Here is a 72,089-nt window from a genome sequence, read left to right on the forward strand (position 1 = left end):
GATGCGATCATTTCCGTACTATCCCGTCCGAGGTCAGAAAGGGGTTAAGGGGTAAATCGGCCTTGATCGGTAACAAAAACATCCGGACAGATACTGCAGGGTGTCTGCTGTCACCGTCGGGAAGCGCAAGTCACTTTTTCATCATTGCTGTTAAAACGTGGCGCAGGGGAATGAGGGTATGTGCACACGTTGTGGATTCGCAGCAGGTTTCCCTGAGTTTCCAGTACCATGTAAACCTATGGAAAACAAGATCTGCAGTGCCCATGCTGCAGAAAAAAACACGCGGAAACGTAGCGTTTATTCTGCAGCGGTTTACACCTGCTCCATAATAGGAATCCGCAGGTGTAAAACTGCAGGTGGAATCCGCACAAAATCTGCAAAAAAAACGCAGTAATTCCACAGGTAATCCGCAGTGCGGTTTACCTGCGGATCTACCAAAATCAGTCTGGAAAAATCTGCAGGACTTTCCGCAACATGTGCACGTAGCCTGAGGCCGCCGTTAAAAGGCATATTGGCGGTCATTAAGGGGTGAAAGGGCGGCTAGCAAAATCCAGTCCCTGGGAATCTGCATAACATACACTAGCACTTCTATAGATGGAGGCATTCTTGCTGTGCAGCATTTCTTCCACACCTGCCTGACACATCTATTCCTGGGTCACTGCCTCTTGTCAGGATTCAATGGGTTCAGGAAATTGGTGAACTTGTCCCGGAGGCCTCTAGGATATTTGACAAGTATGTGAATATATTACAGGACAACGGAGGGAGAAGCTGTCCATGAATAGAACTACAACTCCCAGCATGGCACAGCTCTTCTCAGCTGCCCTGCATGAGCCGCTGGGATACATCTGCCCTCACACTCCCAGAGCAGCTTCTTCTCACTGCTGAGCTCCGCCCCCTAATGTCACATGACCTCACCGCAGGCAGCGTCCTCTCCACACGGCTTGCCCAGCTGTCACTGATCACGTGCCGGTGACGTCACCACAGGTCCTGCAGGCAGCAGTATTGAGCAGGTGCGTTCCAGGTGCTGTTCCGGGTATGTATGACTTACTGGTAAAGGACTCTATAGAACTATCTGTCTCCAGAAAGCTTCCCAAATAACTGTGGTCGCCATGGAGCTGCTAAACAACAATAAAACCTGTCTGGGATGCTTCTCACCCCAAACCACAGCAAAGTTACTAGTTAATAAGAGTTTCAGTCTTCTCCCAGACCTGAGGCGTCGGTAGCCATAGATTCAGCACTGTCCCTTATTTCTGAAGGGTTTGCTCCACGTGTTGTAACATATAAGTTACTGTATGGAAACCTCTGTGACTGACAGCCACAGGACAGAACGCGACACCATAAGACGTCATCAGATGTGATGTCACACGTGTCCGACCTCTGGTGAAACCACTGGGGTCATGTGCGTCCACGGGGTCCGCACTATAGATATGCTTCACACAATGATATCGTCTCTTCAGGCCACTTGGCAGATCACATATGAAAGCAACATAAAGAAATGGCAGAAATAATAATAATCTTCATCCCCAGTGACAATGGTCCGCTATATCGCAGTAATATATCAAGTCCACATGGAGGCGCTACTTGTGACATATATTCTCATCACAGGCTGCTTGTGGTGTGTATGACGAGCAGGTGCCATTTGTGTTACACAGCCGGCATCTGCCTGCAACAATAGAATCAGAGCTAGCGCTGATCGCTTTTGTTTAACCTTTTATTGTTCAATAAGATTTTATTTAAGCATATCGGGAAACTTCAAACATGAAAGCCATAGCAATACCGGGAGGGAAGGTCTCCAGCTCAATATTATTCAGGTATATGGCATCCACAGAGGTTTCACATAAGTATTAACATATGCCCACATTAAAGGGAACCTGTCATCAGTTCTTGAGTATTTAAATAGAACCAGTCAGCAGGATTTAGCCCTATAAACTAAAGGCAAGGCCATAATGGCGCTGTGATGCTGATTAATCTGATCCCTGGTGTGAAGGGATCTGCTCAGTCTTCATCTGGTTCTCCTCTCCACAACACCCCCCACCAGCCTCCCCTGCTTCTTGTACAGGTCACTGATTATTCACCTGCCTCCTTTTTAAAATTCCACACCGCCACCATCATTGTGTGGGCGGAGCGTGAGCAGTGGGAGTCGGTGTCCTGTGTGCAGGACTTCAATTAAACAGCACATGCGCAGATCAAGATTTTGGCGCAGTGAAAAATTTGCTAAACCTGAAATCTCGATCTGTGCATGTGCCGCCTCCGGCACCATTTTATTGAAGTCCTGCACACAGGACGCCAACTCACACCGCACACGCAATCATTTTTGCGTGGAATTTTAAAAAGGAGACGGGTCACTGAATAATCAGTGACCTGTACAAGAAGTGGAGGAGACTGGTGGGGGGGCAGTGAACTAGAAGAAGACCCTGCCCCCACATCCTACCCCAAAGCACACATAAGGCTACTTTCACACTAGCGTCGTTTGGAATACGTCGCAACGCGTCGTTTAGGAGAAAAAAAGCATCCTGCAAAGTTGTCTGCAGGATGCATTTTTTCCCCATAGACTTACATTAGCGACGTATAGCCACACGTCGCATCCGTCGTGCGACGGATGCGTCGTGTTTTGGCGGACTGTCAGCACAAAAAACCGTTACATGTAACTTTTTTTGTGCGTCGCCTCCACCATTTCCGACCGCGCATAGGCGGCCGGAACTCCGCCCCCTCCTCCCCGGACATTACAATGGGGCAGCGGATGCGTTGAAAAACTGCATCCGCTGCCCCCATTGTGCTTTTATTTCACAGCATGCGTCGGTGCGACGGGCCCGTACCGACGCTAGTGTGAAAGTAGCCTTAGACGTCATTTTATGAAAACTTCACAAGGTGAGTATTCAACAGCCAATGATTGGATCCCTTCGCATCAGGTATCAGATTAATCAGTATAATACTCTTTTAGTGCAGCTTACAAATGTGTATAATATGTACAGGCCCCTCTGTATAAGCCCCAAAATACCATTTGAATTTCTTCTGCACTGGACTTTAGGACAATAGGACTTTATTAATGTGGAAATATGAATTTAAAAAAACTATTCCTGGTGATATCTGCATGTGATGTTTGGGTTTCACAATCGATTAAATAGGGAGAATATGTCATTCCAGAGAGGGTGGATCTCTGGACAACTCCACCAGATGTGCAGCATTGTACAAGAAGTCGAGGAGCACCTCCAATAAATATCTGTAACAGAAGAAGCCATCCTATAGAGTTTAGAAGAGATGGTTTTTGGTGGCATTCCGGTGGTTGGTGTCATGATTCTCAATGGCGAGAGAACATAGCCCAGCATATATGAGAACTAGCTCTTGGAAGATGGAAACTATACTGACCATGAACTAAACCTGCCGCACAACTAGAAGTGGCCGGGTAGCATGCCTACGTTTTTTTATCCCTAGATGCCCAGCGCCAGCCGGAGAACTACCTAATCCTAGCAGAGGAAAAGACAGTCCTGGCTCACCTCTAGAGAAATTTTCCCAAAAGGCAGACAGAGGCCCCCACATGTATTGGCGGTGATTTTAGATGAAATGACAAACGTAGTATGAAAATAGGTTTAGCAAAAATCGAGGTCCGCTTACTAGATAGAAAGAAGACAGAAAGGGCACTTTCATGGTCAGCAGAAAACCCTATCAAAACACCATCCAGAAATTACTTTAAGACTCTAGCATTAACTCATAACACCAGAGTGGCAATTTCCGCTCACAAGAGCTTTCCAGACACAGTAACGAAACAGCAGCTGTGAACAGGAACAAAATGCAAAAACACACAAGGACAAAAGTCCAACTTAGCTGGGAGTTGTCTAGTAGCAGGAACATGCACAGAAAGGCTTCTGATTACATTGTTGACCGGCATGAAACTGACAGAGGAGCAAGGTTATATAGCGACTCCCACATCCTGATAGGAGCAGGTGAACAGAGGGGATGATGCACACAAGTACAATTCCACAAGTGGCCACCGGGGGAGCCCAGAATCCAATTTCACAACAGTACCCCCCCCCTCAAGGAGGGGGCACCGAACCCTCACCAGAACCACCAGGGCGATCAGGATGAGCCCTATGAAAGGCACGGACAAGATCGGAGGCATGAACATCAGAGGCAGTGACCCAAGAATTATCCTCCTGACCGTATCCCTTCCATTTGACCAGATACTGGAGTTTCCGTCTGGAAACACGAGAGTCCAAGATCTTTTCCACAACGTACTCCAACTCACCCTCAACCAACACCGGAGCAGGAGGCTCAACGGAAGGCACAGCCGGTACCTCATACCTGCGCAACAATGACCGATGAAACACATTATGAATCGAAAAGGATGCAGGGAGGTCCAAACGGAAGGACACAGGGTTAAGAATCTCCAATATCTTGTACGGGCCGATGAACCGAGGCTTAAACTTAGGAGAAGAAACCCTCATAGGGACAAAACGAGAAGACAACCACACCAAGTCCCCAACACAAAGCCGAGGACCAACACGACGACGGCGGTTGGCAAAAAGCTGAGTCTTCTCCTGGGACAACTTCAAATTGTCCACCACCTGCCCCCAAATCTGATGCAACCTCTCCACCACAGCATCCACTCCAGGACAATCCGAAGATTCCACTTGACCGGAGGAAAATCGAGGATGAAACCCCGAATTACAGAAAAACGGGGACACCAAGGTGGCAGAGCTGGCCCGATTATTGAGGGCGAACTCCGCCAAAGGCAAAAAAGCAACCCAATCATCCTGATCCGCAGACACAAAACACCTCAAATATGTCTCCAAGGTCTGATTAGTCCGCTCGGTCTGGCCATTAGTCTGAGGATGGAAAGCAGACGAAAAAGACAAATCTATGCCCATCCTAGCACAGAATGCCCGCCAAAATCTAGACACGAATTGGGTCCCTCTGTCAGAAACGATATTCTCCGGAATACCATGCAAACGAACAACATTTTGAAAAAACAGAGGAACCAACTCGGAAGAAGAAGGCAACTTAGGCAAGGGAACCAGATGGACCATCTTAGAGAAACGGTCACACACCACCCAGATGACAGACATCTTATGAGAAACAGGCAGATCCGAAATAAAATCCATCGAGATGTGCGTCCAAGGCCTCTTCGGGATAGGCAAGGGTAACAACAATCCACTAGCCCGAGAACAACAAGGCTTGGCCCGAGCACAAACGTCACAAGACTGCACAAAGCCTCGCACATCTCGTGACAGGGAAGGCCACCAGAAGGACCTTGCCACCAAATCCCTGGTACCAAAGATTCCAGGATGACCTGCCAACGCAGAAGAATGAACCTCAGAGATGACTCTACTGGTCCAATCATCAGGAACAAACAGTCTACCAGGTGGGCAACGATCAGGTCTATCCGCCTGAAACTCCTGCAAGGCCCGCCGCAGGTCTGGAGAAACGGCAGACAATATCACTCCATCTTTAAGGATACCTGTGGGCTCAGAATTACCAGGGGAGTCAGGCTCAAAACTCCTAGAAAGGGCATCCGCCTTAACATTCTTAGAACCCGGTAGGTAAGACACCACAAAATTAAACCGAGAGAAAAACAACGACCAGCGCGCCTGTCTAGGATTCAGGCGCCTGGCAGACTCAAGGTAAATTAAATTTTTGTGGTCAGTCAATACCACCACCTGATGTCTGGCCCCCTCAAGCCAGTGACGCCACTCCTCAAAAGCCCACTTCATGGCCAAAAGCTCCCGATTCCCAATATCATAATTCCGCTCGGCGGGCGAAAATTTACGGGAAAAAAAAGCACAAGGTCTCATCACGGAGCAGTCGGAACTTCTCTGCGACAACACCGCCCCAGCTCCGATTTCAGAAGCGTCGACCTCAACCTGAAAAGGAAGAGCAACATCAGGCTGACGCAACACTGGGGCGGAAGAAAAGCGGCGCTTGAGCTCCCGAAAGGCCTCCACAGCATCAGGGGACCAATCAGCAACATCAGCACCCTTCTTAGTCAAATCAGTCAATGGTTTTACAACATCAGAAAAACCAGCAATAAATCGACGATAAAAGTTAGCAAAGCCCAAAAATTTCTGAAGACTCTTAAGAGAAGAGGGTTGCGTCCAATCACCAATAGCCTGAACCTTGACAGGATCCATCTCGATGGAAGAGGGGGAAAAAATGTATCCCAAGAAGGAAATCTTTTGAACCCCAAAAACACACTTAGAACCCTTCACACACAAGGAATTAGACCGCAAAACCTGAAAAACCCTCCTGACCTGCTGGACATGAGAGTCCCAGTCATCCGAAAAAATCAGAATATCATCCAGATACACAATCATAAATTTGTCCAAATAATCGCGGAAAATGTCATGCATAAAGGACTGGAAGACTGAAGGGGCATTTGAAAGACCAAAAGGCATCACCAAATACTCAAAATGGCCCTCGGGCGTATTAAATGCGGTTTTCCACTCATCCCCCTGCTTGATTCGCACCAAATTATACGCCCCACGGAGATCAATCTTAGAGAACCACTTGGCCCCCTTTATACGAGCAAACAAATCAGTAAGCAGTGGTAACAGATATTGATATTTAACCGTGATTTTATTCAAAAGTCGATAATCAATACACGGCCTCAAAGAGCCGTCTTTCTTAGACACAAAGAAAAAACCGGCTCCTAAGGGAGATGACGAAGGACGAATATGTCCCTTTTCCAAGGACTCCTTTATATATTCTCGCATAGCCGCGTGTTCAGGCACAGACAGATTAAATAAACGACCCTTAGGGTATTTACTACCCGGGATCAAGTCTATGGCACAATCGCACTCCCGGTGCGGAGGTAGTGAACCAACCTTGGGTTCTTCAAAAACGTCACGAAAGTCAGACAAGAATTCAGGAATCTCAGAGGGAATAGATGATGAAATGGAAACCAAAGGTACGTCCCCATGAGTACCTTTACATCCCCAGCTTAACACAGACATAGCTCTCCAGTCGAGGACTGGGTTATGAGATTGCAGCCATGGCAATCCCAGCACCAAAACATCATGTAGATTATACAGCACCAGAAAGCGAATAACCTCCTGGTGATCCGGATTAACACGCATAGTCACTTGTGTCCAGTATTGTGGTTTATTACTAGCCAATGGGGTGGAGTCAATCCCTTTCAGAGGTATCGGAGCCTCCAATGGCTCCAAATCATACCCACAGCGTTTGGCAAAGGACCAATCCATAAGACTCAAAGCAGCGCCAGAGTCGACATAGGCGTCCGCGGTAATAGATGACAAAGAACAAATCAGGGTCACAGATAGAATAAACTTAGACTGTAAAGTGCTAATAGAAACAGACTTGTCAGGCTTCTTAGTACGCTTAAAGCATGCTGATATAACATGAGTTGAATCACCACAATAGAAGCACAACCCATTTTTTCGTCTAAAATTCTGCCGCTCGCTTCTGGACAGAATTCTATCACATTGCATATTTTCTGGCGTTTTCTCAGTAGACACCGCCAAATGGTGCACAGGTTTGCGCTCCCGCAGACGCCTATCGATCTGAATAGCCATCGTCATGGACTCATTCAGACTCGCAGGCACAGGGAACCCCACCATAACATCCTTAATGGCATCAGAGAGACCTTCTCTGAAAATCGCCGCCAGGGCGCACTCATTCCACTGAGTAAGCACAGACCATTTGCGGAATTTTTGGCAGTATATTTCAGCTTCATCTTGCCCCTGAGACAAGGACATCAAGGCCTTTTCCGCCTGAAGCTCTAAATGAGGTTCCTCATAAAGCAACCCCAAGGCCAGAAAAAACGCATCCACATTGAGCAACGCAGGATCCCCTGGTGCCAATGCAAAAGCCCAGTCTTGAGGGTCGCCCCGGAGCAAGGAAATTACAATCCTGACCTGCTGTGCAGGGTCTCCGGCAGAGCGAGACTTCAGGGACAAAAACAATTTGCAATTATTTTTAAAATTTTGAAAGTGAGATCTATTCCCCGAGAAGAATTCAGGCAAAGGAATTCTAGGCTCAGACATAGGTGCATGAACAACGAAATCTTGCAAATTTTGTACCTTTGTGGCGAGATTATTCAAACCTGTAGCTACACTCTGAAGATCCATTTGAAACAGGTGAACACAGAGCCATTCAAGGATAAGAAGGAGAGAAAGAGAGGAAGGCTGCAGTATAGGCAGGACTAGCAAGTGATTCAATTAAGAGCACACTCAGAACTAGAGGGGAAAAAAAAAAAAAAAATTGTAGCAGACTTCTTTTTTCTCTCCTTTCTCAGCCAGCAATTTAACCCTTTTTTTTTGGGCCGGTCAAACTGTCATGATTCTCAATGGCGAGAGAACATAGCCCAGCATATATGAGAACTAGCTCTTGGAAGATGGAAACTATACTGACCATGAACTAAACCTGCCGCACAACTAGAAGTGGCCGGGTAGCATGCCTACGTTTTTTTATCCCTAGATGCCCAGCGCCAGCCGGAGAACTACCTAATCCTAGCAGAGGAAAAGACAGTCCTGGCTCACCTCTAGAGAAATTTTCCCAAAAGGCAGACAGAGGCCCCCACATATAATGGCGGTGATTTTAGATGAAATGACAAACGTAGTATGAAAATAGGTTTAGCAAAAATTGAGGTCCGCTTACTAGATAGAAAGAAGACAGAAAGGGCACTTTCATGGTCAGCAGAAAACCCTATCAAAACACCATCCAGAAATTACTTTAAGACTCTAGCATTAACTCATAACACCAGAGTGGCAATTTCCGCTCACAAGAGCTTTCCAGACACAGTAACGAAACAGCAGCTGTGAACAGGAACAAAATGCAAAAACACACAAGGACAAAAGTCCAACTTAGCTGGGAGTTGTCTAGTAGCAGGAACATGCACAGAAAGGCTTCTGATTACATTGTTGACCGGCATGAAACTGACAGAGGAGCAAGGTTATATAGCGACTCCCACATCCTGATAGGAGCAGGTGAACAGAGGGGATGATGCACACAAGTACAATTCCACAAGTGGCCACCGGGGGAGCCCAGAATCCAATTTCACAACAGGTTGGGTGATGAACCAACTCAACCTAAGCGGTGGGAGACAGCACCAGGAGTGAACTCGTTTGGTGAATGAGCCTTCGTCATTTTTTTTTTAGATTGCTAATCCCTTTTGGTAAAGGGAGGTATTTTTATATGCACTTCGCAATTTTACCAATTTAATTAGATGAGACAACCCCCTTAATGGGCCTATGTCAGACCTTTTCTCTATAGGAAATGGGGCCATACAGGGGGGCTTGTTGTGCCCATATCTGTACATCTTAGTTCTGGAGTCGTTGGCTAATGCTCTCTGACAAAATTCATATATCACGTGTTTTTGTATTGGTCAAATTTAACATCCACTGTTTATCTTTGCTGATGACGTTTTGATATGCTCCCTCTCCCAAAATCAGCTACTGCCCATCTCAAAGAAGTTTTGTAGATTGAGCAATAAGGAACGTTGCAATCCTGCATACCCAAAGCGCAATGCCTACATTAAAAGGAGGTGAGGGTCATCTACAATTCTCTGTGTACCATTTGGCTTATACCTACAATTCCATAAAAATATGGGTGGAGATAGAACACAAATTATCTAGCCTCCAGGCTCCATGACTGTTCTGGTTATCCTTAGATACAAACTTGGAGGCAATAAATGTATCCCCTTTTCTCCTTAACATACTTAACTGTAGTTTGCACATACCCTGAGCGAGGTGCTATATTTTACAAGTGTATTCCTCCATATGATTTTAGAGCCTCTCATCATGAAGATGTATGTAGTATGAAAAATCTCCAGCCTTCTCAGATTCTCATCCTTTAACTAATCCAGTAAGAAAAATGAAGGACGATAATACGATTAGGAACAGAATATTAGACCTCGCCCTGGAGATCGTCTATGTACTGACCGGAGAGGTGAGGAATTTCTCTAATCTTTATTGAATTTTCAGCATTTTAAACAAAGGGAAAGTAAAGTAATATTTGTAATTGGTGACATCCAAAGTACAAGAAAATAAGATTTGTATAGTATAAAAGAAGAAAAAATACCATTGCACTTTTAGTATATTTGGATCAATAGCAAAAGCTGCAGCCCAACTATATCAAGGTAAGGAGCCAACCAAGGCACAGAGATAAAAGAAACGACCAAAAAGGAGTATGATCTGAAAATGTTTCAGAGTACTAAAGGCTTATTTCAGCCAGGAGCATTTATCATTTTACCATCAGAACTATTGTTTGCAACAGTGCCAGGGACTTAGACGTTAGGTTAAGTTAACTAAGACAACTATACTTTTTTTTTTTTAACATAAAAAGTCATGTAAGTTTTTCCACAAGTGTTTCCATGAATGTTTTCCATTCCTTCCCAACTTATTATGTGATGGTATGTCTTATGTTGGGTGCAGGTGTATGGAGCAAGCTCAGGAGCTGAACCTGTGGCATGCAGTGTGGATGTGGGCTATGTTATCATAGCCAGCGCCAATTACTGCTGTAAATGTCACTGTTACCGTATTCGCCCCATAATTGCGATTTGACAATGACTTGGCATTAGAGATGAGTGAAACTTTTAAAATTCAAATTTGACAGCTTGGTTTAACTTTTCCCTAAGTTTAAATAACAGCTAATCCTTTCACCTTGTATCTCAATACTGCAAAGCCCCCAAATTGCCTGAAAAAGACACATGTAAAGCTATGTTCACATGTTGCGTTTTTGCTGCATTTTTCCCATGGAAAACTTGCTCTCTTGGCAGTAAAAAAGCTGCTTACAAAAAGCAGGTTTTGCTGCGTATTTTCTGTATTTTTGTTGTCTCTTGTGCAGGCTGATAAAGTTTAGTGCCCCCCAAAAATCATGATGTGACTTCCTTAAGGTTTTTGCACCGAAAACGCAGCAAAACCTGATACATGCGTTTTTGCACTTAGAAAGTAATGGGTATGTGTGAAAAAGGAAGAAACAAGTTATATGCTGCCGCTTGCAAAGACAAAGCACTTTTCCAAATCAGTCGGGGCAAGAACCAATGTATTCAACCTCTTTCAAACACTTTAATGCCAAACCGGGCTTAGTAATGTCCGTGACCTCAAATTACACAGTTCAACATTGATTGCAACACAAAGCTATAGAATTATTTATTTTACTCATTTATATATTGCCATTAATTTTACAGCGTTTTAAAAACATCAGCGTCACTGTTCTATTGAAGCTCACAATCTAAAATTCCTTATCAGTATGTGTTTGAAGTGTGGGAGGAACCCGGAGGAAACCCACGCAGGCACAGGGAAAACATACAAATCCTTGCAGATGATGTCTTTGGTGGGATTTAAACCCAGGAATCCAGCACTGCAGTCATAAGTGCTAACCACTGAGCCACCTTGCTCCCATAATCATAGCATGGCTTATGATATGCAAATGATGAAAAAATGGAAACAACATTTTCAAAACATCTCGATTTTGGTCTATATCAAGTATGAGTTCAATGCGCGGAAATCCCTACACCTACACGCTTTGGCTGCTATCAGTGAGGTTATTAATGGATGAGGAATTTTCTACTGAATGCACTGCAAATCATCAAGATCCACTGTTGGCAGCTTCCATTGCAATTGCCGACTAGTGATGTTCCATAGGTGCTCGATGGGAGACAAGTCCAGAGATGCTGCAGGCCATGGTAGCACATTTCAGCCAAATGGGCTGCTCACAGTAGCATGAGCAACATGCGGCCTTGCATTGTCATGTTGAAAAATGTCTACTGAGACACTTTTAAATTCCCTGGCTTCTTCGTGGCATTGCCCACCTTGTCTCCAGACCAAACCCCTGCTATCATTACATCTAAGACAAAAGTGAGCTTCTTTGCTGAAGAGGCTTGACCTCAATTCCAGCCACCATTGCCATCTTTCTCTGCACCATGTTTCATTTGAGAATGGTGGCTTGAGTTCAATGAAACACCTGTAGTTGAATGTCAGGTTCATAGCCCAATATTGTGCAATTGCCTTTTGATGGTTTGTGTACACACCGTTTGATATCTTGGGCTTGATATGTGACATCCAGTTTCACTTGCAGTACAGAATGGATCAAAACGAGCCACTCTTTGAATCTGACGAGACCATGTGGGCAACACAATATCATCTGCAGTGGTGAGGCTAGCGTCCTTGCCAGCCAGTGCACTAGTCAGGATTAGTAGAGGTGACCGTTAGGGACTAGGCACATGACAGTGGCAGTGGAAAGGACCCGTATAGGTCGTTAGGGAAGCTGAGAGACAGGTGGTTGGTGTCAGGAGGTGTCCCATGCCCCACTCCTGACCATTAGGGCCTTCTTCTCCTTTTTTCCATCCCATTATATTTACATACCAGTGTCCGAGTGTGACAAAATTGCCGGACATAACCGTGTCTGAGTGTTACAAAAGGAGATTATTTGCTATGGGTGAAAGGCATTGATGTCAATATGTTAACCCCTTCCCGACATTTGACGTACTATCCCGTCGAGGTGGGGTGGGCCCGTATGACCGCCGACGGGATAGTACGTCATAGCCGATCGGCCGCGCTCACGGCATATCGCAGCTGACATCCGGCACTATGTGCCAGGAGCGGTCACGGACCGCCCCCGGCACATTAACCCCCGGCACACCGCGATCAAACATGATCGCGATGTGCCGGCGATGCAGGGAAGCATCGCGCAGGGAGAGGGCTCCCTGCGGGCTTCCCTGAGCCCCCCGCAGCAACGCGATGTGATCGCGTTGCTGCGAGGGTCTTACCTCCCTCCCTGCCTGCTCCAGACCCGGATCCAAGATGGCCGCGGATCCGGGTCCTGCAGGGAGGGAGGTGGCTTCACAGAAGCCTGCTCAGAGCAGGCACTGTGAAGCAGCCTGCACTTCTCGCAGATCGGTGATCTGTCAGAGTGCTATGCAAACTGGCAGATCACCGATCTGTATTGTCCCCCCCTGGGGCAAAGTAAAAAAGTAAAAAAAAAATTTCCAAATGTGTAAAAAAAAATAAAAAAAAAATATTCCAAAATAATGAAAAAAAAAAAAATATATTATTCCCATAAATACATTTCTTTATCTAAATTAAAAAAAAAAAACAATAAAAGTACACATATTTAGTATCGCCACGTCCGTAACGACCCAACCTATAAAACTGCCACACTAGTTAACCCCTTCAGTAAACACCGTAAGAAAAAAAAAAAAAAAACGAGGCAAAAAACAACGCTTTATTACCATACCGCCGAACAAAAAGTGGAATAACACGCGATCAAAAAGACTGATATAAATATCCATGGTACCGCTGAAAACGTCATCTTGTCCCGCAAAAAACAAGCCGCCATACAGCATCATCAGCAAAAAAATAAAAAAGTTATAGTCCTGAGAATAAAGCGATACCAAAATAATTATTTTTTCTATAAAATAGTTTTTATCGTATAAAAGCGCCAAAACATAAAAAAAATGATATAAATGAGATATCGATGTAATCGTACTGACCCGACGAATAAAACTGCTTTATCAATTTTACCAAACCCGGAACGGTATAAACGCCTCTCCCAAAAGAAATTCATGAATAGCAGGTTTTTGGTCATTCTGCCTCACAAAAATCGGAATAAAAAGCGATCAAAAACGGTCACGTGTCCGAAAATGTTACCAATAAAAACGTCAACTCGTCCCGCAAAAAACAAGACCTCACATGACTCTGTGGAGCAAATGTGGAAAAATTATAGGTCTCAAAATGTGGAGACGCAAAAACTTTTTTGCTATAAAAAGCGTCGCTGGTTTCACACTTCCGTTTTTGTCTGCAGCGTTTTTTGCACAAAAAAACTCATGCGTTTTTTCCCTATATTTAACATTGAAAACGCATGCGTTTTTTTTGTACGCGTTTGGTCGCGTTTTCAAACGCATGCGGTTTTTTCTGCATGCGTTCATTTTCAGAAATACAACCTGCAGTATTTTCTTGCGTTTTTAAGCACATGCGTTTGTTTGCGTTAAAAACGCATGCATTTTTATCGAAAAAAACAGAAAACACACTGAAAAGCCACCCACCACCATCAAGGTGATAAAGGGATCCAAACCCTAACCCTAACTCTACCCCTAACCTCACCACTAACCGTTTAATGAACATTTTCTGACAGTCATAGTGCCACGTATTTCAGTGCCACGTATTTCAGTGCCACGTATTTCAGTGCCACGTATTTCAGTGCCACGTATCACGTATTTCAGTGCCACGTGTTTCAGTGCCACGTATTTCAGTGCCACGTATCACGTATTTCAGTGCCACATATTTTAGTACCACGTATTTCAGTGCCACGTATTTCAGTGCCACGTATTTCAGTGCCACGTATTTCAGTGCCACGTATCACGTATTTCAGTGCCACGTGTTTCAGTGCCACGTGTTTCAGTGCCACGTATTTAAGTGCCACGTATCACATATTTCAGTGCCACGTATTTCAGTGCCACGTATTTCAGTGCCACGTATTTCAGTGCCACGTATTTCAGTGCCACGTATTTCAGTGCCACGTATTTAAGTGCCACATATCACATATTTCAGTGCCACTTATTTCAGTGCCACGTATTTCAGTGCCACGTATTTCAGTGCCACGTATTTCAGTGCCACGTATTTCAGTGCCACGTGTTTCAGTGCCACGTATTTAAGTGCCACGTATCACGTATTTCAGTGCCACGTATTTCAGTGCCACGTATTTCAGTGCCACGTATTTCAGTGCCACGTATTTCAGTGCCACGTATTTCAGTGCCACGTATTTCAGTGCCACGTATTTCAGTCACGTTTAGGGTTAGGGTTAGGGGTAGGGTTAGGGTTAGGGCTAGGGTTGGAGGTAAAGTTAGGGTTGGGGCTAAAGTTAGGGTTGGGGCTAAAGTTAGGGTTAGGGTTTGGATTACATTTACGTTTGGATTAGGGTTGGGATTAGAATTATGGGTGTGTCAGGGCTAGGGGTGTGGTTAGGGTTACCGTTGGGATTAGGGTTAGGGGTGTGTTTGGGTTAGGGTTTCAGGTAGAATTGGGGGGTTTCCACTGTCCAGGCACATCAGGGGCTCTCCAAGCGCGACATGGCGTCCAATCTCAATTCCAGCCAATTCTGCGTTGAAAAAGTAAAACAGTGCTCCTTCCCTTCCGAGCTCTCCCGTGCGCCCAAAAAGGGGTTTACCCCAACATATGTGTTATCAGCGTACTCGGGACAAATTGAACAACAACTTCTGGGGTCCAAGTTCTCTTGTTATCCTTAGGAAAATAAAAATTTGGGGGGCTAAAAATCATTTTTGTGGGAAAAAAAAGATGTTTTATTTTCACGGCTCTGCATTATAAACTGTAGTGAAACACTTGGGGGTTCAAAGTTCTCACAACACATCTAGATAAGTTCCTTGGGAGGTCTAGTTTCCAATATGGGGTCACTTGTGGGGGGTTTGTACTGTTTGGGTACATCAGGGGCTCTGCAAATGCAACGTGACGCCTGCAGACCAATCCATTTAAGGCTGCATTCCAAATGGCGCTCCTTCCCTTCCGAGCTCTGTCATGCGCCCAAACAGTGGTTCCCCCCGACATATGGGGTGATTCAGCGTACTCAGGACAAATTGGACAACAACTTTTGGGGTCTAATTTATCCTGTTACCCTTGTGAAAATACAAAACTGGGGGCTAAAAAATCATTTTTGTGAAAAAAAAAAAGAATTTTTATTTTCACGGCTTTGCGCTATAAACTTTAGTGAAACACTTGGGGGTTCAAAGTTCTCAAAACACATCTAGATAAGTTCCTTGGGAGGTCTAGTTTCCAATATGGGGTCACTTGTGGGGGGTTTGTACTGTTTGGGTACATCAGGGGCTCTGCAAATGCAACGTGACGGCTGCTGACCAATCCATTTAAGTCTGCATTCCAAATGGCGCTCCTTCCCTTCCGAGCTCTGTCATGCGCCCAAACAGTGGTTCCCCCCCACATATGGGGTATCAGCGTACTCAGGACAAATTGGAAAACAAATTTTGGGGTCCAATTTATTCTGTTACCCTTGTAAAAATACAAAGCTGGGGGCTAAAAAATCATTTTTGAGAAAAAAAAAAAAAATTATTTTCACGGCTCTGCGTTATAATCTGTAGTGAAACACTTGGGGGTTCAAAGCTCTCAAAACACATCTAGATAAGTTCCTTAGGGGTCTACTTTCCAAAATGGTGTCACTTGTAGGGAGTTTCAATGTTTAGGCACATCAGGGGCTCTCCAAACGCAACATGGCGTCCCATCTCAATTCCAGTCAATTTTGCATTGAAAAGTCAAATGGCGCTCCTTCCCTTCCAAGCTCTGCCATGCGCCCAAACAATGGTTTACACCCACATATGGGGTATCAGCGTACTCAGGACAAATTGCACAACATTTTTTGGGGTCCAATTTCTTCTCTTACCCTTGGGAAAATAAAAAATTGGGGGCGAAAAGATCATTTTTGTGAAAAAATATGATTTTTTATTTTTACGGCTCTGCATTATAAACTTCTGTGAAGCACTTGGTGGGTCAAAGTGCTCACCACACATCTAGATAAGTTCCTTAGGGGGTCTACTTTCCAAAATGGTGTCACTTGTAGGGAGTTTCAATGTTTAGGCACATCAGGGGCTCTCCAAACGCAACATGGCGTCCCATCTCAATTCCAGTCAATTTTGCATTGAAAAGTCAAATGGCGCTCCTTCCCTTCCAAGCTCTGCCATGCGCCCAAACAATGGTTTACACCCACATATGGGGTATCAGCGTACTCAGGACAAATTGCACAACATTTTTTGGGGTCCAATTTCTTCTCTTACCCTTGGGAAAATAAAAAATTGGGGGCGAAAAGATCATTTTTGTGAAAAAATATGATTTTTTATTTTTACGGCTCTGCATTATAAACTTCTATGAAGCACTTGGTGGGTCAAAGTGCTCACCACACATCTAGATAAGTTCCTTAGGGGGTCTACTTTCCAAAATGGTGTCACTTGTAGGGAGTTTCAATGTTTAGGCACATCAGGGGCTCTCCAAACGCAACATGGCGTCCCATCTCAATTCCAGTCAATTTTGCATTGAAAAGTCAAATGGCGCTCCTTCCCTTCCAAGCTCTGCCATGCGCCCAAACAATGGTTTACACCCACATATGGGGTATCAGCGTACTCAGGACAAATTGCACAACATTTTTTGGGGTCCAATTTCTTCTCTTACCCTTGGGAAAATAAAAAATTGGGGGCGAAAAGATCATTTTTGTGAAAAAATATGATTTTTTATTTTTACGGCTCTGCATTATAAACTTCTGTGAAGCACTTGGTGGGTCAAAGTGCTCACCACACATCTAGATAAGTTCCTTAGGGGGTCTACTTTCCAAAATGGTGTCACTTGTAGGGAGTTTCAATGTTTAGGCACATCAGGGGCTCTCCAAACGCAACATGGCGTCCCATCTCAATTCCAGTCAATTTTGCATTGAAAAGTCAAATGGCGCTCCTTCCCTTCCAAGCTCTGCCATGCGCCTAAACAATGGTTTACACCCACATATGGGGTATCATCGTACTCAGGACAAATTGTACAACAACTTTGGGGGTCCATTTTCTCCTGTTACTCTTGGTAAAATAAAACAAATTGGACTTGAAATAAATTTTGTGTGAAAAAAAGTTAAATGTTCATTTTTATTTAAACATTCCAAAAATTCCTGTGAAACACCTGAAGGGTTAATAAACTTCTTGAATGTGGTTTTGAGCACCTTGAGGGGTGCAGTTTTTAGAATGGTGTCACACTTGAGTATTTTCTATCATATAGACCCCTCAAAATGACTTCAAATGAGATGTGGTCCCTAAAAAAAAATGGTGTTGTAAAAATGAGAAATTGCTGGTCAACTTTTAACCCTTATAACTCCGTCACAAAAAAAAATTTTGGTTCCAAAATTGTACTGATGTAAAGTAGACATGTGGGAAATGTTACTTATTAAGTATTTTGCGTGACATATGTCTGTGATTTAAGGGCACAAAAATTCAAAGTTGGAAAATTGCAAAATTTTCAAAATTTTCGCCAAATTTCCATTTTTTTCACAAATAAACGCAAGTTATATCGAATAAATTTTACCTTTAACATGAAGTACAATATGTCACGAGAAAACAATGTCAGAATCGCCAAGATCCGTCAAAGCGTTCCAGAGTTATAGCCTCATAAAGGGACAGTGGTCAGAATTGTAAAAATTGGCCCGGTCATTAACGTGCAAACCACCCTTGGGGGTGAAGGGGTTAAAACACACTTTACAAGGTTTATGTATCAAAAGAATAAGTGAAGACAAAGTCCTACCAAGTTAATATAAAACACTTCAAATAAGGATGTAAAGGGATTTTTTTCTGTTGGGTGAAAATAATATATAATTCAAAGCAGAAATCTGCTAAACCAAGGATCAGTGTGTAACCAAAATTGTGATGAGATAAACAATTGTTTTGATAGAAGATTTAGCCAAAGTAGGGCTTAGGGATAAATAGAAACAATCCCAGTTCAGGAAGGCTAAAAACAAAAAAATATATAACTGATGAGACAAATTAATTATAGTAGAGATAGATCTGTGTGGCCTCCAAAGGAGCACCCCTGACGAGTTTTTAACATACAGCTTCCTCCGAGGGGAAGGCTGTACGCGAAACGCGTGTCAAGGATGCTCCTTTGGTGGCCACACAGGTCTATTTCTACCTTAATTCATAAATAAAAATGATATTACTGAAAATGCCACCTTGTCCTGCAAAAACAACAATCTTGCCATACAGCTCTCAGACTACAGCGAAGCAAAAAATGATAATTTTGTTTCTGTTAAATAGTTTTTGTGTAAAAGCACCAAAACATTTACCGTATTTTCCGGCGTATAAGACGACTTTTTAACCCCTGAAAATCTTCTTAAAAGTCGGGGGTCGTCTTATACGCCGGGTATCGTCTTGTACGCCGGGTGTATATGGTGGGTGGGGGGGGGGGAGTGGTCCTGATGACGACGAGGGGGCGTCTCACAGGAAAGTGCGTGGAGAATCCCCCATTACCTCATCGTAGCGCTGCAGCGTGGGGTCTCTGTGCTGGGAGCGGCAGCTGCTGCTCCTCTTTGTGCTGTGGGGCGGCGGCTCCTCTTCTGCAGTGTGGGGCCTCTATGCTGTGGGGCGGTGGCGGCGTATTTTCATGCAGTCAGTCGGGGCTCCTCCGGCATCTCCTTAAAGCCCGGAGGCCCCGCTGGCAGCTCCATTGCTATGATGCGGTGGCCTCCGGGAAAATGGACGCTGCTCAGATTCAGATCTCGTCTCCCGAGATCTCGGGACGAGATCTGAATCTGAGCATGTGCCGCCCCCAGCGGCCATTTTCCCGGAGGCCACCGCATCGCAGCAATGGAGCTGCCTCCGGGAAAATGGCCGCTGCTCAGATTCAGATCTCGTCTCCCGAGATCTCGGGACGAGATCTGAATCTGAGCATGCGCCGCCCCTAGCGGCCATTTTCCCGGAGGCCACCGCATCGTAGCAATGGAGCTGCCGGCGGGGCCTCCGGGCTTTAAGAAGATGCCGGAGGAGCCCCGACTGACCGCATGAAAATTTGCCGCCGCCGCCCCACAGCACAGAGGCCCCACACTGCAGAAGAGGAGCCGCCGCCCCACAGCACCCACGTGACACAAGCTCCCAGCAGAGACCCCATGCTTCAGCGCTACGATGAGGTAATGGGGGATAGTACACTCACAATTTCCTGTGAGACGCCCCCTCGTCGTCATCGGGACCACTCCCACCCAAAAGGCACATTAGTCACCGGCCCTATAAGACGACATACGGCGTATAAGAAGACCCCCGACTTTTAAGAAGATTTTATATTTTAACTGGAAAAGTTGGGGGGTCGTCTTATACGCCCAGTCGTCTTATACGCCGGAAAATACGGTACATAAATGTGGTATTGCTGAAGTCGTACTGACCCGAAAAATTAAGCTGGCTTATCAATTTTACTGCATGCAGAACGGCATTACCAAAATCCCCTAAAAAAACAATTCCTGAATTGCTGGTTTTCGTTCATTCTGCCTCCCAAAAAATGTTATGTGCCCGAAAATGGTACCAATAAAAACGTCAACTCGTCCCGCAAAAAACAAAACCTCACATGACTCTTACCAGCAAAAATATAGGAAAATTACAGCTCTCAAAATATGGAGATGCAAAAAAATAGTTTTGCAACAAAAAAAGCATATTAATAGTGTGTGACAACAGCCAAACAAAAAAAACTATATAAATCCGGTATCATTGTAATTGCACCGACCCGAAAAATAAAAGTCTAATCACTTAGACGCACGAGGAACGACATAAAAAATAAATAAAACAAATTCTTTACTTGCTGTTGTTTTGTTAATTTTGTCTCCCAAAGATTGCAGTAAGGCTCAGCGCGTAGTTATCTTGGTCTCTACGCTGATCGTATACATCTGGGTTTTCGTGTAAACCTCTGAAATACGTGATTCAAACAGAACCCTTAACTGGAAATTCCCTATTATGAGGCAGATAGAGGAACTGTGGATGCTGTCTGACCTATGGTATGGCGGGGAAAGTCTTTTTAGGTGTGCATAAAAGTGGCATCGGCCACAGTTTTGTTTACTTCTATAGAGGCCTGAAGGAGTCCAGAGTAACTCTGCTGCCTCATTATAGCAAATGGATCCCTTGGGGGTTTCATCTGAATCCCATCTCTCGGAGATTTAGATGGAAACCCCGATGTAAATGCTTAGCATAGAGCTCCAGATGAATGTGATCCCAAACGTTATGTAAAATGTTCCCAATAAAAACTTCAAATAAATCCACAAAAAAGCAAGTTCCCAATAAAGTCCGTCATCTGTCAATGGAAATATGGGGGGCTTTCACGTTACTGGTAGTACAAAGGCTCTGGAAAAGCACTATAGCTCTTCATCCCCAAAAAGAAATCCAGAGAATTCTGCGCTCCCAAATCTAAATGCCCACCTCTCTTCTGAGGCCCACAATGTGCCTAAACCACATTTAGCGTCCACATTTTTGGCAGGGGTATAATTTGCAAAATGAAAGGGGTCACTTGAGGGGGTATTCTGCTTTTCTAGCATATAGGTGCTCTGTATATGAATTTTCAAACTATTCTGGGAAAATCTGCACTCCAGGAGGCAAATAGTGCTCTGTCCCTCCCGAGTCTCGCTGTATGGCTAAGCAGTACTGTACAGCCACATACGGGGTATTTCTGTGACCCACCTGTGTCAATATGATCACTGCACCCTCAGATGAATTCATTGAGAGGTGTAGTTTGTAAAATGGGGTGACTTATGGGACTTTTTCTGTTCTGGCACCTCAGGGTTTCTCCCTGTGGATCATGGCACCCGCAAACCATAAGTAGACAGTAAAAACTGCACTATAATATGGCGCTTTTTCCCTGCTGAGCTTTGCACTGTGCTACAAAAGTTGCCTATTGCACGTAGGGAATTGTTGCAATTAGGAGAAATTGCACAACACATGTCAGAGGTCCATTTTTTCCTAGTAGCCCTTATAAAAATTAAACATTTGGGGCTAAAACAACATTTTGGCGGTAAAAATGTAATTATTCTTTCTTCACCAACTAATGGTATACATTTCTGAGAGGCACATTTGGTGTAAACAGGCTCCCTGCCCTCGTAGATGAATTCATTGAGAGGTGTAGTTTGTAAAATGGAGTCACTTATGGGGGTTTCTGTTGTTCTGGCACCTCGGGGGCTCTGCCGATTTGACATGTCACCAGCAAAATCTGTACTCCAGTATGGCGCTTCTTTCCTTCTGAGCTTTGTACTGTGCCTCAAAAGTAGTTTTCGACCACATATGGGGTATTGGCTGAATAAATTGTACAACAAGTTGCACGGTGCATTTTTGCAAGTTACCCATGTGAAAATAAAAAAATTGGGGCTAAAATAAAATTTTTGTGGGTAAAATGTGTTGTTTCCCTCCCCATCCCCCACCACCACCACCATTAATTTTCACGTCTTTACATTATAAACTAATGTGAAGCACCTGTGGGTTCAAGGTGCTCACCACACATCTAAATACATAGATTCCTTGAGGAGTCTAGTTTCCAAAATGGTGTCGCTTGTGTGTTTCCACTGTTTAGGCACATCAGGGGCTCTCCAAATGCAACATGGTGTCAACTCTTGATTCCAGCCATTTTTGCTTTCAAAAAGTCAAACAGTTCTCCTTCCCTTCTGAGCCCTGCCATGCACCCAAGCAATAGTTTTCCCCCACATATGGGGTATTGGCATACTCAAGTAAAAATGCACAACAAATTCTGAGTTTCATATTCTCCTGTTAGCCTTGTGAAAATAAGAAAAATTGGGGCTAAAGTAAAATTTTTGTGAAAAAATAGTAAAATGTTTTTTTCCTTCGACATTACATTAATTCCTAGGAAGTACCTGAAGGGTTAATAAACTAATTGAATGTAGTTTTGAGGACTTTGAGTGGTGCAGTTTTTAGAATGGTGTCACTTTTTCTGTCATATAAGCCCCAAAAGCCACATCAAATGTGATGTGGTCCCTAAAAAGGAAAGGTTCTGTAAATTTTGTTGAAAAAATGATTGCTGATCAACTTATCACTTTCTTAACTTCCTAAATTACTGTATGTTTAAAAAATTGTCCTGATGTAAAGTAGACATGTAAATGTTTTTTATTAACTATTTTGTGTGACATGACTCTTATTGTTTAGTTTAAGGACATAAGAATTACAAATAAGAAAATTGTGAGATTTTCTAAATTTTCACTAAATTTCCGATACTTTCGCAAATACACGCAAGTCATGAAGTACATTATGCACGAGAAAACAGTCTCAGAATCAGTAGGATCCCTTGAAGCGTTCCAGAGTTATGACCTCAAAAAGTGACACCAATCAGATTTAAAAAAATGAGGCCCAGTCATTAACGTACAAAGTGGTTCGGTCCTTTTAGGGGTTAAATCTTTAGTACTTAGTTTGTTTTATCATTTTTCTCATGATGCATTTTCTTTAACCCCTTAACGTCCAATGACGGATATATCCGAAATTGGACACCTCCCGCCTCATCGCCAGAACCCTTTGGCCCTTTTTCCGGCCCATGACAGCTGATCTGATCAGCTGTAATGTGCCCCTAACAACCGCTGGTGGAATCGCGATCCATCTGCGGCTGTTAACATGTTAAATGCCGCTGTGAAACTAGGACAGCAGCATTTAACATGCACGTGCATGAAATGCGTCTTTAACCCCGCACATGGGATGGGTTGGCATGACAACCTGGGGTCTGCAGTAGACCCCTGTGGTTGTCATTGCCGGATTGCTGTGAGTGCCGCCCAGCAGTCAGCGCTCATAATAAGCTTGTAGCACAAGCGATCGAATGATCGCAGCTTTTTTTTACAACTTAAATAAAAAAGAACCTAGACATATTTGGTATCTACGAACTTGTAATGACCCGGAGAATCATAACGGCAGGTCATTTTTAGCATTTAGTGAACATGGTAAAAAATACATAAAACAATTGTGGAATTTCACTATTGTTGCAATTTCACCGCACCGTGAATTTTTTTCCCGTTTTCCAGTACAAGATATAGTAAAATCAATGGTGCTGTTCAAAAGTAAAACTCGTCATGCAAAAAAAACAAGCCCTCACACAGCCATACTGCAAGAAAAATAACAAAATTACTGTGAAGAAACCAGAATGTATCTTAATTTCCCAGACAACCATGTTTTGCAAAAACAAAAGAACTGGCTTTTTATATGAATATTGGCTTGTGAATTTAAGTGTTTATGTCTGGTGGGTCAAGAATACAGACTTGCCCACTGATATACTATCTAACATACTGTGTAAAGGTACCTTCACACTAAACAACTTTCCAACGAGAACGACAACGATCCGTGATGTTGCAGCGTCCTGGATAGCGATCTCGTTGTGTTTGACACACAGCAGCGATCTGGATCCCGCTGTGATATCGCTGGTCGGAGCTAGAAGTCCAGAACTTTATTTGGTCGTCAGATCGGCGTGTATCGTCGTGTTTGACAGCAAAAGCAACGATGTCAGCAATGTTTCTTCATGGAGCGAACTGGAGCGAACAACCAGCGAGAACGATAAGTACGTCACTGGATCGCTCCTGCATCGTTCTGCTGTTGCCGGTGTCTGATGTCTCCTAGCGACTTAAACAGCGACGCTGCAGCATCGTTGTCTATATCGCTGCAGCGTCGCTTAATGTGATGGTACCTTAAGTCTGTAATAGTGACTGTACATTGAGTGGGTTAAGCTTTGTTTATTGATGTGTGCTTATATGCTAATAGTGCTACTTAATCCCATCACCATTGTTTACCTTATCTTGATGTTGGACTGAAAGACCCTGGGTAAAGGTACCTTCACACTAAGCGACTTTGCAGCGAGAACGACGACGATCCGTGACGTTGCAGCATCCTGGATAGCGATCTCGTTGTGTTTGACACGCATCAGCGATCTGGATCCCGCTGTGATATCGCTGGTCGGAGCTAGAAGTCCAGAACTTTGTTTCGTCGCTGATCACCCGCTGTCATCGCTGGATCGGCGTGTGTGACGCCGATCCAGCGATGTGTTCACTTGTAACCAGGGTAAATATCGGGTTACTAAGCGCAGGGCCGCGCTTAGTAACCCGATATTTACCCTGGTTACCATTGTAAAAGTTAAAAAAAAAACAGTACATACTCACCTTCTGATGTCTGTCACGTCCCCCAGCGTCCACAGGGTTACGCGCTGCTGCCGAGAGCTTCCTGCACTGAATGTGTCAGCGCCGGCAGTAAAGCAGAGCACAGCGGTGACGTCACCGCTGTGCTCTGCTACTGCCGGCGCTGACACATTCAGTGCAGGAAGCTCTGAGCAGCAGCGCGTAACCCTGTGGATGCCGGGGGACGTGTGTTGTGAACTCTATTTTTGGGCTCCCTCTAGTGGTCACAAGCGGTACTGTGTAGTGTTGTCTTTCTGCAGGTTGGCAGCATCAGCTGGTTAGTTATCCTTGGTTGGTTTCCTATTTAGCTCACCTGGATACTCAGTTTCTTGCCTGCTCTCAATGTATTCAGTGCTCTTCAGATTCCTTGTGACTACCTTGCTCCCAGTCTCTCCAAGACAAGCTAAGTTTTTGTTTGTTTATTTTTTGATTATCAGCATTCATCATGTTTCTTGTCCAGCTTGCTAAAATGTGATTTCCTCGCTTGCTGGTTGCTCTAGGGGACTGAGTTTCTCCCCCCACACCGTTAGTTGGTGCGGGGGTTCTTTAAATCTCAGTGTGGATATTTTGTAAGGGTTTTTTACTGACCCCACAGACCACTTTTCTATTTTCTGCTATCTAGTTTTAGTGGGCCTCATTTGCTGAATCTGCTTTCACCCCTGTGTATGTGCCTTCCTCTTACCTCACCGTTATTATTTGTTGGGGGCTTCTATATCTTTGGGGATTATTTCTCTGGAGGCAAGTGAGGTCTCTCTTTCTCTCTAGGGGTAGTTAGTTCCTCAGGCTGGCTCGAGACGTCTAGGATTTTAGACACGTTCACCGGCTACCTTTAGTGTGTTGGATAGGTTCAGATTTGCGGTCAGTCCAGTTTGCCAATTCTCTAGAGCTTGTCCTATGTTTTGTTACTTAGCTGGAGTATTTTGTGATCCTCAACCACTAAGGATCATAACAGTAGAGCAGGCCAAAAAGTGTTTAATGCATCGCAGAAGTGGGATAAAAAGAAGACCTGAGTACATTTTTTTTTTTTTTTTTTTTCTCCTCCCGCTTTTCCTTTGCTGCAGTCTGTTTAGCTTCTTTCATCCCCTTGAACTCTGGGTGGTTTTGAGCTCAGCTGCAGACATGAATGTTCAGACTCTGGCTTCCAGTGTGGATCATCTTGCTGCACGGGTGCAAAGTATTCAGGATTTTGTTATTCATAGCACTATGTCTGAACCAAAAATACCCATCCCTGAGTTGTTTTCTGGAGATAGATCTAGGTTTCTAAATTTTAAGAATAATTGTAAGTTATTTCTATCTCTGAGACCTCGTTCCTCTGGTGATTCTGCTCAGCAAGTTAAAATTGTTATCTCCTTGTTACGTTGCGACCCTCAAGATTGGGCTTTCTCTCTGGCGCCAGGAGATCCTGCATTGCTTAATGTAGATGCATTTTTTCTGGCTCTTGGACTGCTTTATGAGGAGCCTAATCTTGAGAATCAGGCAGAAAAAGCGTTGCTGGCTATCTCTCAAGGTCAGGATGAAGCAGAGGTGTATTGTCAAAAATTTCGGAAATGGTCGGTGCTTACTCAATGGAATGAGTGTGCCCTGGCTGCAAATTTCAGAGAAGGTCTTTCTGAGGCCGTTAAGAATGTTATGGTGGGGTTTCCCACCCCTACAAGTCTGAGTGATTCTATGGCTTTAGCCATTCAGGTTGATCGGCGTTTGCGGGAGCGCAAATCTGCTCATCCTTTGGCGGTATTTTCTGAACAGAGACCTGAGTCTATGCAATGTGACCGAACTCTGACCAGAATTGAGCGACAAAGTCATAGACGTCAAAATGGCTTGTGCTTTTACTGTGGTGATTCTACTCATGTTATCTCAGCATGCTCTAAACGCTTAAAAAAAATCGCTAAACCTGTCACCATTGGTACGATACAGCCTAAATTTATTTTGTCTGTTACTTTGATTTGTTCTTTGTCGTCCTACCCGGTTATGGCTTTTGTGGATTCGGGTGCTGCCCTGAATCTGATGGATTTGTCGTTTGCCAGGCGCTGTGGTTTTGTCCTGGAGCCTTTGGAATTTCCCATTCCTCTGAGGGGAATTGATGCTACGCCATTGGCTGAGAATAAGCCTCAGTATTGGACGCAAATGACCATGTGCATGACTCCCGTACATCAGGAGGTGATTCGCTTTCTTGTTCTGCATAATTTGCATGATGTTGTCGTTTTGGTCTGCCATGGCTGCAGGCTCATAATCCAGTTTTAGATTGGAAAGCTATGTCTGTGTCAAGTTGGGGTTGTCAGGGAATTCATGGCGATGCTCCGTTGGTGTCTATTGCTTCTTCCACTCCTTCTGAGGTCCCTGAGTTTTTGTCTGACTACCAGGATGTATTTGATGAGCCCAGGTCCAGTGCCCTGCCCCCTCATAGGGATTGTGACTGTGCTATAAATTTAATTCCTGGTAGTAAATTCCCTAAGGGACGACTTTTTAATCTGTCTATACCAGAGCATGCCGCGATGCGGAGTTATATAAAGGAGTCTTTGGAGAAGGGACATATTCGCCCATCCTCTTCCCCTCTTGGTGCAGGATTTTTTTTTGTGGCCAAGAAGGACGGTTCTTTGAGACCTTGTATAGATTATCGTCTTCTGAATAAAATCACAGTCAAATTTCAGTATCCTTTACCACTATTGTCTGATTTGTTTGCTCGGATTAAGGGTGCCAGTTGGTTCACCAAGATAGATCTCCGTGGTGCGTATAACCTTGTGCGCATTAAGCAGGGAGAAGAATGGAAAACAGCATTTAATACGCCTGAAGGCCATTTTGAGTACTTGGTGATGCCTTTTGGACTCTCTAATGCTCCTTCTGTGTTTCAGTCCTTCATGCATGACATCTTCCAAGAATATCTGGATAAATTTGTGATTATCTGGATGACATTTTGGTCTTTTCTGATGATTGGGAGTCCCATGTGAAGCAGGTCAGGATGGTGTTTCAGGTCCTGCGTGCTAATGCTTTACTTGTGAAGGGCTCAAAATGCCTCTTCGGAGTACAGAAGGTCTCCTTTTTGGGTTTTATTTTTTCTCCTTCTACTGTGGAGATGGACCCAGTCAAGGTCCAGGCTATTCATGACTGGACTCAGCCCACGTCTGTTAAGAGTCTTCAGAAGTTCTTGGGTTTTGCTAATTTTTACCATCGTTTCATCGCTAATTTTTCTAGCGTGGTTAAACCTTTGACGGATTTGACCAAGAAGGGTTCTGATGTTACTAATTGGTCTCCTGCGGCCGTGGAGGCCTTACGGGAGCTGAAGCACCGGTTTTCTTCAGCTCCAGTCTTATGTCAGCCAGATGTCTCTCTCCCCTTCCAGGTCGAGGTTGATGCTTCTGAGATTGGAGCAGGGGCTGTTTTGTCGCAGAGAAGCTCTGATGGCTCTGTGATGAAGCCATGTGCTTTCTTTTCAAGAAAGCTTTCGCCTGCCAAGCGGAATTATGATGTTGGTAATCGGGAGTTGTTGGCTATGAAGTGGGCATTTGAGGAGTGGCGACATTGGCTCGAAGGAGCTAAACATCGCGTGGTGGTCTTGACTGATCACAAAAATCTGATTTACCTTGAATCTGCCAAGCGCCTGAATCCTAGACAGGCTCGTTGGTCGTTGTTTTTCTCCCGTTTCAACTTCGTGGTCTCATACCTGCCTGGTTCGAAGAACGTGAAAGCTGATGCACTTTCTAGGAGTTTTGTGCCTGACTCTCCGGGAGTTTCTGAGCCGGCTGGTATTCTCAGAGAGGGAGTGATTTTGTCTGCCATTTCCCCAGATTTGCGACGAGTGCTGCAGAAATTTCAGGCGGATAGACCTGACCGTTGTCCACCAGAGAGACTGTTTGTCCCGGAGAGATGGACCAGCAGAGTTATTTCCGAGGTTCATTCTTCGGTGTTGGCGGGTCATCCTGGGATTTTTGGTACCAGAGATTTGGTGGCTAGGTCCTTCTGGTGGCCTTCCTTGTCGCGGGATGTGCGTTCCTTTGTGCAGTCTTGTGGGATTTGTGCTCGGGCTAAGCCTTGCTGTTCTCGTGCCAGCGGTTTGCTTTTGCCTTTGCCTATTCCGAAAAGGCCTTGGACGCACATTTCCATGGATTTTATTTCGGATCTTCCAGTATCTCAGAAAATGTCTGTCATCTGGGTGGTGTGTGATCGTTTTTCCAAGATGGTCCATTTGGTGCCCTTGCCTAAGTTGCCTTCTTCCTCCGATTTGGTTCCTCTATTTTTTCAGAATGTGGTTCGCTTGCACAGCATTCCTGAAAATATTGTGTCTGATAGAGGATCCCAGTTTGTGTCCAGGTTTTGGCGGACTTTTTGTGCTAAGATGGGCATTGATTTGTCTTTTTCGTCGGCCTTCCATCCTCAGACTAATGGCCAAACCGAGCGAACTAATCAGACGTTGGAAACTTATTTGAGATGTTTTGTTTCTGCTGATCAGGATGATTGGGTGACTTTTTTGCCATCGGCCGAGTTTGCCCTTAATAATCGGGCTAGTTCTGCTACTTTGGTTTCGCCTTTTTTCTGCAATTCTGGTTTCCATCTTCGTTTTTCCTCGGGTCAGGTTGAGCCTTCTGACTGTCCTGGGGTGGATTCTGTGGTGGATAGGTTGCAGCAGATTTGGAACCATGTGGTGGACAATTTGAGGTTGTCACAGGAGAAGGCTCAGCGCTTTGCCAACCGCCGCCGCGGTGTGGGTCCCCGACTTCGTGTTGGGGATTTGGTGTGGCTGTCTTCTCGGTATGTTCCTATGAAGGTCTCCTCTCCTAAATTCAAGCCTCGCTTCATCGGTCCTTATAAGATCTTGGAAATCCTTAACCCGGTGTCTTTTCGTTTGGATCACCCAGCATCGTTTGCCATTCATAATGTGTTCCATAGGTCTTTGTTGTGGAGGTATGTGGTACCTGTGGTTCCTTCTGTTGAGCCTCCTGCTCCGGTGCTGGTCGAGGGCGAATTGGAGTACGTGGTGGAGACGATTTTGGATTCTCGTATCTCTAGACGGAGGCTTCAGTATTTGGTTAAGTGGAAGGGCTATGGTCAGGAGGATAATTCCTGGGTTGTCGCCTCTGATGTTCATGCGGCCGATTTGGTTCATGCCTTCCACGCGGCTCATCCTGATCACCCTGGGGGTCTTGATGAGGGTTCGGTGACTCCTCCTCAAGGGGGGGGTACTGTTGTGAACTCTATTTTTGCGCTCCCTCTAGTGGTCACAAGCGGTACTGTGTAGTGTTGTCTTTCTGCAGGTTGGCAGCATCAGCTGGTTCGTTATCCTTGGTTGGTTTCCTATTTAGCTCACCTGGATACTCAGTTCCTTGCCTGCTCTCAATGTATTCAGTGCTCTTCAGATTCCTTGTGACTACCTTGCTCCCAGTCTCTCCAAGACAAGCTAAGTTTTTGTTTGTTTATTTTTTGATTATCAGCATTCATCATGTTTCTTGTCCAGCTTGCTAAAATGTGATTTCCTCGCTTGCTGGTTGCTCTAGGGGACTGAGTTTCTCCCCCCACACCGTTAGTTGGTGCGGGGGTTCTTGAAATCTCAGTGTGGATATTTTGTAAGGGTTTTTTACTGACCGCACAGACCCCTTTTCTATTTTCTGCTATCTAGTATTAGTGGGCCTCATTTGCTGAATCTGCTTTCACCCCTGTGTATGTGCCTTCCTCTTACCTCACCGTTATTATTTGTTGGGGGCTTCTATATCTTTGGGGATTATTTCTCTGGAGGCAAGTGAGGTCTTTCTTTCTCTCTAGGGGTAGTTAGTTCCTCAGGCTGGCTCGAGACGTCTAGGATTTTAGACACGTTCACCAGCTACCTTTAGTGTGTTGGATAGGTTCAGATTTGCGGTCAGTCCAGTTTGCCACCTCTCTAGAGCTTGTCCTATGTTTTGTTACTTAGCTGGAGTATTTTGTGATCCTCAACCACTAAGGATCATAACAGACGTGACAGACATCAGAAGGTGAGTATGTACTGTTTTTTTTTTTTTTTTACTTTTACAATGGTAACCAGGGTAAATATCGGGTTACTAAGCGTGGCCCTGCACTTAGTAACCCGATGGTTACACGGATGCTGCAGGGGGACTTCGGCATCGTTGAAGACAGTTTCAACGATGCCGAAGTCGTTCCCCTGATGGTAACCAGGGTAAATATCGGGTTAATAAGCGTGGCCCTGCGCTTAGTAACCCGATATTTACCCTGGTTACAAGTGAACACATCGCTGGATCGGCATCACACACGCCGATCCAGCGATGACAGCGGGTGATCAGCGACCAAAAAATGGTCCTGATCATTCCCCAACGATCTCCCAGCAGGGGCCTGATCGTTGGTCGCTGTCACACATAACGAGATCGTTAGCGGGATCGTTGCTACGTCACCAAAAGCATGACGTTGCAACGATATCGTTAACGATATCGTTATGTGTGACTCAGCCTTAAGTCTGTAATAGTGACTGTACATTGAGTGGGTTAAGCTTTGTTTATTGATGTGTGCTTATATGCTAATAGTGCTACTTAATCCCATCACCATTGTTTACCTTATCTTGATGTTGGACTGAAAGACAGTGGGTAATTCTAAAAATAGCTTACATGCCTTGGGTATAAAAAAAAAAAAAGACTCAGAGATCACATCCTGGGAGTCTGAAGTTATACAGAGCTATCAGCCAGACATTCTGCAAACCACCCAACAGACAAGAGAAAGGACTGCAGCCAATTCATCATGGCACCATCACGAGGGACACTGATCTATGATTCTATAGGATACAACCTAGGGGTATTCGGCTCCGGTTGGAAGGACACAGATCTGATCCAGTGACCATCTCTGAACCATGGATATGTTTGGAGAAAGCCAGGGTTGGGACCCGCTGGTCGCCTGGTTCCATGGAGATGGTCAGATAAGCCAGGTGGTGACTCTCGTGTCAACTGGCTTTGGACCTTGTATGGACTCTATGGACAGTTCTTGGTCATCTCCCTATGCTTGTCGTTACCCCTTCTCTGTGCGTTCATCCACAGATGGAGTATCGACCCTGGGAGCTCTGACATCATGTCATACTGGAAATACATGGAGACGCAGTGATATTTTATATGCGCCCATGTGACCCTGGGAGCTACGACATCGTGTCATACTGGAAATACGTGGAGACGCAGTGATATTTTATATGCGCCCATGTAACCAAACAATTCCAGTCATGGTGGGATTGTTCTGTTTGCTATTGTGTGTTGTGGTTCAATAAAGTATTGCCACACTGTTTTACCTTAACCCTGTGTTGTCTGTGTAGTGTATTGCCCACGGGGAGATAGAGCGGGCGTTCAGTGGTATGAGCCGTGGTCCATGCAGTCTTGCTAAAGACAGCCGGGCCAGCGGACGAGGGCACCCACTGACCCCGTTTGTCTACAGTTATGGCTCTGGGAAGAAGGAAACAAAAAAACGGAAATACCCCTGATCATTAAGAGGTTAAAGCAAACACAAAAGTTACTCATTAGGTTTTTAAAAACTCTGCCTCACCCCAACTGCTGATAATGCCCACATCACAGTTTGAGGTGTAGAAGTTAGGCATGTGTTCAGCCTGATGACTGGGATATTGGTCATCTAATGTACTGTAGTTTTGTCATTGGGCATGACTTCTTTCTGTGTAACTGAAACATTGCTGGGGAGGTGATTTATTCTAGGTATGTACCGAGTGATATTACCAGTTTCCCTCCGCACTCAGGATTACGTATTAGCTAAGAAGAAATCTGAGTCTACCGCACCAAGACATCATCCTGTATCAGAAGGTTGGAGCAGGAGCCACAGCCTCATCATGGAGCCTCCACCTCCCTCACTGATACCTGAGAGATACAATGATCAGAAGATCCTGGACCTCACCAACAAGATGATTGAGCTGCTGACTGGAGAGGTGAGCGCTGCTGGGAATGCTGGGGCATTATACAGTAACACAAGGGATGATGTGTCTGGATGATAATAATTAATAATAATTTTTATTTATATAGCGCCAACATATTCCGCAGCGCTTTACAAATTAATGATGATGATGACTGTATCACTGTGTGTCAGGTTCCTATAAGGTGTCAGGATGTCACTGTCCATTTCTCCATGGAGGAGTGGGAGTATTTAGAAGGACACACGGATCTGTACATGGACATCATTACTGACCATCTTCTCACATCAACAGGTAGGGAAAACTGTATTCAGCTCCGTGCCAACTATGGAGCCGATTCTTTAGACTGGCATTGAATATGCCAATCTTAATGGAGGCCTCACTTAAAGGGGTTTTCCCATGAACAAAATTAATTATAATCAACATTTTAATCAATAGATTAAACAATAATAAGTTCCACATTTGAATGTGTTTAAAAAAATGTTCTTGTGCTGAGATAATCTTATATATGTGCCCCTGCTGTGTCTGACCATGCAGGAACATATCACATCCTGGGCAGGAGAGGATGCAAAAGTGAGTGTACAGGCAGGACAGCACAGGATTGAAAATTATTATTTCTTTGAGGTGAAACATTGCTTAAAAACAGGCAGTGAAAGAATCCGCTGTGCTTCCGTGCTGTAATACCTGTATACTTTTCTGATTCCTTCCCTGCCCAGAAGCTGTGGTATGATCAGACCATGTCCCTGTACAGTCAGACACAGCAATTACACAATGCACAGCAGGGCCACATGTATAAGATTATCTCGGCACAGGAACATTTTTTTAACAAATCCAATTGTGGAAATTATTATTATTCCAAGATCTATTAATTAAAACGTACTTTGTTCGTGGGAAAACCCCTTTAAGTATGATGCACCAAATTCATTAAGAGGCGCATGCCACTTAATTTAGGGCATCTTTGTGTCGTGCGACTCGAGGCACCTTGCCAGAAATGCTACTCCAGTTATGGACTGAAGTAGGATTTCTGACATAAAAAATGTCATCACTTTTGGAGAATTTGACAGGCAGGTGTAGCCATTTCCCATCCCGCTGTGGCTCCCCCCAGCCCTGCATAAGTTGCAAGATTTTTATGTCACTTTGCATTGCACAAAATTTGTTGTGACTTTTCAAAGCCCTTTCAACAGTGTTAGGGGGCGATTCATCAAAGCTTTTACACCCGAAGTCTGTATTCAGGCTCACCACTATGCCAGTGCATGTAAATATCTGCCATGTTGAAGCCATCACACTGCCATGTATGATGGATCCACATGTGTGAAAAATCAAGTCATCTATAAGTTGGTGTTTGTCCCTGATAACGCCTGCTGGCACCTGTGGATGTTCTTCTCCTCTCTGTAATTTGGCACCTCACTACTGCTGCCACAAGCAGCTGCCATTCTAGTGCTGGTTACTGAGGATAGGGGCAGGTCATCAATATCACATGGTTGGACAATCCCTTTAAACGTGATAGAAACTAAGCTTAAGCGTAACGGCTTAGAAGTGGCCAGTGAAGATCACATAACAGTACTGGTGTCCGAACGTACAAGTTGTCTTTCCTTAGTTACACCTCATTACCGACTTCTAGATAATGTATCATTGTTTCCACCACAGATGGAGCCACGGACAGAAATGAACCAGATAGAAGCCCTAGTCCTCTAAGTCATCGAGATAATGCAGAGAAAAATGGTGTCCAGCAGATCCGTCAGGTAGGAGGCACATCAGATGTCCTATAATAACCTTCCATCTATAGACCAAACTTATATGTTCTTTATATATTTTTTCCTAGTCTGTTCAGAGTGAACATCTGCGTGATATCAAGGCTGAAGATATCGGAGAAGATGAGGTCACTAATGTGAAGACTGATCTTCAGTGTAAGGAGGAGGAAATGCCATTAGGTATTGGAATAGGTAAGTAACAGCGTTTCCTTACAATAATGTTTCATCTTGTCATATTTAATATTCTGTTAGGGAACTGGATTTTCACCCATGTACTCGTCCTTAAAAAGGTGTATATAATGTCATGGAACTTCAGGCTAACTTCAGATTTCACCACTGCGCCCAGACTGAGCACATACCACATACAAGAGACAAATACCTTCACACCAGGACGAGACCACATATTACTACCACATAGTGACCAAATGATACCACATACAAGAAGGAAATAACGCCACACCATGACCAGATCACATATTATCATCACATAGTTACCAAATACCACATACAGGGGACAAATATGACCACACCATGGCCGAACCACATGGTGACTATCATTTTAAAAATTAAAAAAACAGAATACTAAGTGCCGTTATACACAGGAACTTTGCATTTACTGTCAGTGTACAGATAATACAGTGATCACCAGTGACATTATACACAGGAGCTCTGTATATAGTGTACAGGTAATACAGTGATCACCAATGACATACACAGGAGCTCTGTATATAGTGTATAGTGTACAGGTAATAGAGTGATCAATAGTGTCATTATACACAGGAGCTCTGTATATAGTGTATAGTGTACAGGTAATACAGTGATCACCAATGACATTATACACAGGAGTTCTGTATATAGTGTACTGATAATACATTGATCACTATTGTCATTATACACGGGAGCTCTGTATATAGTGTATAGTGTACATGTAATACAGTGATCATTAATGACATACACAGGAGCTCTGTGTATAGTGTACAGGCAATACAGTGATCACTTGTGTCATTATACACAGGAGCTCTGTATATAGTGTACAGGTAATACAGAGATCACCCGTGACATTATACACAGGAGCTCTGTATATAGTGTCATTGTACAGTTAATACAGCGATCACCGGTGAGATTATACATAGGAGCTCTGTATAGTGTACAGGTAATAAATACAGTGATCACCAATGACATTATTCACAGGAGCTCTGCATAGTGTCAGTGTACAGGCAATACAGTGATAACTGGTGACATTATACACAGGAGATCTGTATATAGTGTCAGTGTACAGGTAGTACAGTGATCACCAGTGACATTATACACAGGAGCTCTGTATATAGTGTCAGTGTACAGGTAATACAGTGATCACTGGTGACATTATACACAGGAGCTCTATGGAAGTGCACTTTTTGGAAGTGCATTTGAACAGCAAGGTGGCTTGTTGTTGAACGGAAATAGAGGAAAAAAAATATATATATAAATCTTCAGCATAGCGAGTGTGAGCGAGCTGAGTGTGACCTGAGCGTTAGTGTGGACGGCGGTAAGTGTGACTTGTGATTCAGTGACTTTGGAATCGGAGTTTCCAAGGGAGGAATTGCTGTCTGTTTTTAATTAATACTTGTATTAATTTTTTATTTAACATTTCTGTGTGGTGCAATCCCCATTAGGAAATGTGCTCCACTATTGTTAATGCCATCCAGTGCACATCTTGCCACATATATGCAGTCCTTGATCAGCCGGTTGAGGGTGCATACTGCTGTGCGAGATGTGAGCACGTTGTGCATTTGGAATCCCAGATTCTGGATCTAAATGTGCAGCTGGCAACACTGAGATCCATAGACAATATGGAGAGGAGTCTTCTGCTCACAGAGCAGACACTCAATGGGATAGATGAGGAGGGGGATGGTAGGATGGAGCTGCAGGACAGTGAAGTAGGTAGCTGGGTGACATTCAGAAAGCGGGGTAGAGGGAAGAGTGCCAGGGAGGCTAGTCCTGATCTGGCTCACCTCAATAAGTTTGCTAAGTTGGCAGATGAGGGGGGTACCAGTACAGGGGTAGCACTGCTGCAGCCAGGCATGTCCTCTGAAAGCCGGAGGAGTGACTGCTCCAGTAAGGAGGGAAATAGGAGAGCAGGGCAGGCCAGACAGGTGCTGGTAGTGGGGGACTCAATTATTAGGGGAACAGATAGGGCAATCTGTCACAAAGACAGGGGTCGTCGAACGGTGTGCTGCCTACCTGGCGCTCGAGTCCGACACATCGCTGATCGGGTGGACAGATTACTGGGAGGGGCTGGTGAGGACCCAGCGGTCATTGTGCACATTGGCACAAATGACAAAGTTAGAGGTAGATGGAAGGTCCTTAAAGATGATTTCAGGGAATAAGGCTGCAAGCTGAAAGCAAGGACCTCCAACGTGGTATTTTCCGAAATACTGCCTGTACCACGTGCCACGCCAGAGAGGCAACGGGAGATTAGGGAGGTTAATAAGTGGCTCAAGAATTGGTGTAGGAAGGAGGGGTTTGGGTTCCTGCAGAACTGGGCCGACTTCTCAGTTGGCTACAGGCTCTACGCTAGGGACGGGCTGCACCTCAATGAGGAAGGTGCAGCTGTGCTGGAGGAGAAAACGGCTAGAAGGTTGGAGGAGTGTTTAAACTAGAGATTGGGGAGGAGGGTATTCATTTTATAGGAGGGGAAGATAGTGCAGATAGAGACCTGGGCACAAATAAGGAAGTTGGGGGTGGCGGTGGCATGGGGGGTGGGGTTAGAACAGTTAGTAATTTAAGAAAGAATAGAGGTACAGAGAGGAACATCAAGTGCATGTATACTAATGCCAGAAGCCTTGCCAACAAAATGGACGAATTAGAACTAATGTTGTTGGAACATAATTATGACATGGTGGGGATATCTGAAACATGGCTGGATGAGAGCCATGACTGGGCTGTTAACTTGCAGGGCTATAGCCTTTTCAGAAATGACCGTACAGATAAGCGAGGGGGTGGGGTGTGTCTGTATGTAAAATCGACCTTAAAAACCATCCTGCGTGATAATATAGGTGAATCTAATGAAAATGTAGAGTCCCTGTGGGTGGAGATAAGGGGAGGGGGAAAAAATAATAAATTACTGATAGGGGTTTGTTATAAATCTCCAAAAATAATGGAAGCAATGGAGAATATCCTCGTAAAGCAAATAGATGAAGCTGCGACTCAAGGAGAAGTCATTATTATGGGGGACTTCAACTACCCTGAAATAGATTGGGGAACAGAAACATGCAGTTCCAGTAAAGGTAATCGGTTTTTGACAACTATGAGAGACAATTACCTTTCACAACTGGTTCAGGACCCAACAAGAAGGGGGGCACTGCTAGACCTAATATTAACCAACAGGCCAGACCGCATATCAAATATAAGGGTTGGGGGTCACTTGGGGAATAGTGATCACAAAATAATAAGTTTTCATGTCTCCTTTAATAAGATGTGTAGTAGAGGGGTGACAAGGACACTAAACTTCAGGAGGGCAAATTTCCAACGGATGAGAGAGGATCTTGGTGCAATTAACTGGGACGATATCCTGAGACATAAAAATACACAAAGAAAATGGGAGAGGTTTATTAGCATCCTGGATAGGACCTGTGCACAGTATATACGTATGGAAATAAACATACTAGAAATAGGAGGAAACCAATATGGCTAAATAAAGCTGTAAGGGGCGCAATAAGTGACAAAAAGAAAGCATTTAGAGAATTAAAGGAAATAGGTAGTGAGGAGGCATTAAATAAATACAAAAAATTAAATGAATTCTGTAAAAAGCAAATCAAGGCAGCAAAGATTGAGACAGAGAGACTCATTGCCAGTGAGAGCAAAAATAACCCCAAAATATTCTTTAACTACATAAATAGTAAGAAACTAAAAAATGATAGTGTTGGCCCCCTTAAAAATAGTCTGGGTGAAATGGTGGAAGAGGATGAGGAAAAAGCCAATATGCTAAATGACTTTTTTTCATCAGTATTTACAAAAGAAAATCCCATGGCAGCCAATATGACTAGTGATAAAAATTCCCAATTAAATGTTACCTGCTTAACCCAGCAGGAAGTACGGCGGCGTCTAAAAATCACAAAAATTGACAAATCTCCGGGCCCGGATGGGATACACCCCCGAGTACTGCAGGAATTAAGTACAGTCATTGATAGACCATTATTTTTAATCTTTAAAGAGTCCATAATAACAGGGTCTGTACCACAGGACTGGCGTTTAGCAAATGTGGTGCCAATATTCAAAAAGGGGACAAAAACTGAACTCGGAAATTATAGGCCAGTAAGCTTAACCTCTACTGTGGGTAAAATCCTGGAGGGCATTCTAAGGGATGCTATACTGGAGTATCTGAAGAGGAATAACCTCATGACCCAGTATCAGCACGGGTTTACTAGGGACCGTTCATGTCAGACTAATTTGATCAGCTTCTATGAAGAGGTAAGTTCCGGACTGGACCAAGGGAACCCAGTAGATGTAGTGTATATGGACTTTTCAAAAGCTTTTGATACGGTGCCACACAAAAGGTTGATACATAAAATGAGAATAATGGGGATAGGGGAAAATATGTGTAAGTGGGTTTAGAGCTGGCTCAGGGATAGGAAACAAAGGGTGGTTATTAATGGAGCACACTCAGACTGGGTCGCGGTTAGTAGTGGGGTACCACAGGGGTCAATATTGGGCCCTCTTCTTTTTAACATATTTATTAATGACCTTGTAGGGGGCATTCAGAGTAGAATTTCAATATTTGCAGATGACACTAAACTCTGCAGGGTAATCAATACAGAGGAGGACAATTTTATATTACAGGATGATTTATGTAAACTAGAAGCTTGGGCTGATAAATGGCAAATGAGCTTTAATGGGGATAAATGTAAGGTCATGCACTTGGGTAGAAGTAATAAGATGTCTTAACTATGTGCTTAATTCTAAAACTCTGGGCAAAACCGTCAATGAAAAAGACCTGGGTGTATGGGTGGATGACAAACTCATATTCAGTGGCCAGTGTCAGGCAGCTGCTACAAAGGCAAATAAAATAATGGGATGCATTAAAAGAGGCATAGATGCTCATGAGGAGAACATAATTTTACCTCTATACAAGTCACTAGTGCGACCACACTTAGAATACTGTGCACAGTTCTGGTCTCCGCTGTATAAGAAAGACATAGCTGAACTGGAGCGGGTGCAGAGAAGAGCCACCAAGGTTATTAGAGGACTGGGGGGTCTGCAATACCAAGATAGGTTATTACACTTGGGGCTATTTAATTTGGAAAAACGAAGGCTAAGGGGTGATTTTATGTTAATGTATAAATATATGAGGGGACAGTACAAAGACCTTTCTGATGATCTTTTTAATCATAGACCGGTGACAGGGACAAGGGGGCATCCTCTACGTCTGGAGGAAAAAAGGTTTAAGCATAATAACAGACGCGGATTCTTTACTGTAAGAGCAGTGAGACTATGGAACTTTCTGCCGTATGATGTTGTAATGAGTGATTCATTACTTAAATTTAAGAGGGGACTGGATACCTTTCTGGAAAAGTATAATGTTACAGGGTATATATATTAGATTCCTTGATAAGGTGTTGATCCAGGGAACTAGTCTGATTGCCGTATGTGGGGTCGGGAAGGAATTTTTTTCCCCGTGGTGGAGCTTACTCTTACCACATTGGGTTTTTTTGCCTTCCCCTGGATCAACATGTTAGGGCATGTTAGGCTATGGGTTGAACTAGATGGACTTAAAGTCTTCCTTCAACCTTAATAACTATGTAACTATATATACTGTCTGTGTATAGGTAATACAGTGATCACCAGTGACATTATACACAGTAGCTCTGTATATAGTGTCAGTGTACATAGTCACTTGCAGTACCCACTGAATTCATTTTATAAAGAAAACACTTATACATATCTCACAGACGTTCCCCAGCAGCGCAGCGTACACACTGTCTTCTGACCGGAAGTACAGAGAAGACTTGAGAGAGCAGGAGCTGCGCAGTCATCAAGGTTAGACGGCCGTGCACAGCTCCGAGAAAGCTGCCGGGCCCCAGCGCCTATGTGTGCACCGCAGCGCACAGCACTTTAGTGCACGATGGGGCCTGGTGAGCAGAAGCACAAGAGCTGGGCCCCAAACCTGGGGGCTCCTCTCTGTACTGCTGCTCACCGGGCCCCATACAGCAGTAAGGGCAGTAATGCCCTGATGGCGGCCCTGGCTGCATGTACAACAATGACAAACAAGTATGAATATCTGAGCAGAAAGTTATCATGATGGCAATGTGACACAACATGGAGGACAAGAAAGTGGGCAATAAATGCACATGGAGTAATACAGAGATCCAGAGATCAAAGTATGGTGCCCATCCCAAATGTGGACTTTAGCTGTAACACAGCTGTGTGTGTACTATGGCTGTTGAAAATCTCTGAATGTGCCAGATGTTAGAGCCCATGTACCTCTCATTGGACCAGACTACTTTTGTCTGTTACTGTATAGACAGTGGTGTAACCTCCAGGGCTGTGGAGTCGGAGTCCATTTTGGTGTAGTTGGGTTTGGAGTCGGTATAAAATGGACCGACTCCTAAAATATATAATAAATTATGTTCAGTCGTTCAGTGCAGGATATGCTGTAAGTGGATTCATAATCATTTAGGAAAGTTATGAAATGTCCTATAAAGGTCTGTTCTGTTCCTGATCTAAGGATCTCGGCTGTTAGGTGAGATGAATCTGTGCAGCACTTTATGTACATGCTCAGTAGTGAGGCAGTGCTGTGGAGTCGGGAGTCAGGGAAATTGAGTCTGAGGTTTGGCTTACCGAATCCACAGCCCTGGTACCCTCAATGGAGACATACCATGCAGCTGCTGAATCGCCCCACCCCTGACCAGCATCCGGCCACTTCTGCCATTCATGTCCCAACTTCCAGGCCATGCTGATAAGCAACTGAACCTACAGACTTGTCTGGACAACTTCTATGACCCTACTGAGTTTTTTTTTTGGGGGGGGGAGGGTGGCAATTTGTGTTCCTATGAGGCCCTACGATTTTTAGAACGCTCCTGGATCCTAGTGAGGTTTTACTCTATTTTAAAGGAAATATGTGACCCCCTAAAACTCAATTTAAACCAATCAAATAATCATATAGGAGACTTAACCTCTAAAAAAAACATGATTGATGCTTGGTTTTCTCAACTATGATTATCCAGAAATTGATCTTAATTTATTATGTAAATGAGGATACTGGGTGCTTTCTTGCTGTGGCCAAGCTCTGTGTTCTGTTCTGCCTCCTCCTCTTTTGTTGATTGATGGTATTGACTTACCTAGAGTAAGTACAGCCTAGACTGGAAAACGGCTCTCCACACATTCACTGACCCTTCATGAGCAGAGCGCACAGTGTCAGTGCAGGAAAAGAGCAGACACTTGCATCCCTCCCTCGTGTCTGCTGTGTCCGCTCTACTCTGATCCATGGAGATGAGTGGCTGCAGCAGACCAGAGATGGATGTGTGCACGCCTGCTCCACTCCTGCAGTGTCAGTGTGTATGCATACAGCCGAGTTTTCATTTCAGACTGCGCTCGCTCAGGGCAAGCAAGCACTATCAATCCGCAAAGGGGGAGGGGCAGTACGGTGCATTGAGAGTTTGTCCACACCAAGAGTGCTATTAGCCCTCTTATTTGCATACCTAAGGACTAGTTTCTGAATGATCCAAGTCGAGAAAATTAAACAACAGATATGGTTTTTATAGGGGCTAATTCCCCGATATGACTATCTGATTAGCTTAAATTGAGTTTTGGGGTGACAGACTCACACTACCGTCACTAATTTGGCGCTTTTATATCAGATACATATCTCCTGTTCCACTACATCCCACATATGCTCTATAGGATAGAGCGCTTGTAATTGTACAGGCTAGTAGAGTACACTGATGTTTTTGGCATATACAGTACAAGTCAAAAGTTTGGACACACCTGTTCATGTTATGGTTTTCCTTAGTCTTATTATAATGTGCACATTCTAGATTTAGACTGAAGGCAGCAAAACGCTGAAGTAACACACATGCAAACAAGTAGTAAAGTAACGTGTGAAACAAACCAGTATGTGTATTCCTCTAACATCTGCTTGTGGAGTGGAGCTCCACCCACGGCTATTAATCTTGACTATCAACCTGTTAAATGCCGCTTTCAATCTTTGACAGTGGTGTTTAAAGCGTGTGTCCTACTATGAATAGTTATGACAGATGTGGATCTGCTGAAGACCCCCATGCATGACATGTCATGGACATTTCCCATGTTGCATGGAGTATTTGGAAATGTATTTCTGTATTTGTTTGCTTTGGAGAGAATTTGTAATATGGTTTTGAAATGAAGATAGATAGAAAAATATTTCACAATTGAATCATCAGTGTCAATAAGTGATATTTTGTGGTTTCGAGCTGGGACTGAGTGTCTCTAGTGAACTTGATTACTTTCCATCACAGCCAGAAGTAAGCTTGGATTATATGTTTACTAGGATTAGTTCTGCGTCAGATGATATAGCCGCCACAATCACCCTCCCTCAACCCAATTGAGATGCTTTGGGATGAGTTGCATTATAGAGTGAAAATAAAGCAACCAACAAGTGCTCAGCACCTCTGGGAACTCCTTCAAGACATTTGGTAAGCCATTCCAGGTGACTATCTGATGAAGCTGCTAGACAGAACGCCAAGAGTGTGTTCTCATCAGAATAAGGCTTGAGTCGCACTAGCGTATAAAAAGAATTGGTCCAATGTTGAGCCAGAAAAGTAGGACCAGTGTCATGCGAGTACAATGCGACTTTTCTCAACTAGCATCTGTATGACATGCTTATGCAATCCATATGCAATGCATCTTTTACATGCTGTAATTCTCTGTAATTTAATGCCCGTTTTCAAACTAATAAAGCAATCTTATACACAGATATAGGTAGAATATATAGATATTATGTAGACATTTCATTTCACAAGCCCCATACATATAATAAAATGTCACCCTTTATTGCCTTTGATGTGGCACTAAAGGATGTTTTGCCTTTTTAAACATTAAATAATTGAAAAAAAATGAAATGGGGTTCCCTCCATTTTTGATAACCAGCGAAAGCAAAGCAGACAGCTGTGAGCTGATATTAATAGGCTGGGAAGGTCTATGGTTATTCTACCCTTCCCAGCCTAAAAATACCAGCCTGCAGCCTCCCCAGAATTGGCACATTCATTAGATGCGCCAATTCTGGTACTTTGTCCAGCTCTTCCTGATTAACTTGGTGTGGTGGCAAATGGGGTATTGGTTTATGGGTTTAATGTTAGCTTTGCAATGTCAGCTAGCATCAAGCCCAGGGGTTAGTAATGGAAAGCCGTCTATCAGACACCCCCATTACTAACCCAGTAATCATATATAAAAACACACACAGAAAAAAAGTGTAATTAAACACTCCCCTACACCTCATTCACCAATTTAATTTAAAAACAAAACTAACATCCGAAGTAAGGGAACCTGAGAGACAGAAAAGGAGAGAATGAAATAAAGGCAAGAAACAATCCCTCGTTCACCACTTATTAGAAAACAATCCCCTCAGCTACGATGTAATCCATTGCATGCCCACAACGTTGATATATATATATTAAAAAAAATAACAATGACATTAGGTTCCCCTCATTTTTTTGTAATCAGCAAAGGCAAAGCAGACAGCTGTGAGCTGATATTAATAGGCTGAGAAAGGTTAATGATTATCTGTCTCTTCCCAGCCTGATTATATAAGCCCACACCTGTCTGCTTTTCCTTAGCTGGTTATTAAATATAGGGGGGGCACATGTCATTTTTTTTTTATTTTAGTTATTTATTTAATAGGTTTAACAAGACTAAACACCCATTAGTGCCACATGAAAGTCACTAAAGGGTGTTAGTTTATTATATGTAGTTGGCTTGTGACATTAAATTTGTCTATCTAATCTACATATCTATTCTATTCTATCCTGACTGTTCGGGCTGTGAACTTAATGCACTTGATTGATTAAATGTCGGGTTTTATTTGAGGGGTGTGTGTGTGTGTGTGTGTGTGTGTGTGTGTGTGTGTGTAATCAAACGACACCCGCATGGTCTTTGTGCAGTGCTTTTTGTTTCCCTCGCCCACATTGACTTTCATTGGCGAGTGTGATCATATTCTCGCATCCACTCGCAGCATGCTGACATTTTTTTTCTCAGTCTAATTAGAGCTGAGGAAAAACTCGATGAGCGCTGACTAAGTTGCTAACATTGGTCAGAGTGCAATGCGAAATCTTCTCAACTTATACGCTCACGTGAGCGAGCCCTAAAAGGGGGAGTACTTTGAGGAATCCTATACATATTTGTTTCAGCGGTGTTGTAGTTTTTCTGCCTTCAGTCTGAGTCTACAGTGTGCAAACTTTTGACAAGTACTGTAAATAGAATTAGTGTGTCTATTCTACACAGCATATTATCCTGTTAAAACTAGCTATTAGAAAAAAAGTTGATATTATCCTGGAATAGACCTATAAAATTGATATTCAGGTAGTCTTTTATACCTTTGGAGTACTCCGTATGGATGGATCGAATGTGCTGACAAGGGTAAGACAGAGGTTCAGATAAGGTAATTATTACACACTAGATGGTGGCCCGATTCTAACGCATCGGGTATTCTAGAATATGTATGCGTAGTGTATAGCACAGCCCACGTAGTATATTGCACAGCCACGCAGTACATTGCGCAGCCCACGCAGTACATTGCGCAGCCCACGCAGTACCGTACATTGCGCAGCCCACGCAGTACATTGCGCAGCCCACGCAGTACATTGCGCAGCCCACGCAGTACATTGCGCAGCCAACGCAGTACATTGCGCAGCCAACGCAGTACATTGCGCAGCCAACGCAGTACATTGCGCAGCCAACGCAATACATTGCGCAGCCAACGCAGTACATTGCGCAGCCCACGCAGTACATTGCGCAGCCCACGCAGTACATTGCGCAGTCCACGTAGTACATTGCGCAGCCCATGTAGTATATTGCGCAGCCCACGTAGTATATTGCGCAGCCCACGTTGTATATTGCGCAGCCCACGTATATAGCAATGTGGGCATGATATCCCTGTTAAAAAAAAAAATGAAAATTAAAAAATAGTTATATACTCACCTTCCGTTGGCGCCTGGATCCAGGAAGCGGTTACTGACGCTTGGGATCCACCGAAGCTCCGCCGAGCCGCTCGCGCCGGCCGCCATCTTCCGTTCCCAGGATGCATTGCGAAATTACCCAGATGACTTAGCAGTCTCGCGAGCAGGTTTTTTTAATTATTTTTAACATTACATTTTTTACTATTGATGCCGCATAGGCAGCATCAATAGTAAAAAATTGGGGACACACAGGGTTAATAGCAGCGGTTACGGAGTGCGTTACCCGTGGCATAACGCGGTCCGTTACCGCCGGCATTAACCCTGTGTGAGCGGTGACCGGAGGGGAGTATGCGGGCACCGGGCACTGAGTGCGGGGAGTAAGGAGCGGTCATTTTCTTCCGGACTGTGCGCGTCGCTGATTGGTCGTGGGCGTTTTGCCACGACCAATCAGCAACTTGGATTCCATGACAGACAGAGGCTGCAACCAATGAATATCCGTGACAGACAGACAGAAGGACAGAAAGACGGAAGTACCCCTTAGACAATTATATAGTAGATACCTGTAAATAAGTGACTACCATGTAAATACATGTCTTTGTCATACATTAAGTTAAAATCTGAGAAGCATTATAAAATAAGTCTATTTTGTGGTTTGTAAAACCAAAAAGTATAATCAAATCTATTTTTTATTTAGCAGAAAATCCTAGTAAGAACTTGGAAGAAAACTGCTGTGCAACTCCAAATTATATAGAAGACGTGAAAGATACCTTGCAACACTCGTCAGCAGAAAATCTCACTCATATTGTACCTATGGAACTTCATACTACAGAGCTGTTCTCTAATCTTGAAGAATGTTCTCCTAACCAATCACAATTTGTTACAAACCAGACAGAGGGTGGAATGTTTCAATGTGGTGAATGTGGAAAGCAGTTTACAAAAAATGCAAATCTTTTCCAACATAAAAAAATTCACACAGGGAAGAAGCCATACTCCTGTTCAGAATGTGGAAAATGTTTTACACGTAAATCAGTTCTCAATCAACATGAAATGATTCACACAGGCCAGAAGCCATTTACGTGTTTGGAATGTGGGAAATCTTTTAATCAGAAATCCTTTCTTTTTAAACATAGAAAAATTCACTCGGGAGAGAAACCATTTGCATGTTCTGAATGTGGGAAATGTTTTACTCAAAAACCTCACCTTGTTCAACATCAAAGAACTCACACTGGGGAGAAACCATTTTCTTGCTCTAAATGTGAAAAATGTTTTGCTAGTAAAGCAAAGGAAAGAGAGCATCAGAGAACTCACACAGGGGAGAAACCTTACTCATGTTCTGAATGTGGGATATGTTTTGCTCAGAAACCTTCTCTTGTTGAACATCAGAGGATTCACACAGGGGAAAAGCCATATTTGTGTTCAGAATGTGGGACATGTTTTATTACTAAAACCAAACTTAGGGATCATCAGAGAACTCACACAGGGGAGCAACCATTTTCATGTTCTGAATGTGGAAAATGTTTTAACCAGAAATCATATCTTGTTAACCATCAAAAAATTCACTCTGAAATAAAGCCATATTCATGTTCTGAATGTGGAAAATGTTTTATCAAGAAATCCAAACTTGTTTATCATTGTAGAGTTCATTCTGGGGAGAGACCATTTTCATGTACTGAATGTGGAAAATGTTTTACTCAAAAATCAACTCTTGTTAGCCATCAGAAAATTCACTCTTGAAAGAAGTCATTTTTATCTATAGCATAAGAAGCATTTATTGAAAAAAAAACAGGGTGTTGTTTCCATGCTAATTATGTCAAAAAACGTTTAAGCAAAAATGAACAATTTTAATAAAACAGGTTCACGCATGTAAAACAGCCAATTAAAAAAATCTCCTTTTGAGAAATTTTCCTAGATTTCACAAACCCTAAAATGTTTCTAACGGAGGTAACCTGTGGTTGTAATTCATTGTGGAAAGAATTGAGAAGAAATGTTATTGTCTATGAAAAGAATGAAGTTGCGGGGACCCTGCTTTTCTATTATAGATTATCATACTACACATTTAATAATGAGACTTTAAAGGGAATCTGTTAGCAGGTTTTGTTTTTGCTATGTAATCTGGAGACCCCATGCTGTAGTGGTTAAAACGCAGATTTTAGTGATGCCTCTCTTGTCAAGCTCTGTGATTTCGTTTGCTTGCAGTGATTGTTTTAGCTCCAGGAGCTTATCATTGCTGGACACAGCAGCTCATGCCTCCTGATCCGGCAAGCCCCCTGCTGTAATGAGCACCTCACTGACTATATACGGAGCCTGGTGTGGGCGGGGGCAGCTTCCTCAGCTCTGCCGCCTTGCTAAATGTAAAAGCTCTGATTGTGTCAGAATGGCTGCACCCAGTAAACTAAGTGACACATCATTGAATTCACGGTCTCTTTACCTACATCAGTCTGTTTTCAGATGAGGTAGCAAAAACCTGATGACATTCTCTTTAAGGTTCTTTTTCAGATAGTCAGTCATAATATGGCTGAATTTCGGCATCCCTATAGGCAGGACTGGAATTAAACACTGTAATATTGAGTCTTAGTATCAATGAATTGTTTTGTATTTGTCAATAAAAGTTTAAAAACGTATGAAATGCTTGTAAGAGTATGTGCACAGGTTGAGCATTTTTCAGGATATGTTTCTAAGTGTTTACACGAAAATTTCTGCTTAAAATACTCACATTTTTTAATGCATTTTTACTTGCGTTTTTTTCCCCATTCACTTGGGTGGAAAACGCTTAAAGAATTGACATGCTGCAAGATTTAAAAAAACAAAACAAAAAAAAACGCTTTGCTGGTTCAGATCCACATGAAAAAAAATTTTGCATGTGCAGGATATTTTAGAAATCTCATTTACTTTGCTGACATTGCAGTGTGCAGGATTTTGCCCTTGAAAAATTAACAGAAAAAATGTGGCAAAAAGCAGTGAGGGAATAAGCACTGATTGTACTTCTGTATACTATAGAAACATCTGACTAAAATATCTAACTATACTGAAGCAGCAAACTGTGAAACTAAACTTTGTGTCAATCTCAAAAATTATGATATACCGTATATATTCGAGTATAAGATGAGGCACCTAATTTTACCACAGAAAACTGGGTCTCGAGTATAAGCCGGGTATGCATTGTCCCCTCATCCCTGTCCTGCTATGCGTGGCTCCCCCGGTCTCCTAGTTGTATGCATGGCTCAGCGTCCTCCCCTTTCTGTGCATGGCTCAGCGTCCTCCCCACCCTCCTCCTATGCATGGCTCAGCGTCCTCCCCCTTCTATGCATGGCTCAACGTCCTCCCCGTCCTCCTCCTTCTATGCATGGCTCAGCGTCCTCCCCTTTCTATGCATGGCTCAGCGTCCTCCCCGTCCTCCTCCTATGCATGGCTCACCGTCCTCCCCCTTCTGTGCGTGGCTCAATGTCCTCCCCGTCCTCTCCCTTGTGTATGCATAGCTCCGCGTCCTCCCCCTTGTGTATGTGTGTATGCATGGCTCAGCATCCTCGCCCGGCAGCTCTCCTCTCCTCTCCTGTGTTCAACTGTCACTAGTACCGCTCATTAAGGTCATGAATATGCACTTCACGCCTATGGGAGTGGAGACGCATACATATTCATTATATGGTACCACGTGACCCCTGAGCACAGGAGAGGAGAGCTGCCGGCGCCGGGACAACGGAGATGCAGGGACGTGCAGGACCACGCGAGGAGGGTGAGTATGATGTCACAGCCGCCGGCTCCTCCCCCGCCGGCTTTCTGGCAATGGCTCATGTATAAGCCGAGGGGAGCTTTTTCAGCACAAAAAAAATGTGCTGAAAATCTCGGCTTATACACGAGTATATACGGTATACACTATTAGATGCACTAAACACTACACCCTGGCTTATCCTCTCTCATTTCCCTATGTGAATTCTTGGTCAGGGATGGGAACAATTTTAATTATTAATTTGCAATAATAAAAGTTACCGTATTTTCCTGCGTATAAGATTACTTTTTAACCCCTGAAAATCTTCTCAACAGTTGGGGGTCGTCTTATACGCGCAGATACGCCATGTGTGGAGCTCTGAAGTCGCCGCATATGGTGCAGGGAGCGGTCCCGGATGGTTCCCAGGGTCTGGAGGAGAGGAGACTCTCCTTCAGGCCCTGGGATCCATATTCGTGTAAAAAAAAAAAAAGAATAAAAATTTAAATATGGATATATTTACCTTCTGACGGCCCCCAGAGTTCTCCCTGTTCTCAGCGGTGCATGCGGCGGCTTCCGTTCCCAGGGATGCATTGCGTGGCACGCAGGACCTTTGTGACGTCGCGGTCACGCGACCACGATGTCACAAAGGTCCTGCGCGGCGTGCAATGCATCCTTGGGAACGGAAGCAGCCGCATGGATTGCGGAGAGCCGGGAGAACTCCGGGGGCCGTCGGAAGGTAAGTATATCCATATTTTTTATTTTTTTTTATTTTTTTTACACGAATATGGATCCCAGGGCCTGAAGGAGAGTCTCCTCTCCTCCAGACCCTGGGAACCATCCGGGACCGCTCCCTGCACACGCCGGATAAGACGACACCCGGTGTATAAGACGACACCCGGTGTATAAGACGACACCCGGTGTATAAGACGACACCCGGTGTATAAGACGACACCCGGTGTATAAGACGACACCCGGTGTATAAGACGACACCCGAAAAGTTGGGGGTTGTCTTATACGCCGAAAAATACAGTACATTTTAATAGTGATAATTTCCCACTCTCATCCCCTCTCTCCCCTTCCCTTTACAATCAACTATTCATAATAAGGGGATGATTCTTAATAAGAGGTGGCGCTGTACATAACGAGAGAGGATGCTATTACATAAGGGATGAAGCTGTGCATAATAAGAGAAAGAACTGGTAGAGGCACTGCATTTTGCTTATACACTATGTAGTAGATTGTCTCACTCGGCTGAATACAGAGGTAGACACAGAAATGCTGTCTTTTAAGGGTGCTGCATAAGCGATAGCAAAAACGAGGCCTTTCTGGCCAGAACATAACATACAGCCCAGTCCTTGTTGTTGCGGGGATCTGCCCGCTCAAGAAAACAAACATACACTGGTTCAGCTTTCCTTATCAGGACACACAGCGCTGGAGTGCCTCTCTCCAGGCCTACCAAACACTGAAGGCCTCAAAAGGCTGACTATTTACTTCCTAGACACCACCATGGAGAGTAGATATGGTTAACAGCCTCCCATCTGCACTTCCCTGTTCACTTAAAAACCTAGCATTTAAAAATGTAAAATGGCAGATTAACCACTCTGAGCACTGAATGTGCTGGAGCAAACTTCTAGGTATCAAATCATTGAGGCTAATAGCCTCAGTGAAACATATCTCCCCTCCTGTACTGTGCCAGTGACTTTGTCACAATTATTATAGAAAACCTATTCGATGTACCATACACACTATTATATACTTACTAATAGATGCAATATATACTACATACACACTTTTACAATATATACACAATATTAGATGTGCAAAATGATACCTACACACTATTATGCATACTAATATATACACCAGTAGATACACTCTCTTCTAACCTATTGGATGCGCTAAATACTACATACCAGGAGTGAATCTAGGTTTTTCTGATCGTCAATTATGTCAATACATGAGGGTATGCAACAGTCTGAACACAGTCCACTATTGGTATACACATAAAAACATGAGGTTTTAAGAGCACGTTTTGATTAACTCCTTTGTGACATGCACCGTCCTAGGAAAGCTCATGTCGCTTCTATCCCTTTTGATGTGGGCTCCGGCAGTGAGCCTACATCTTTCCCAGAACATGTCAGCTGTTTTGAACAGCTGACATGTGCCCAGAGCAGTCGCGGGTGGAATCGCGATCCACCCGCGGCTATTAACCCGTTAAATGCTGCTGTCAAACTCTGACAGTGGCATTTAACGTGTGCTTCCGGCCATCCGGCCAGAAATCCACCCACCAGTGACCCCCGTCACGTGATTGCGGGTCACTGGTGGGTTTGCATGACAGCCGGAGGTCTCCTGGAGACCTCTATGTTTGTCACTGCCGGCTTGCTGTGAGTGCCACTCATAGCAAGTGAGTAATTCAGCTACATATAGGCGATCTAATCATTGCCTATATGTAGCAGAGCCAATCGAGTTATGGTAGCTTCTAGTCTCCCATGGATGGTATTGAAGCATGGCAAAAGTAAAAAAAAAAAAAAAAAAAAAAGGTCAAATCACACCCCCTTTCGCCCCAAAGATCAAAAAAAGAATGTATCTGCACCAAAATGGTATAATTAAAAACGTCTGCTCTGCATGCAAAAAATAATCCCTAACCTGACCAGAGATCACGAAAAATGGAGACTAGTGATGAGCGAGTATACTCGTTGCTCGGGTTTTCCTGAGCACTCTCAGGTGACCTCTGAGTATTTGTTAGTGTTTGGAGATTTCGTTTTCATCACGGCAGCTGAATGATTTACAGCCATTAGACAGGCTGAGTACATGTGGGGGTTGCCTGGTTGCTAGGGAATCCCCACATGTAATCAAGCTGGCTACTAGCTGTAAATCATGCTGCTGGAGGTGAGGAAAACTAAATCTCCGAGCACTAACAAATACTCGAAAACCCGAGCAACGAGTATACTCGCTCATCACTAATGGAGACGCTACGGGTATCAGAAAATTGCGCAATTTTTTTAAAATTTTTTTTACAAAGTTTGGAAATTCTTTCACCACTTAGATAAAGAAGAACCTAGATATGTTTGGTGTCTATGAACTCGTAATGACCTGGAGAATCACAATGGCAGGTCAGTTTTAGCATTTAGTGAACATGGGAAAAAAAAAGTGGGATTGCACTTTTTTCAATTTCACCGCATTTGGATTTTTTTTCCTGTTTTTGAGTACGAGACATGGTAAAACCAATGGTGTCGTTCAAAAGTACAACTCGTCCCGCAAAAGCCAAGCCCTCACATGACCATATTGGCGGAAAAATAAGAAAAGTTATGGCTCTGGGAGGAAGGGGAGTGAAAAACAGAAATGCAAAAACGAAAATGGGTTCTAGCACGAAGGGGTTAAAGTGTGTGAGCCCATCTACCAGCATATCCAACAGGCCCATTGTAAAGAACCACTCCCAAAAGTGGTGCAATGATAAAAAGGGCCTCTTTGACAGTGCTGCAGCTTACATTGTTTGTGGGCATGTAGGACTGACCTCAGAGGCAGCCTCCATGACAAGTGCTTGTGCTATTTTGTTACTGTCTCAGAAGCCAGATTAGTCCAAACAAATTCTATAGTATGTTCCACAATTCCACTGATCCCTGGAATGGTAATGCATCTTAGGTTTTCTAAAGTCAGCTTTAAATCCCTCTAGTGAGTGTTACTTCACAAAGCAGACCTCTTTCTCATAGAGCTGTGCAGGGTCGGACTGGGGTGTCTGAGGCCCATCAGGGGAATGGACTCTAGGGGCCCAACCTACAGCGATATGCAAATATCTGTCAGTCGTTATCAGGTATGGACTTGGGGCTGAAATTCAGCCCTGGCATTTGAAATCACACAGGCCCATATTGTCCCCATCCCCATAAACCAGAGGAGATATATTACTAATATTACCCTGGATGGAGGAAAGGAAGATTTTCTACAAGACCAGTATTTCTGATGATACCCGTGGCCTGCTGGGGTAAGTGATGGAGTCAGCAACTTTGTGCTCAGTCACAACTGATAACAGTATGGATGTCTTGAGAACACCGATTCTGCTAACAACGTAGCAGACAAGGCAGCCCATGACCAGACAGGCATTTGCCAGATGGCCAGTCCAGCCCTGGTCATTATCCCCATTATAGTGGAGCATCGGCTGTAAAACCTGGGCGGCTCCTGCACATATACTGTGCGCCCCCATAACTGGGATGTATAATTACGGTATGTTACATTAAAGGTTCTATGGTTAAAACAAGTTATCACCGATCCATGGGCTCCACAGGATAGGTGATCGCTTAGGTCTGACCATTAAAAACTGCACCGATCGAAAGAATGGGGAAGTTTTATTCCTGACAGGACACTTATCCCCATTTTAAATGAAGCAGCAGTTCAGATGTCTGACCACAGCTCCATTCATTCTCTTTGGGGGCTTCAAGAAAAAAACAAGAGCAGCCACTGAGGGAACGAATGGATCATTGGTCAAGTCGGACATACCACTCCAGTCTAATGGGGATAAAAGTTTCACATTCTGCAGACTGGGTCCCAGCAGTCAGACCCCCACCACCACCACCAATCAATACGTTATCACTAATCCTGTGGAGAAGTGGTTACTTTTTCACAGGAGAACCCTTGGAAGTGCATCTCTGACACTGTGATCCAAGTATCTAATCTCTAATGGAAATGATCTCCTAATTAATATCAGAGAGAACAGATGACTGCCATATACAACATAATCCACTATACCAAGACCAATAATACCCCATACAGGGAAGAAATAGCACCACACCATGAACAGATCACATGGTGACTGAATAATACCACATACTACCAGGATATAGGGACCAAATAATACCACATACATGGAGAAATACCGCGACACCATAACTAGACTACATATTCCACCATAGTGACTGAATAATACCACATACAGGGAATAAATACCGCCATACCATGACCAGACCACAAATTACCACCACATAGTGACCGAATAAGGCTTCTTTTACAGATACCGTGTTTTTCCTGGCTGTTTTTGCAGCCACAATAGATTTCTATGGGCCAGCAATAATTCCACGGTGTGCCGTAAAGCCGTGAGGGCCATGAAAAAAGATCAAGCCTGCTCGATTTTTTTCACGGCATACGGACACGGCCCCCTATATCCATCCTGCCGCCCCCCTTATATCGATCCTGGTCCTTTGTCCTGCCCCCATATATCTATCCTGGTCCTTTTTTCCTGCCCCCCATATATCCATCCTCCCACCCCCCTTATATCCATCCTGGTTCATTTTTCCTGCCCCCCATATATCCATCCTGCCACCCCCATTATATCTGTTGTGAACTATACTTCTTGGCTCCCTCTTGTGGTCACTAGTGGTTTTGGCACTTGGATTGTCCTTTCCCAGGTTGGTACTCACCTGCTTCGTTAGGCCTGGGGTGTTGCTATTTAAACTCCCTGGATTCTCAGTCCAGTGCCTGGCATCGTTGTAATCAGTTCATTTCTGTTTGCTCCTGTCTTCAGGTCTTGGTTCCTTGCAAGATAAGCTAAGTCCTGCTTTCTTATTTTTGATCATTTGCATTGCTTATATTTTTGTCCAGCTTGTACAAAATGTGATTCCTGATATCGCTGGAAGCTCTAGGGGGCTGATATTCTCCCCCACACCGTTAGTCGGTTTGGGGGTTCTTGGATATTCAGCGTGGATATTTTGCAGGGTTTTTTGTGGGCCTCTCTTTGCTAAAATCTAGTTCATTCTTACGTTTGTCTTTTCTTCTTACCTCATCGTTATTATTTGTTGGGGGCTTGTATTACTTTGGGGTCTTTTCTCTGGAGGCAAGAGAGGTCTTATTTTCCCTCATAGGGTTAGTTAGTTCTCCGGCTGGCGCGAGACGTCTAGGATCAACGTAGGCACATTCCCCGGCTACTGTTAGTGTTTGCGCTAGGATCAGGTATATGGTCGGCCTAGTTACCACTTCCCTATGAGCTGGTATTTATGTTTGCAGACTTGCTTTAATCTCTGAGATCCCCTGCCATTGGGATTCATAACAGTATGCCAGGCCAATAAATAGTTAATACATTGCTGAAGTGGGATTAAAAGAAAAGAAGTTCTGAGTTTTGTTTTTTTTTCTTCCTCCCCTTTATCTCTGAGTGGCTTGAAGCTTTGCTGCAGACATGAATGTTCAGACCTTGATTACTAGTGTGGATCAGCTTGCTGCACGTGTGCAGGGCATTCAGGATTTTGTTGTTAGCAGTCCTATGTCAGAGCCTAAGATACCTATTCCTGAGCTGTTCTCTGGAGATCGATTTAAATTTAGGAATTTTAGGAATAATTGTAAATTGTTTCCATCTTTGAAACCTCGTTCGTCTGGAGATTCAGCTCAGCAAGTTAAAATTGTTATCTCCTTCTTGCGTGGCGACCCTCAGGATTGGGCTTTCTCGTTAGCGCCAGGAGATCCGGCATTGGCGGATGTTGATGCGCTTTTTCTGGCGCTCGGATTGCTTTATGAGGAGCCTAATCTTGAAATTCAGGCAGAAAAAGCTCTACTGGCCATCTCTCAGGGCCAGGATGAAGCTGAGGTGTACTGCCAAAAATTTCGGAAATGGTCCGTGCTTACTCGATGGAATGAATGTGCTCTGGCCGCAAATTTCAGAAATGGCCTTTCTGAGGCCATTAAGAATGTGATGGTGGGTTTTACAATTCCTACAAGTCTGAATGATTCTATGGCGCTGGCTATTCAGATTGATCGGCGTTTGCGGGAGCGCAAATCCGCTAAACCTCTGGCGGTGTTGTCTGAACAGACACCTGTCTCAATGCAATGTGATAGAATCCTGACTAGAACCGAACGACAAAATCATAGACGTCAGAATGGGCTGTGTTTTTACTGTGGTGATTCTACACATGTTATATCAGCATGCTCTAAACGCCTAACCAAGGTTGTCAGTCCTGTCACCATTGGTAATTTACAGCCTAAATTTATTTTGTCTGTGACTTTAATTTGTTCATTGTCTTCCTATCCTGTTATGGCATTTGTGGATTCAGGTGCTGCCCTGAGTCTTATGGACTTGTCGTTTGCCAAGCGCTGCGGTTTTGTCCTGGAGCCTTTAAAAGTTCCGATTCCTCTCAGAGGAATTGATGCTACGCCACTGGCAGAAAATAAACCGCAGTATTGGACATAAGTGACCATGTGCATGACTCCTGAACATCGGGAGGTGATTCGTTTTCTTGTTCTGCATAAAATGAATGATTTGGTCGTTTTAGGTCTGCCATGGTTACAGACCCATAATCCTGTTTTGGATTGGAAGGCTATGTCTGTGTCAAGTTGGGGTTGTCAGGGAATTCATTGCGATTCTCCGCCGGTGTCTATTGCTACTTCTACTCCTTCAGAAGTTCCTGAGTATTTGTGTGACTATCAGGATGTATTCAGTGAGTCCAGGTCCAGTGCTCTTCCTCCTCATAGGGACTGTGACTGCGCTATAGATTTGATTCCTGGCAGTAAATTTCCTAAGGGACGATTATTTAATTTGTCTGTACCCGAGCATGCCGCGATGCGTTCTTATGTCAAGGAGTCTTTGGAGAAGGGGCATATTCGTCCATCCTCTTCCCCTCTTGGTGCGGGATTCTTTTTTGTGGCCAAGAAAGACGGGTCTTTGAGACCTTGTATAGACTATCGGCTTCTGAATAAAATCACTGTTAAGTTTCAGTATCCTTTGCCACTATTGTCAGACTTGTTTGCTCGGATTAAGGGTGCCAAGTGGTTCACCAAGATAGATCTTCGTGGTGCGTACAACCTTGTGCGCATTAGGCAGGGAGATGAATGGAAAACTGCATTCAATACGCCCGAAGGTCATTTTGAATACTTGGTGATGCCCTTTGGGCTTTCTAATGCCCCTTCAGTGTTTCAGTCCTTTATGCATGATATCTTCCGGAAGTATCTGGATAAATTTTTGATTGTGTATCTGGATGATATTCTAGTTTTCTCGGATGATTGGGATTCTCATGTAAAGCAGGTCAGGATAGTGTTTCAGGTTTTGCGTGATAATGCTTTGTTTGTGAAGGGCTCAAAGTGTCTCTTTGGAGTGCAGAAGGTTTCCTTTTTGGGTTTTATTTTCTCCCCTTCTGCTGTGGAGATGGACCCAGTCAAGGTCCGAGCTATTCATGATTGGACTCAGCCCACGTCTGTTAAGAGTCTTCAGAAGTTCTTGGGGTTTGCTAATTTCTACCGTCGCTTTAGCGCTAATTTTTCTAGCGTTGTTAAACCTTTGACGGATATGACCAAGAAAGGTTCTGATGTGGCTAATTGGGCTCCTGCAGCCGTGGAGGCCTTCCAGGAGCTGAAGCGCCGGTTTACTTCGGCGCCTGTTTTGTGCCAGCCTGATGTCTCACTTCCCTTTCAGGTTGAAGTGGATGCTTCTGAGATCGGTGCTGGGGCTGTTTTGTCGCAGAGAGGCTCTGGTTGTTCTGTGATGAGACCATGTGCCTTTTTCTCTAGGAAGTTTTCGCCTGCTGAGCGGAACTATGATGTTGGTAATCGGGAGTTGTTGGCCATGAAGTGGGCATTTGAGGAGTGGCGTCATTGGCTCGAGGGTGCTAAGCATCGTGTGGTGGTCTTGACTGATCACAAAAATCTGATGTATCTCGAGTCTGCTAAGCGCCTGAATCCTAGACAGGCTCGTTGGTCATTGTTTTTCTCTCGTTTTGACTTTGTGGTCTCATACCTGCCTGGTTCGAAGAATGTTAAGGCTGATGCTCTCTCTAGGAGCTTTGTGCCTGACTCTCCTGGAGTCTCGGAGCCAGCTGGTATTCTTAAAGAGGGAGTAATCGTGTCGGCCATATCTCCTGATTTGCGACGTGTGTTGCAGAGATTTCAGGCTGGTAGACCTGACTCGTGTCCACCCGACAGACTGTTTGTTCCTGATAAATGGACCAGCAGAGTCATTTCCGAGGTTCATTCCTCGGTGTTGGCAGGGCATCCGGGAATTTTTGGTACCCGAGATTTGGTGGCTAGGTCCTTTTGGTGGCCTTCCTTGTCACGGGATGTGCGGTCATTTGTGCAGTCCTGTGGGACTTGTGCTCGGGCTAAGCCTTGTTGTTTTCGTGCTAGCGGGTTGCTTTTGCCCTTGCCCGTCCCGAAGAGGCCTTGGACACACATTTCCATGGATTTCATTTCTGATCTTCCGGTGTCTCAAGGAATGTCTGTCATCTGGGTGGTGTGTGATCGTTTTTCCAAGATGGTCCATTTGGTACCCTTGCCTAAGTTGCCTTCCTCTTCCGATCTGGTTCCTTTGTTTTTTCAGAATGTGGTTCGTTTACACGGCATTCCGGAGAATATCGTGTCCGACAGAGGATCCCAGTTTGTGTCCAGATTCTGGCGATCTTTTTGTGCTAAAATGGGCATTGATTTGTCGTTTTCATCTGCCTTCCATCCTCAGACTAATGGTCAAACGGAGCGAACTAATCAGACACTGGAGGCTTATTTGAGATGTTTTGTTTCTGCGGACCAGGATGATTGGGTGACCTTCTTGCCATTGGCTGAGTTTGCCCTTAATAATCGGGCTAGTTCCGCTACCTTGGTTTCGCCATTCTTCTGCAACTCTGGTTTTCATCCTCGTTTCTCCTCGGGTCATGTTGAGTCTTCTGACTGTCCTGGGGTGGATTCTGTGGTGGATAGGTTGCAGCGGATTTGGAATCATGTGGTGGACAACTTGAAGTTGTCACAGGAGAAGGCTCAGCGTTTTGCCAACCGCCGCCGCGGTGTGGGCCCCCGACTTCGTGTTGGGGAATTGGTTTGGTTGTGTTCTCGGTATGTTCCTCTGAAGGTTTCCTCTCCTAAGTTTAAGCCTCGCTTTATTGGTCCTTATAAAATTTTGGAAGTTCTTAACCCGGTGTCTTTTCATTTGGATCTTCCTGTGTCGTTTGCCATTCACAACGTGTTCCATAGGTCTTTGCTGCGGCGGTACGTTGTGCCTGTGGTTCCTGCTGTTGAGCCTCCTGCTCCGGTGCTGGTTGAGGGCGAGTTGGAGTACGTGGTGGAGAAGATCTTGGATTCTCGTCTCTCTAGACGGAGGCTTCAGTATTTGGTCAAATGGAAGGGCTATGGTCAGGAGGATAATTCCTGGGTGGTCGCCTCGGATGTTCATGCGGCCGATTTGGTTCGTGCCTTCCACGCTGCTCATCCTGATCGCCCTGGTGGTCTTGGTGAGGGTTCGGTGACCCCTCCTTAAAGGGGGGGTACTGTTGTGAACTATACTTCTTGGCTCCCTCTTGTGGTCACTAGTGGTTTTGGCACTTGGATTGTCCTTTCCCAGGTTGGTACTCACCTGCTTCGTTAGGCCTGGGGTGTTGCTATTTAAACTCCCTGGATTCTCAGTCCAGTGCCTGGCATCGTTGTAATCAGTTCATTTCTGTTTGCTCCTGTCTTCAGGTCTTGGTTCCTTGCAAGATAAGCTAAGTCCTGCTTTCTTATTTTTGATCATTTGCATTGCTTATATTTTTGTCCAGCTTGTACAAAATGTGATTCCTGATATCACTGGAAGCTCTAGGGGGCTGATATTCTCCCCCCACACCGTTAGTCGGTTTGGGAGTTCTTGGATATTCAGCGTGGATATTTTGCAGGGTTTTTTGCTGACCATATAAGTCATCTTACTATATTCTGCTATTAGTCAGTGGGCCTCTCTTTGCTAAAATCTAGTTCATTCTTACGTTTGTCTTTTCTTCTTACCTCACCGTTATTATTTGTTGGGGGCTTGTATTACTTTGGGGTCTTTTCTCTGGAGGCAAGAGAGGTCTTATTTTCCCTGATAGGGTTAGTTAGTTCTCCGGCTGGCGCGAGATGTCTAGGATCAACGTAGGCACGTTCCCCGGCTACTGTTAGTGTTTGCGCTAGGATCAGGTATATGGTCGGCCTAGTTACCACTTCCCTATGAGCTGGTATTTATGTTTGCAGACTTGCTTTAATCTCTGAGATCCCCTGCCATTGGGATTCATAACATATATCCATCCTGGTCCTTTTTTCCTGCCCCCATATAACCATCCTGCTGCCTCTGTTATATTCATCCTGGTCCTGTTTTCCTGCCCGCCCCCCTTATATCCATCCTGGTCCTTTTTTCCTGCCCCCATATATCCATCCTGGTCCTTTTTTCCTGCCCCCATATATCCATCCTGCTGCCTCCGTTATATTCATCCTGGTCCTGTTTTCCTGCCCGCCCCCCTTATATCCATCCTGGTCCTTTTTTCCTGCCCCCCATATATCCATCCTGCCCGCCCCCCTTATATCCATCCTGGTCCTTTTTTCCTGCCCCTCATATATCCATCCTCCCACCTTCCTTATATCCATCCTGGTCCTTTTTTCCTGCCCCCGATATATCCATCCTCCCACCGCCCTTATATCCATCCTGGTCCTTTTTTCCTGCCCCCCCCCCCCCCCATATATCCATTCTCACACCCCCCTTATATCCATCCTGGTCCTTTTTTCCTGCCCACATATATCCATCCTCCCACCCCCTTATATCCATCCTGGTACTTTTTTCCTGCCCCCCATATATATATCCATCCTCCCACCCCCCTTATATCCATCCTGGTCCTTGGTCCTGCCCCCCATCAGGGCCACCATCAGGGCATTACTGCCCTGACTGGCGTATGGGGCCCGGTGGGCAGAGGGGGCCCGAATCAGGCCCCGTCTCATCTACTCATCGGTCCCCTACCAGCAGGCTAAACCGGGCCCTTAGCGGCACTGCAGCAGTTTAACGCTATTGACGTGCGGGTGCGGGCCCGCGCCCGCACATCAATAGTTAACAGCCGCCAGCCAATCGGAGGCTGGCAGCTGACGTCAGCCGCAGCGCGCACGTTGCCGGCATCTGACGTCATTGTCAGTTGCCGGCAAGTGCGCGCTTCAGCTGAGTGGAGGGAGCTTCGCTTTCGCTGCAGGAGCGCGGCCAGGTAAGAATTTTTTTTATTATTATTATTGAGAGCGGCAATCTGGGGGGCCTGGGGCAGAATGCAGGACACACTGGGGGCAGAATGCTGGAGACACTGGCGGCAGAATGCTGGACACACTGGGGGCAGAATGCTGGAGACACTGGGGGCAGAATGATGGAGCACTGGGGGCAGAATGCTGGACACACTGGGGGCAGAATGCTGGAGACACTGGGGGCAGAATGCTGGACACTGGGGGCAGAATGCTGGAGACACTGGGGGCAGAAAGCTGGAGCACTGGGGGTGAGGGCACACTGGGGCAGAATACTGGACACACTAGGGGTTAGAATGCTGGACACACTGGAGCAGAATGCTGGAGACACTGAGGCACAAAGCGGGACACATGGGGGCAGGACTGGAGACACTGGAGGCAGAATGCTGGACACACTGGAGGCAGAATGTTGGACACACTGGGGGCAGAATGCTGGACACACTGGGGGCAGGACTGGAGACAGATAGGGCAAGAAATCTCTGAGCACTAAAAAATACTCGGAGGACACCTGACCGTGCTTGGGAAATCTCGAGTAACGAGTATATTCGCTCATCACTATTTATAATGACTCTATGTAATATAGAATTTAACTTTTTGTATTGAAGAACTGAAATAAATTAACTTTTTGATGATATTCTAATTTAGTGTGAAGCACTTGTATTTTAAAATTTAACTTTTAATGATTATTCCGAAGATTAAAACTTATTCATCATCTTAACAATTTTCTTTGGCTAGGAAGGCCATCAGCAATGCTCTTTCTGCCCTCCCTTCTCTTAGAGACAAAGCAGATGATTAACTGTAGATGGTGTTTTATTTGCTCTTTAATATTAATGAAATGAAAATGATCTCCTAGTAGCAACTCTTTCATCTTTACAGCTCTGTTTGTTTCCTTAAAGGGGTCTCAGGTTCTTAAAGGAGCTATTCAGAAGGAAAAAAAAGATGTGTCCGTGTCCAGCACTGAGTATCTGGTGCTGCTCCTGACAACATGTAGACTGAATTCCACACTCATGGTAAGTGCACACACTGTGGATTTTGCTGCGGATCCGCAGCGGATTGTCCGCTGTGGATTCGCAGCAGTTTTCCCTGAGTTTACAGTACCATGTAAACCCATGGAAAACCAAATCCGCAGTGCACATGAGTAGTAGAGCGTCGGGTGGTTTCGTCAAACTCAATTTGACAGGTGGACACGCCCCTATCAAAGTGTATCAAAGTGTGTAACCCCTCCCTGTCAGCCAGCTGTCCTCCTTGTCTGGCTCTCCCTTTTTGATATAGTTTAATTTGTTAATACAGTGAATATTATCCCAGTAATTGTTTTATATTAGTTGATTATATGCTATATTAAGAGTAGTCTTATTTGATAATCCGCTGATAGGGAGAGTGAGGCTGTGTTTCTACAGTATTATTCTGCTGTGAGCTTGAATGATTCTAGTACTATAATTGCTAACAGATGCTAAGAGTTTCTGTGATGGAGATACAAACATTCCACTTGCTAGCATCTGTTAAAATGTATCTGTACTGACCACTAACTAGACAGCCAGACTTTCTGTGTTGGAGATACAAACATTCCACACAAGCACTCCTTAAGCCACACAGAAATAATTTGATGTTGTGATTATTATCATAGTGTTGGTTTGTTTTATATTCTATTAGATTTTTTATATTAAATGCAACTGCTATGAGTTGAATGAGTCTGATACAACAATTGCTAGATTATCGAAATTGTTATCAAAGTGACAGCAAAAGAGTTTCTGTGATGGAGATACAAACATTCCACTAGCTAGCAGCTGTTAAAATGTATCTGTACTGATCACTAACCAGACAGCTAGGCTTTCTGTGTTGGAGATACAAACATTCCACACAAGCAGTGTTAAATAGGCATCATACGGATACCGTAGTGAGTATAAAATGTATTAAATTGATTACTGATACGATTCCAACAAATTGATAATGATATCAAAAGTGTATCATTTTATTTATAGTCCCAATAATATTTATTCTCTTTTATTGACATTTTCATAAACCTATAGTCCCAATAATATTTATTTGACCAGCAGATAATTAATTAAAATCGCATAAAGCGTGTTAAATAGACAGCGCACGGACACCGCAGTGAATCAAAATGTATTAAATTGATTACTGATACGCTTCCAACAAATTGATAATAATATCATAAGTGTATTATTTTATTTATAGTCCCATGTTATGACCCCAATGGCGAGGGTCTCAGAGAAACAAGTAAGTCTGCGACGTACAAAAATCCAGCTCATAGGGCAGTGGTAACTGGGTTGACCATATATCTACTCCTAACGCCAACACTAGCAGTAGCCGGGGAACATGCCTACGTTGGTCGCTAGATGTCTCGCGCCAGCCGGAGGACTAACTACCCCAAGAAGAGGAAAACAAAGACCTCTCTTGCCTCCAGAGAATAGACCCCAAAAGTAGGATAGTAGCCCCCCACAAATAATAACGGTGAGGTAAGAGGAAATGACAAACACAGAGATGAACTAGATTTTAGCAAAGAGAGGCCCACTTACTAATAGCAGAATGTAGTAAGATAACTTATATGGTCAACAAAAACCCTATCAAAATCCACACTGGAGATTCAAGAACCCCCGAACCGTCTAACGGCCCGGGGGGAGAACACCAGCCACCCTAGAGCTTCCAGCAAGGTCAGGAAACAGATTATATACAAGCTGGACAAAAATGCAAACAAAAACAAATAGCAAAAAGCAAGAAAGCAGACTTAGCTTAATCAAACAGGAACCAGGATCAGTAGACAAGAGCACTACAGATTAGCTCTGATATCAACATTGCCAGGCATTGAACTGAAGGTCCAGGGAGCTAATATAGCAACAACCCTGACCTAACGACCCAGGTGAGCATACAAGGGATGAATGACATACCCAGAGTCAAATCACTAGTAGCCACTAGAGGGAGCCAAAAGGTAAATTCACAACAGTACCCCCCCCTTAGTGAGGGGTCACCGAACCCTCACCAAGACCACCAGGGCGATCAGGATGAGCGGCGTGAAAGGCACGAACTAAATCGGCCGCATGCACATCAGAGGCGACCACCCAGGAATTATCCTCCTGACCATAGCCCTTCCACTTGACCAGGTACTGAAGCCTCCGCCTGGAGAGACGAGAATCTAAGATCTTCTCCACCACGTACCCCAACTCGCCCTCAACCAACACCGGAGCAGGAGGCTCAGCAGAAGGAACCACAGGCACAACGTACCGCCGCAACAAGGACCTATGAAATACGTTGTGGATGGCAAACGATACCGGAAGATCCAGGCGAAAGGATACAGGATTAATGATTTCCAATATCTTGTAAGGACCAATGAAGTGAGGCTTAAATTTGGGAGAGGAGACCTTCATAGGAACAAATCGAGAAGACAGCCATACCAAATCCCCAACGCGAAGTCGGGGACCCACACCGCGGCGGCGGTTGGCAAAACGCTGAGCCTTCTCCTGTGACAACTTCAAGTTGTCCACCACATGCCCCCAGATCCGCTGCAACCTATCCACCACGGAATCCACCCCAGGACAGTCAGAAGGCTCCACATGTCCCGAGGAAAAACGAGGATGGAAACCAGAGTTGCAGAAAAATGGCGAAACCAAGGTGGCGGAACTAGCCCGATTATTAAGGGCAAATTCAGCCAACGGCAAGAAGGTCACCCAATCATCCTGATCAGAAGAGACAAAACACCTCAAATAAGCCTCCAGAGTCTGATTAGTTCGCTCCGTTTGTCCGTTAGTCTGGGGATGGAAAGCGGATGAAAACGACAACTCAATGCCCATCCTACCACAAAAGGATCGCCAGAACCTGGAAACAAACTGGGATCCTCTGTCCGACACAATATTCTCAGGAATGCCATGCAAACGAACCACGTTCTGGAAGAACACAGGAACCAGATCAGAAGAAGAGGGCAGCTTAGGCAAAGGAACCAAATGGACCATCTTGGAGAAACGATCACATATCACCCAGATGACAGACATGCCCTGAGACACCGGAAGATCAGAAATGAAATCCATAGAGATGTGTGTCCAAGGTCTCTTCGGGACAGGCAAGGGCAAGAGCAACCCGCTGGCACGAGAGCAGCAAGGCTTAGCTCGAGCACAAGTACCACAGGACTGTACAAATGACCGCACATCCCTTGACAAGGAAGGCCACCAAAAGGACCTGGCCACCAGATCTCTGGTGCCAAAAATTCCCGGGTGCCCTGCCAACACCGAGGAATGAACCTCGGAAATTACTCTGCTGGTCCATCTAGCAGGCACAAACAATCTGTCAGGTGGACAAGAGTCAGGCCTACCAGCCTGAAATCTCTGCAACACACGTCGCAGATCTGGAGAAATAGCAGACACGATAACTCCTTCCTTAAGAATACCCACAGGTTCAGCGACTCCAGGAGCATCAGGCACAAAGCTCCTAGACAGAGCGTCGGCCTTCACATTCTTAGACCCTGGTAAATACGAGACCACAAAGTCAAAACGGGAGAAAAGCAATGACCAGCGGGCCTGTCTAGGATTCAGGCGTTTAGCAGACTCGAGATACATCAGATTTTTGTGATCAGTCAAGACCACCACACGATGCTTAGCACCCTCGAGCCAATGACGCCACTCCTCAAATGCCCACTTCATGGCCAACAACTCCCGATTGCCCACATCATAATTTCGCTCTGCCGGCGAAAACTTCCTAGAGAAAAAGGCACAAGGTCTCATAGTAGAGCAACCAGGGCCTCTCTGTGACAAAACGGCCCCTGCCCCAATCTCCGAAGCATCCACCTCAACCTGAAAAGGAAGTGAGATGTCAGGCTGGCACAAAACAGGCGCCGAAGTAAACCGGCGTTTTAACTCCTGGAAAGCCTCCACGGCAGCAGGAGCCCAGTTAGCTACATCAGAGCCTTTCTTGGTCATATCTGTCAGCGGTTTAACAACGCTAGAGAAATTTGCGATAAAACGACGGTAAAAGTTAGCAAAACCCAAGAACTTCTGAAGACTCTTAACTGACGAGAGTTGAGTCCAATCATGAATAGCTCGGACCTTGACTGGATCCATCTCCACAGCAGAAGGGGAAAAATGAACCCCAAAAAGGGAACCTTCTGTACACCAAAGAGACACTTTGAGCCTTTTACAAACAAAGAATTTTCACGCAGAATCTCAAAAACCATCCTGACCTGCTCCACATGCGAGTCCCAATCATCAGAAAAAAACAGAATATCATCCAGATAAACAATCAAAAATTTATCCAGATACTTCCGGAAAATGTCATGCATGAAGGACTGAAAAACTGAAGGTGCATTAGAGAGACCGAATGGCATCACCAAGTACTCAAAATGACCTTCGGGCGTATTGAATGCGGTTTTCCATTCATCGCCCTGCCTAATGCGCACAAGGTTGTACGCACCACGAAGGTCTATCTTGGTGAACCACTTGGCACCTTTAATCCGGGCAAACAAATCTGACAACAGCGGCAAAGGATACTGAAATTTGACAGTGATCTTATTTAAAAGCCGATAGTCAATACAAGGCCTCAAAGATCCGTCCTTTTTGGCCACAAAAAAGAATCCCGCACCAAGAGGGGAAGAAGAAGGACGGATATGCCCCTTCTCAAGAGACTCCTTGATATATGAACGCATCGCGGTATGTTCAGGTACCGACAGATTAAACAGTCTCCCCTTAGGAAACTTACTGCCAGGAATCAAATCTATTGCACAGTCACATTCCCTATGAGGAGGCAGTGCACTGGACTTAGACTCGCTGAAGACATCCTGATAATCAGACAAATACGCCGGAACTTCCGAAGGCGTAGAAGAAGCAATAGACAAGGGCAGGGAATCTCCATGAATTCCATGGCAGCCCCAACTTGACACTGACATAGCCTTCCAGTCCAAGACTGGATTATGGGTCTGTAACCATGGCAAACCCAAAACAACCAAATCATGCATTTTATGCAGAACAAGAAAACGTATTACCTCCCGATGTTCGGGAGTCATGCACATGGTAACCTGTGTCCAAAACTGCGGTTTATTTTTTGCCAATGGCGTAGAATCAATACCCCTAAGAGGGATAGGATTTTCCAATGGCTCAAGAACAAATCCGCAGCGCTTGGCAAATGACAGATCCATAAGGCTCAGAGCAGCACCTGAGTCCACAAACGCCATGACAGGATATGATGACAGTGAGCAAATCAAAGTTACAGATAGAATAAATTTAGGTTGCAAATTACCAATGGCGACCGGACTAACAACCTTAGTAAGACGTTTAGAGCATGCTGAGATAACATGTGTAGAATCACCACAGTAGTAACACAAGCCATTCTGGCGTCTATGAATTTTCCGCTCATTTCTAGTCAGGATTCTATCACATTGCATTAAATCAGGTGTCTGTTCAGACAACACCATGAGGGAATTAGCGGTTTTGCGCTCCCGCAACCGCCGGTCGATTTGAATAGCCAGGGCCATAGAATCATTCAGACCTGTGGGAATGGGAAAACCCACCATCACATTCTTAATGGCTTCAGAAAGGCCATTTCTAAAATTAGCAGCCAATGCACACTCGTTCCAATGGGTCAGCACGGACCATTTCCGAAATTTTTGGCAATACACTTCAGCCTCGTCCTGGCCCTGAGACATAGCCAGCAAGGCCTTTTCTGCCTGAATCTCAAGATTGGGTTCCTCATAAAGCAAACCGAGCGCCAGAAAAAACGCATCAATATCAGCCAATGCCGGATCTCCTGGCGCCAGCGAGAAGGCCCAATCCTGAGGGTCGCCCCGTAAAAAAGAAATAACAATTTTTACTTGCTGAGCGGAGTCTCCAGATGAACAGGGTTTCAGGGACAAAAACAATTTACAATTATTCCTGAAATTTCTAAATTTAAATCGGTCTCCGGAAAACGGTTCAGGAATCGGTATCTTAGGTTCTGACATAGGACTTCTGAAAACATAATCTTGTATGCCCTGCACACGAGCAGCAAGCTGGTCCACACTTGTAATCAAGGTCTGGACATTCATGTCTGCAGCAAACACAAGCCACTCAGAGGTAAAGGGGAAAAGAAAAAAAAATGAGAGAGAGAAAAAAAACCTCAGAACTTTCTTTCTTATAATCCCGCTTCTGCAATGCATTTAACATTTAATACTGGCCTGGCAAACTGTTATGACCCCAATGGCGAGGGTCTCAGAGAAACAAGTAAGTCTGCGACGTACAAAAATCCAGCTCATAGGGCAGTGGTAACTGGGTTGACCATATATCTACTCCTAACGCCAACACTAGCAGTAGCCGGGGAACATGCCTAATTTGGTCGCTAGATGTCTCGCGCCAGCCGGAGGACTAACTACCCCAAGAAGAGGAAAACAAAGACCTCTCTTGCCTCCAGAGAATAGACCCCAAAAGTAGGATAGTAGCCCCCCACAAATAATAACGGTGAGGTAAGAGGAAATGACAAACACAGAGATGAACTAGATTTTAGCAAAGAGAGGCCCACTTACTAATAGCAGAATGTAGTAAGATAACTTATATGGTCAACAAAAACCCTATCAAAATCCACACTGGAGATTCAAGAACCCCCGAACCGTCTAACGGCCCGGGGGGAGAACACCAGCCACCCTAGAGCTTCCAGCAAGGTCAGGAAACAGATTATATACAAGCTGGACAAAAATGCAAACAAAAACAAATAGCAAAAAGCAAGAAAGCAGACTTAGCTTAATCAAACAGGAACCAGGATCAGTAGACAAGAGCACTACAGATTAGCTCTGATATCAACGTTGCCAGGCATTGAACTGAAGGTCCAGGGAGCTAATATAGCAACACCCCTGACCTAACGACCCAGGTGAGCATACAAGGGATGAATGACATACCCAGAGTCAAATCACTAGTAGCCACTAGAGGGAGCCAAAAGGTAAATTCACAACAGTCCCAGTAATATTTATTCTCTTTTATTGACATTTTCATAAACCTATAGTCCCAATAATATTTATTTGACCAGCAGATAATTAATTAAAATCGCATAAAGTGTGTTAAATAGACATCACACCAAAATCATAGTGAATCAAAATGTATTAAATTGATTACTGATACGAGACTCACACGACATCTCATGGCTGCTGTCAGCAGCTGTGTGCCTGGTGTGCCTGACCCTCCTCCCCCTTTCTGAGAACCCAGACAGATGATCAAAACACAGAAAGCTTTATCAGAGATTTAGAGTCTGTATAATTATCGGACTTCAGTATCGCTGTAAGCTGCAGACTGCCCATTTGATAATAAATTGTTATCAAAGTGTCAGCAAAATGTATTAAATTGATTACTGATACTCTTCCAACAAATTGATAATGATATCAAAAGTGTATTATTTTATTTATAGTCCCAATAATATTTATTCTCTTTTATTGACATTTTCATAAACCTATAGTCCCAATAATATTTATTTGACCAGCAGATAATTAATTAAAATCGCATAAAGCGTGTTAAATAGACAGCGCACGGACACCGCAGTGAATCAAAATGTATTAAATTGATTACTGATACGCTTCCATCAAATTGATAATAATATCATAAGTGTATTATTTTATTTATAGTCCCAGTAATATTTATTCTCTTTTATTGACATTTTCATAAACCTATAGTCCCAATAATATTTATTTGACCAGCAGATAATTAATTAAAATCGCATAAAGCATGTTAAATAGACAGCGCACGGACACCGCAGTGAATCAAAATGTATTAAATTGATTACTGATACGCTTCCAACAAATTGATAATAATATCATAAGTGTATTATTTTATTTATAGTCCCAGTAATATTTATTCTCTTTTATTGACATTTTCATAAACCTATAGTCCCAATAATATTTATTTGACCAGCAGATAATTAATTAAAATCGCATAAAGTGTGTTAAATAGACATCACACCAAAATCATAGTGAATCAAAATGTATTAAATTGATTACTGATACGAGACTCACACGACATCTCATGGCTGCTGTCAGCAGCTGTGTGCCTGGTGTGCCTGACCCCCCTCCCCCTTTCTGAGAACCCAGACAGATGATCAAAACACAGAAAGCTTTATCAGAGATTTAGAGTCTGTATAATTATCGGACTTCAGTATCGCTGTAAGCTGCAGACTGCCCATTTTATAATAAATTGTTATCAAAGTGTCAGCAAAATGTATTAAATTGATTACTGATACTCTTCCAACAAATTGATAATGATATCAAAAGTGTATTATTTTATTTATAGTCCCAATAATATTTATTCTCTTTTATTGACATTTTCATAAACCTATAGTCCCAATAATATTTATTTGACCAGCAGATAATTCATTAAAATCGCATAAAGCGTGTTAAATAGACAGCGCACGGACACCACAGTGAATCAAAATGTATTAAATTGATTACTGATACGCTTCCAACAAATTGATAATAATATCATAAGTGTATTATTTTATTTATAGTCCCAGTAATATTTATTCTCTTTTATTGACATTTTCATAAACCTATAGTCCCAATAATATTTATTTGACCAGCAGATAATTAATTAAAATCGCATAAAGCATGTTAAATAGACAGCGCACGGACACCGCAGTGAATCAAAATGTATTAAATTGATTACTGATACGCTTCCAACAAATTGATAATAATATCATAAGTGTATTATTTTATTTATAGTCCCAGTAATATTTATTCTCTTTTATTGACATTTTCATAAACCTATAGTCCCAATAATATTTATTTGACCAGCAGATAATTAATTAAAATCGCATAAAGTGTGTTAAATAGACATCACACCAAAATCATAGTGAATCAAAATGTATTAAATTGATTACTGATACGAGACTCACATGACATCTCATGGCTGCTGCCAGCAGCTGTGTGCCTGTCCCCCCCCTCCCCCTTTCTGAGAACCCAGACAGATGATCAAAGCACAGAAAGCTTTATCAGAGATTTAGAGTCTGTATAATTATCGGACTTCAGTATCGCTGTAAGCTGCAGACTGCCCATTTGATAATAAACTGCTGCTCCCCCTCCCTTTTTGATATAGTTTAATATTATTATCACTGTATTTGATACAGTGTTTATTATCCCAGTAATTGTTTTATATTAGATTAATGTGCTGATCTTTTATCAGTTTTTCATGCGTATCACAGAAAGATTTAGCTTGATCGGTGCGAGTTTGTTGGCATATTAGAAAAAGTACATTTGTATTAATTTTATTAGATTGTGGAAGAATTTTATTGACATTTTCATAAACCTATAGACCCAATAATATTTATTTGACCAGCAGATAATTAATTAAAATCGCATATAGTTCAGCGATAATGTCAGGTGTTGGACAGACATTTATCAATTTTTTGCATACGTATCACAGAAAGATTTTAGCTTGATCTGTGCGAGTTTGCGGACATATGTATATTCTGTGTTTATGCATCATTATTTCATACTGTGATTCTCATTTTATGAGCTTTATAACACAGCAGACTGATTTACGGACGTATTATGTATAATTATTAGTTAATTGGGCAGGCATTTATCAGTTTTTCATACGTACCACAGAAAGATTTTAGCTTGATCTGATTTAAAATCATATAGTTCAGCGATAATGTCAGGTGTTGGACAGTCATTTATCAGTTTTTCATACGTATTACAGAAAGATTTTAGTTTGATCTGATTTAAAATCATATAGTTCAGCGATAATGTCAGGTGTTGGACAGTCATTTATCAGTTTTTCATACGTATCACAGAAAGATTTTAGTTTGATCTGATTTAAATCATATAGTTCAGCGATAATGTCAGGTGTTGGTCAGTCATTTATCAGTTTTTCATACGTATTACAGAAAGATTTTAGTTTGATCTGATTTAAAATCATATAGTTCAGCGATAATGTCAGGTGTTGGGCAGTCATTTATCAGTTTTTCATACGTATCACAGAAAGATTTTAGTTTGATCTGATTTAAATCATATAGTTCAGCGATAATGTCAGGTGTTGGTCAGTCATTTATCAGTTTTTCACACGTACCACAGAAAGATTTAGCTTGATCTGTGCGAGTTTGTTGGCATATTAGAA

At 43.9% G+C, this 72,089-nt stretch overlaps 1 protein-coding gene across 9 annotated transcripts; it reads left to right on the plus strand.

Moving 5' to 3' along the window:
* The first annotated feature begins 754 nt into the window (after window positions 1-754).
* On the plus strand, window positions 755-48,398 carry LOC143765012 (uncharacterized). Of its 9 annotated transcripts, XM_077251218.1 has the most exons (8): window positions 925-1,033; window positions 9,405-9,496; window positions 9,818-9,900; window positions 32,324-32,509; window positions 32,668-32,785; window positions 34,139-34,233; window positions 34,314-34,434; window positions 46,066-48,397. In XM_077251218.1, the coding sequence occupies exons 2-8, from the start codon at window positions 9,478-9,480 to the stop codon at window positions 47,103-47,105; spliced, it is 1,662 nt and encodes a 553-aa protein (XP_077107333.1). In that variant the 5' UTR covers window positions 925-1,033; window positions 9,405-9,477; the 3' UTR covers window positions 47,106-48,397. The 9 variants fall into 9 exon arrangements, with proteins under 9 accessions (XP_077107339.1, XP_077107338.1, XP_077107335.1 ...); XM_077251224.1 differs by lacking the exon at window positions 9,405-9,496 and having other exon boundaries at window positions 755-1,033; window positions 9,742-9,900; window positions 46,069-48,397; XM_077251223.1 differs by lacking the exon at window positions 9,405-9,496 and having other exon boundaries at window positions 755-1,010; window positions 9,742-9,900; window positions 46,066-48,396.
* Window positions 48,399-72,089: the final 23,691 nt, after the last annotated feature.

Source organism: Ranitomeya variabilis, chromosome 4 (genome assembly GCF_051348905.1).
Source record: "Ranitomeya variabilis isolate aRanVar5 chromosome 4, aRanVar5.hap1, whole genome shotgun sequence".
In the NCBI taxonomy this organism is placed as follows: domain Eukaryota; kingdom Metazoa; phylum Chordata; class Amphibia; order Anura; family Dendrobatidae; genus Ranitomeya; species Ranitomeya variabilis.

What these genes read in the sequence shown, in the direction of transcription:
- LOC143765012 (XM_077251218.1), top strand. An exon ending in GTGTCCAGCAGATCCGTCAG is followed by an intron (nt 34,234 to 34,313) that starts GTAGGAGGCACA and finishes ATTTTTTCCTAG; the next exon opens with TCTGTTCAGAGTGAACATCT. An exon ending in GCCATTAGGTATTGGAATAG is followed by an intron (nt 34,435 to 46,065) that starts GTAAGTAACAGC and finishes TTTTTTATTTAG; the next exon opens with CAGAAAATCCTAGTAAGAAC.